General features: G+C 37.8%; 2 protein-coding genes across 3 annotated transcripts in view; both read right to left on the bottom strand.

Annotated features, from left to right (window-relative positions):
* The window catches only part of LOC112167633 (non-specific phospholipase C2), a 4,466-nt gene extending 932 nt beyond the window's left edge, over positions 1-3,534 (bottom strand). The window contains exons 1-2 of the mRNA XM_024304675.2: positions 2,951-3,534; positions 883-1,487 (exon numbers count right to left, since the gene is read on the bottom strand). Coding sequence (XP_024160443.1) covers positions 883-1,487; positions 2,951-3,432 — 1,087 coding nt within the window. The 5' untranslated portion in view covers positions 3,433-3,534. The remainder of the gene's footprint in view (positions 1-882; positions 1,488-2,950) is intronic.
* Positions 3,535-38,438: 34,904 nt separating this feature from the next.
* Positions 38,439-45,387, bottom strand: LOC112201509 (protein SMG7). Of its 2 annotated transcripts, none has more exons than XM_024342392.2 (8): positions 45,230-45,387; positions 44,559-44,669; positions 43,809-44,414; positions 43,573-43,695; positions 41,980-42,209; positions 40,158-41,884; positions 39,510-39,648; positions 38,439-39,004 (listed from the first exon to the last, which is right to left on the bottom strand). In XM_024342392.2, the coding sequence occupies exons 2-6, from the start codon at positions 44,628-44,630 to the stop codon at positions 40,177-40,179; spliced, it is 2,739 nt and encodes a 912-aa protein (XP_024198160.1). In that variant the 5' UTR covers positions 44,631-44,669; positions 45,230-45,387; the 3' UTR covers positions 38,439-39,004; positions 39,510-39,648; positions 40,158-40,176. The 2 variants fall into 2 exon arrangements, with proteins under 2 accessions (XP_024198160.1, XP_040375648.1); XM_040519714.1 differs by lacking the exon at positions 38,439-39,004 and adding an exon at positions 39,022-39,156.
* Positions 45,388-72,089: the final 26,702 nt, after the last annotated feature.

Here is a 72,089-nt window from a genome sequence, read left to right as displayed (position 1 = left end):
GCCTAAGAACCAAAATTCATTGGCAGTACCAAGAAATTCTGATGCCAATAATAATAAAGATTGTGTCAGTTGGAATCGTATTAAATCATGGCGTACTGTTTTATGTAACTGAAACATTGCGTGTTGGAAAGCTTGTGCATTTGAAAATAGAGAGAATCCATACAAGTATATGCTGTGTTTATACCCAGAAACCAACCCGGTGTCTTTTCAAGTATTGTAATTGACAACTTCTACCAAATGAATGATTATCTAACTCAATGACTGATAACGACTACCTGAGTGAAACCAGCAGCTAAATAGTTATGTATGCTTAACTAAGGCTATCAACCCCGCTATCTTTCATTTATTTATGTGAAAGTGATGCCATGATTTTCATTATTTCACACTCGTATCTAATGAGACATTGATTTGTTCCCCTCAACATGATACATAACCTAGAAACAAAGACTCAAATGAAAAAAAAAAAAAAAAAGGACCATCACATCAGTTCCCTTTCCTTTAGTTATCCACATGAAGTATAATGCACGCAATAGGTTCTATATTAATGCTTCTGCTTTTAGACTTCTATTTTTTTTTTAGGGGCATGCTTTTGTTTCTAGATTTTTATTCCTAAACCTCAGCAAGAGGGCACTGCTGGTGGAAAGTTCTACAGTATATTAATTTACCAATATATCAAATAAACTAGATTTGATATAGAGCTGGACTGACTCCATGCATAAGTAGACTAGCTTGATTTAATCTCAAACTCTGTATCGAACTAGTCTATTTAATATATTAGTACATTAATGTACCGTAGACAATCATGTTGCTGCAGCCATGAGCACAATACCAACAAAAGAAATAACAAAAACTAGTTTAAAGATGTATAGCACTGGTACTTACCGGTACCCTTTTCTATCCAGGGCGACACCAAGATGGTCGGAACCCTAACTCCCAACCGATTGAACTGAAACAAGAAAGGCTCCGGCCCTACAATCCCATCCGGGCTGGGAACCCCATCAACGGGAGTAGGCACATGATCGTAGAACCCACCATGTTCATCATATGTGATGACCAACAAGGTCTGGTTCCATTGCGGACTCGCCCTCAGTATCTCGTAGACCTCCTTGACGAACATTTGGCCGTGGTACACATCATGCGATGGATGGTCATCGTTTGCGGGTGCGAACTTGAGATCAAAGTATCTCTGCTCCACAACAGTGTAGGATGGCAGCTTCCCTTGCTTTGCATGGGCCTTGAAGGCGTCATATAGGTGGAAGTTGCCCAAGTACTTGAGCTTCCTCAAATTACGGTAGAACAATGTGGTCGGAATGTTTTGGTAGTATATTCCAAAGGATATTCCTTCATCGTCAAGGTTCTCGAAGATGGTTCTTTGTGGGTAACCCTTGGCCAGAAGTGACGCAATGTTGCTTGTTGCACCAGCAGAAGTCCCCGAATGAACAAAGAGGCGATTCGGCTGTGTTGAGGATGGCACCGAGGCAAACCACCTACATGCAGAGCCAAGTTTTTTTAACATGGTTATTATTGCTTACAAGTTGAATAGATAAACAACCGAAATGGATTCCGTTTGATAATTTCACCACTTGTGGGTGATTAATTCTATGTGTGGTCGAAAAGAATAGCATCACTCTCATCAACTATGGTCTAGTCTAATATTGGTATTTCTCTCATATGTTCTTGACCAAAAAGGCAAAAGTAAAATTTTTTATTTCCCAAGTTTTTTTCTGTTTTTATTTTTCCTATCGGTCAGATAGTATAAAAATTTATTTTTTGATATTTTATTGACCTTCAATAAAATTATTATTGATTTTCAACAAACACTTCACTGACCGTCAATAACAGTTTGCGATTCCACAATAAACATTTTTCTGACATAGAAATTTATAGTCTTTTACATTTAGTTCTAAGTCTAACATTGAAAAATAAATGATACTAATCTTTATTGACACATGCAAACAGTTTTATTTTTTACGTTTTGGAGGAAAAAAAGTCGGAAGTTATATGTATAATGTATAAGAATTTATTCCACATTCTCCACAAATATATAACTTTCCAATCTCACTATCTCCAGATATAATTTCCTCTGAATTTTTATTTTCATTTATTATTTTGTAGTTTAACTTCATATATAAAAAACTGTTTTAAATTAACCTATTGTCTAAGGATATTTATGTTATTTCACACCCATTTTGTTCTCTTAATAATAGTATAAATAGCTATGAAAAAAAAAATTGGATTTATTTTTCTAGAATTAAATGATTATTCTGTATTTTTGTACTTTCTTAGCCCATAATACCATAATAGTTTATTCTTGTATTTTTCTTCCAAGAGTTAACCTCTAGTAGTAAAATATTCTGTTTCAACTTATTCTGGAATAAAATCAAAAAATTCATTCAAATTAACCGAGACGATGACTTTCTTAACCCATAAGCATTGGGTCTCGCGGCAAAACGTACCTAGCTACTTGGATTTAATGTAACCGCCAATTAGATTGTTTGTATTTATAGTTTCCGGCTGTCATTACTTGTAGTTTACTATGGGACGCACAGTTAAAATACTCCATAACTACATTGACTGAACCGTCTGAACGGGCAAAGTTCAAGGACAAAACCAATGAAACAACCCTACCCTATATAAAGCTAGCTAGGCTAGCTTGATCTTTGCGTTTGTTTTTTTCTTAAATTCTAATGTGTTTTGATTCCTTTGCGTCTCTCCCAGTCAGCTTTCTCTATGATGAGTATTACAATGTCTTAGTAATTGATGAGAAACAGAGAACATCAAAAGGGCTTGTGACTTCCTTTCTACTGTACCCGAAAGAAAACAAAAAAGGTTTGTAGCTTTGTGCACAATCACAAGATTTTATGGAAAGGAAAATAAAATGAATGGAAGAGATAGATAAGGTAATTAATTAAGGTAGAAGAACATGAAGTAATTAATGGATTATGAGTACCTGTCAACAACTGCGAATTCAGAAACAAGAGCTTTGTAGACGGCGACGATGTCGGGATTGAAGCCATTCATGACATCCTGGGACATGGTGGTGGTGTTGTCCATGGAGTAAGCCTGCTGAGCAAACCCGTTCATCGGAGGTGGGTTTCCCGACGAGGTGTTGCCGGCGTCGGACCCGAATATCTGCTCTCTAATGGCTTGGAACGAGTGACCCGGGTCCGGGTCGACGTAGTGAGACTCGTTCTTGAAGAAGATGCGCTTCGAGTTTGGGTCACTGGTGTTGAGAGGGTTGGACTCGGAGCCATCCACGCCGTTTATTTCAGGGTTGAGTCTCTTCATCCACCCGATCATGTGGTCGAACGACCTGTTCTCCATCACCAGCACCACGATGGTCTTGATAGGGCTGCTGCTGCCGCCCCCATGGAAGCCAAGATTAAGAAGAAGCAGAAATGTGATGAAAATGGAGCTGCCAAGGACACCCATTTAACTCAAGAATTGAATACCAAATATGAAATATTGGATATTATTCTAGTGTTGCATGGATTGATGGATGCGAGAGTGACTTGTGGTTCTTGCAATTATTTTCAATTGAATCCCGTGAGGGGTGAGGAGTCAATTTTTATAGGATGGTGGGTGGGACCATTACTGGGCTGAATTATGTAAATGATTATATATGTGGATATAGTTTTATGTTTTTTTTTTTTTTTTTGCTTTTTCTCTTTTTCATTAATTTGAATCTAGATTCGTTCATGACATTAATTCTTTTACATAAAGTTTTGCTTTTTATTCTTGCTCATGGATTTAGTTAAATTTTCAATCTAAATTCGTTCAATATCCACGGATCCTTGCTTCGGATACGGATCAAAATCTGATCCATTTATAAGTTTACCAATACTAGACGTCAAAGGATAAAGCAAGATTAAAAATAAATCACTCTCTTATCTTAAAACTCAAAAGAGTTCAGCATCACCAATTATTTAGTGATAGGCATATATAATCAAAGACATATGCACCTTCCACAATCAATTGAGGGACCTAACCCTCAAAGAAAACAACAGTTTTCTTCAATGGCGAAGCAAACACTGGCAATGAGTTTTTCAAAAGTTGAAGGCAATCATCCCCAGCATGGCAACATGCAAAAGTCAATACAAGAGGACAACAGCATGATGGAAGATGGAAGATGGATGATGGAATTTAAACATCTTTTTTATATCAATTGAGCACCATTATACCTATAATTTTCTACAACTCTGGATCAAAGGTCATCCATTCATTTAGTATTACCATTACCCATGATATCTCCAAAAACATTAAGGTGAAAATTTCCTTAAACTGTAAATTCTTGTGATGGGTAATTTCGCTTGTAACCAATTAAGCTACACAAGAAAACACCAATCTGCACCAACCTCTTACATTTCCATAATAGACCCAATTGTGGAATGGTGAGGCTTTTGTCCGACTAAGTTCTTTTTAATATCATGGATTTTTTCTTTTAAATATTGAGAAATTTTAAATACACACCCCTAATCACTTAATACACATCCCTATTATTTTATATTTCAAATTAGGTTTTGTAGGTATGTTAAATGACCAAAACAGACATCTATGCATTAGAATAAGAGAAAATAGTCATATTTTCCTTATATTTTTCTATTTAAAAGCAACTCCAACAAATTCCCTATATTTTGATTTTTCTCTACTTTAGGAAAAAATAAGCCTCTTTTGCTCCAACAGATTCCCTATATCTCTATTTTAGGGAAAGTGAGGAGAGAGAAAACCAAATTCCCTATATTTACAACAAACTCCAAAATTTTAAAGAAGAATATGGAGATTTTATAGATTACTGTAAACTAGGAAATCTGTTGGAGTTGAAGAAGAAAAATAGGCTAAAGGTTTGACTTTTGCTTCTCTATAATACAAAAATTATAGGGAAGCTATTGGAGTTGCTCTAAGTATTTATGTATAAATAGTTAGATAACACAAAAAATTTCTATACATGGCCTCTCAATTTAATACAAGAATAAGTTAGAAACTATCTAATTTAATTTTTGCTTAAATAAATTGTAATTAAAGGAGGTTGGAAACCATAATATTTAGAATTTCAAAATCAATGGCATTAAATATTTTTAAAACATATCACTTTGCTCCCATTTTTTAGTTAATTTCCTTTTTTGTTCTAAGAGTTATGATAAATCAATTTATTTTCTAACATAAAACATCACAGGTGAAAAAACTTTGTAATTGTTAATTTGTTTGGTCCCTCTAATGACAACTTTTTAGTTCCGCTACTGTAGTGAAACTACTGATATAGTTTAAGTTGAATGTTCAACTCATAATTTTATACTTGATTAACATGTTTGGTGGATGTGAGCTCAAATAACACAAAACCTATTTATATGCATCTATTTAAAGGGAACAATAATAAATGTTTATGGATTTCTCAATAACAAACACAAGTAATCAATATGGTCATTTAAATACTTGTATTTTACACTGACGGGAGGAGGCAAGGCGGACACCCGTGATCTTTTCCTCTCGTCCGACGACGACGCTGGTGGTTCTGTCTCGTTGTTGTTGTTGTATCGTTTGCCGGAAGGGAATGGTTTTGGGCTAGTACCCTATTGGCTTCGGTTTTTCTGGCCTGAGGTTTGCTGTGGTGGCAGCGTTATTCGAGATCCTTCTTCTCTACACCATGGAGGCCATCGACATCATATCCAGGGAGGCGATTCATGGCTTGAGGTGGGTTTCGGCGGCGGGGATGGCTACTTCGAGGGGAGCTGATAGCGGCTTGAGACGGCGATCCAAGTTTGGTTGGATTACTCAGGCTTCATCGGTGCTTTCTGGTGATCGTTCCTTCAGGCGTCGGGGCTCTGGCTTGCTTGCGGCGGCATGAAGTTGGCGGCGAGTTTTGGTGTGTACAGTGGTGCTGCACAAGGAAGGGATGATTGGAATGGGCTGGGCCACAGGTAAACCTTGGGTTAGGGTTTTCTTTTGGGCTTTAGGGTGTTTTTAAGGTTTTTTTTAAATTCCATTAACTCCCTAGTTTGTTTGGGGAAAGTAGTGGGTTTTGGCCCAGTTTAGGCCTGCTTTATTAGTGGGCTTTAGTCTATATTGCTATGGTTTCTTCTTACACCGGTTTCTTCTTACACCAAGTTAATGAATCTCGTGGAGTACCACAATTGAATGCATTAACGAGGGGAGATTCGAAATAGTTTTCTTAGTGTACGCTGAGATTTGTAGTTGTGTAGACTCGTAAAATTCAAATGAGCATCATTGTACTAGTGGATGGTACCCGTATTCCCTTACCTGCTTGACCACTGATTTAGGGTACAAGCATATAGAGTTTATTTGTATGGGCCGTTCTGGCTTTGGGATTAAATGAAATCTCTATTACTCTGTCAAAAAAAAAAAAAATCAATATGGTCATTTACAAAACGTCAATATAATAGAATATACTAATCGTATTAAATAGTAACCCTAATATAGTAAAAAAGTAGGTTTTTTCATGATTTTTAAGATTAAGGATATTTTAGGTACTTTGGATTGTGTATTTAGTAAAATATTAGAATGAGAAATTAAATGGTTGGTGTATTAAGTATAGAGTGTATATTAAGTAATTAGGAGTGTGTATTTAAAACTTCTCTTAAATATTTTGGACAAGATTCGGTTATTATTATTGAAAAATATAAATCAAATTGTGATTTTTTTTTATTTTTTGTCTAAGATAGTTTCAATGATCAATTCATGGAGGACTCTAACTTAGATTTGGAAATTCTAGAGAGAGAGAGAGGCTCCTTCCTCTCTTTAGATTTTTCTCCCCATCCATCCCATTGAGAGTCAACCGTCAAAGCATCCCTCCATCCTCACTCACCTCCATCTGCCTGCATCCACAACTATAATCCTTTGCATCCTTTGTGGAGTTTTTGCTGGCTTTGTCCAGATTATCTCTTGTGGTGATTATGCTGGCTGTGTCCAGATCTAGAGGGCCTAGCTCCTCCTCTTACTATGTTCTTTCAATTTCTTGTCAATTAGCTCAGAAATTCTTCAAATCTGATATCAGCCCCCACAATTCCTCCCACCCAATATCCCACACCAACTCTCCTCCCTCTACCACGGACTTTCATGGAGATTCTCATGGCTACCTCTATAAAGTGAAAATCACTTATCAAGAGGAGTATGGGTGTTCACCACCCCCCCCCCCCCCCCCCCAATTATCCATTGTATTTTTTCTTTGTTGCTGACTTTTGTCCCCCTTTGGTGGCAGTGGTTCTCTCCCGGATCATTGGGTTCTGGTGGAGATGAGAAGGTCAGTTTGCGTTATTGGGTCCTCCTCCGTATTATCATGTATTTTGGGTATGATTGGATTTGCTTTCTGGGATTATATTGGCATCAGTTTCTCGGACTATATCCCTTGAATCCTTTGGCGACATCTTGGTCGTTGATTGTATGGCAGTTCGTCGGCGTGCAATATGGCTAGGGTGGCGACTGCAGTGGTATCAATTTAGGATATTTTTAAAAAAAATTTAGGGTTACCTTCTTATGACCAGATTCATATGAAATTAGGTTAGATGTATAATTTTCCTACTCTTGTTTAGCTCGTAATTCGGAGCTTTGGGTTCTCTCTTTGGGTTTTATCCCTTTGGGTTTATTAATGAATTTTATCACTTTGACCCAAAAAAAAAAAAGATAGCATCAATGATGAGGAATATATATTAAAATAAATTATTATTAGCTAAGTCATATTTCTATATTTTTTCTTACATGGACAAGAACGACCGTGCAAGGTATGATGAGCTTGACAAATGCTAATATGCTATGATGCATAATGCGGCCCGGAGATTGTGACTGGGTCCTGCAATATCTCTTGTTTGGGTAGAGACTGATTATAACCGTTTCCCCATTAATTCATAAGAAACCCCTAATAACTATGTTATCTATTGCGAAGGAAATGATTGAAAAAAAAAATAGAAACGAAGTAAAAAAAAAAGGACAGGACAACTCAGACAAAGAGAATAACTATGAGAGTACCCTACTATTTTATTAATTCACCCTACAAACATTTGAATTATTGAAAGATTATATTATCCAAGTGCAAAATGACTAATACGCACACCAATTTTCTAAAATTCAAATTTATAAAGAAAAATAAATATATAAAAAATAAATTAAATACAAAGGCTACTTAATTTTTTAAATTTTTTTTTAATAAAAAATACCCTAGCAGAGTCCTTCGCACTCTAGCCTCCGCTTGAACCCTAGCCACCGCTTTGCTTGTTTCCGGCAGATCTGGCACCCTTTTTCTGCGTTTTTCAGCTTGGCACATCGGTTTCTTGTTTGGAATTGCAATGGTATAGTCAACAACGTTATGCGTTGAAACCTCCTCGACATGGTGAGAAAGGAAAGGCCTAGGCTTGTGTTTCTTTCCGAAGCTCTCTGTGATGATAAACAAATTGATACACTTCGTGTTAAGATTGGTTTTGACAACGTTGTAGCAAAGGAGAAAGGGAAGTTTAGTCAAGGGTTAGCCCTGTTTTGGATGAATGATGTCCAGGTTCACCTACATCACTTCTCAGCTCGCCATATTGATGCCTGGACAGGTACACTGGACCGGTGCCAGTTTACGCGCATTTACAACTATGCTATTCAGGCGAGGAGGGTATCACTTGGAACTTGATGCGACATCTCCATTCTGAATCCAACTTACCGTGGCTGATAGATGAGGACTTTAATGAGATTCTTAGTTCCAATGAGAAGATGGGGGGGGAGCTTCATGTAGGTTTTCACAGATGAATGAATTCCATACTGCAGTTGATGACTGTGGTATGGTGGATATGGTTTCACGGCAGCCCATATACGTGGTGGGATCATCAAACTAAGGAGAGGCTGGATAGGAGTTTGTGGACGCCATCCTTGCAAGCTCTCTGCTCTCTTAACCCATTCCCGCACTGTCCATCTTAAACCTGGCGATTCTAATCATCTGCAGCTGTTGGGGGCAACACCGTTGCAGATAAGGAGAAGGTGTAGGATGCTTTTTAGGTTTGAAGAATACTGGGCATGCCATGGGGAGTGCGGTGATGTGATCACTAAAGGATGGGCTTTACTGGTAACTAATGATCCTATGCGTCAAGTATGCATGAAGTTGGCCTCCACTAGTAAACTCCTTCAAGGTTGGCAAAGAAATGTGTTTCACCATAGACGTGAAGAGATGACGGTCGTGCAATAGAGGCTTGACTCTTTGATTTGTCAACAGTTCTTACCAGCTCAGGTGGAGGAAAATAAAAGACTAACAGCCCGGTATCAGGAGTTACAGTCAATGGAGGAAACATACTGGAGACAGAGGAATAAATCAGATTGGTTGAAGGACGGAGACCAGAACACCGCTTTTTTCCACCGTCGTGCTTCTGTTATAAAACAGAGAAATGCAATCCATGGCTTAAACAATGAGCCAGGTCAGTGGGTTACTTCTCCGGTAGGAGTGGAGAATATTGTCAGAAGTTATTATGCCAATTTATTCACTTCACAGGGGGTCAATGAAAAGGCATTGCAGACCATACTGAGGGTTGTTCCGCAACATGTTTCCGATATAATGAACTGCAAGTTGTTGGCTCCGTACACTGATGACGAAGTGGGCAGAGCGCTCTTCCAAATGCACCCTTCTAAGTAGCCTGGCTCGGATGGTGTGTCTCCATTCTTTTATCAAAAGTACTGGAACACGGTAGGCCTTGATGTTTGTTTTACAGTAAGGACATGTTTGTTTCCCAGAATCTGGGCATTGGGAAAGGAAAGTGTTTACTTTCCTGCGTTTGGGACAGCCAAAGGAAGGGAAATTGGTTCCCAAAGCAAAGGAAAAAGTGGAGGAAATTGGTTCCTCCCCCTCCCCTAAGGATTCACTTTCCCAATGGAAAGGAAAATGATTCCTTTCCACCAACCAAACAGGGCCTAAAGGAAGTACTCAAATCTGGTTCTTTAATGCGAGAGATTAATTATACTCTTGTGACTCTCATCCCTAAGGTGGAGACACCTACTGATCTGACACACCTACTGGATCGTTCTTTCTGAGAGGCAGAGTTGGGTTTGCAACCCTCCTTTCCATGGGGGAGTGTTTGGGAGGCTAGGAGTGTCCTTGATGTGGGATCACAGTGGATGGTTGGTAATGGTGTCTTGATTGAAATCTAGAAATATAAATGGTTGCTTATGGAGTGATATGTAGTCAAACCTTGGTCAGCTCCTCCAAAAGATGGTCCACGTTTTGTGTTTGAATTGATTAACTTAGACACTGCTGCATGAAACATTCCTTTACAGCATAGGCTCTTCTCCTAGCGTGAAGTAGAGCTTATACTCTCTATTCCTCTTTGTCAGCGCTTCCCTCAAGACAAGATTGTTTGGCACCCTCACAAGAAAGGCCTCTTCACCACCAACAGTGCATATTATGTTGCTTGAGACATCTCTTTAAATCAGGTGAGTCACCCTCCCATTGCTAATGAATCTCAAAGTTGTGGAAATTAAACAATTTGGAAGGCAAAAGTACCTACAAAAGGTGGCTATCAGTGTTTGGAGAGCTTGCCAGAATATTCTGCCAACTCGAGAACGATTACTTACAAAAGGGTACGAAGGTGAGACTTCATGCTTATTGTGTAATGATCCTATGGAGTCTGTTGGGCTGGCCGCTTGCCCCGTGGCTAAGGAAGTTTTGTGCACAGTATCCTTGCAGCTCATGGTGCTAGTGTTGCTGGTGTTCATATTTAAAGAGTGGTTGCTGGAATGTGTGAGGAAGACTACCTTGGAACAGTTTGAGAAGTTCATGATGTTCTTCTGGGCTTTATGGAAGAATAGGAATGCTACCTTGTGGGAAGACAAGCCCAAGTTGCCGGCTGATTTGCTATTATCACATTAAGTTGGTTTGAGGAGTATAAATTCGTCCATGTATCATCTATTCCTAATGTCAAAATGGGGCACAGGTGGATGTGTCCTTAGGATGGTTTTGTCAAATGTAATGTGGATGGCAGCTTTGATCATGCTAGTTTGGGAGGTGGAGCTAGCTGTGTAATTAGAGACCAAAATGGCAGTTTTATGGCCAGTACTGCTTAACCAGTGGGGCTGGCATCGTCAATGTTCCAAGTCTAACTCCAGGTCGTCAAGAACGCGATACAGTTTGCAATCTCTGTGCATTATAACAAGGTACTATTTGAGTGTGATTGTTTACATTTGGTCTAAGCAATTATCTCTCAGGAAGAAGATAACTCCGTGGTTGGGAATGCCATGGAGGAGGTGCGGTTCTTGTCTCAGTAGCAGCCTCTTTTTAGGATCGCTCATGTCAATCGTCAAGCTAACTCGGTTGCACATAAGCTAGCCAAGTTGGCGTTATTGTCCAATTTATCTCATTCATGGTTTATGTATGCTCCCGATTTCATAAGGGATGCCCTCTTAAGCAATTTATATCGTTCAATGAAATTTCCTTTATCAAAAAAGCCTTCTTAAATTCTCATTGGATAACATTAATCTTCATCTTCTCCACCCAAATCTAAATTCATTACTTTTTTTTGTCTTTTTGTTCCCTCCTTATTGTTAAATTCGTTATTCATTTCACAAAATCATTAGTGTTAATTTCATCAAAATATTTACAATATCCTTTGTGAACACTAAAAGTAAAGATTTATAACACACACACAAAAAAAAAAAATTTAAAAATCATTCTATTCTTTGTTGCCCATAGTTGTTAGCTTACTAATATTCAGACATGGATTCCAATAAACGAACATTGAAAGTTAAAGAGAAAATTAAAAAATGGAAGTAAATCAAATTATAATTTTGTTATGAAAATATAATATATTTTAGTTCCTTTATTGGTATAAATTAAATTAGAGATTTCTTTAATTTTTTTTAAAAAAATTGGATATGTCATATAAGGATATTTCTGGAAAAGGTAATGGGTTAGATAAGTAAATTTAATACTAAAATTAAAATGTAGGGTGTAACAAGCAAATAGTGTGAACAAAGAAAACGGTAGGGTGGCAATAGCTGCACCCAACAACTATTCAAACTATGTTAAAAAATCAAACCTAGCCCTACGGTTTTGAGCAGAAGGTGATGCATTGTTTGACAGTGTCCGACATCAGCCTTGGCCAAGCGCAGTGTTCCTTTTTTTGGGTTTCTTTTAGGCGTGAGGAGGAAGCATGGGCAGTAAGCACAGAGTGTAGAAAGTACTCGGGTTTCAGCATGTCAGGGAGGTGGAGTGATCAACGGCAGTTTGTTGGCTTGGTACAATCGATGTTTCAAGGGTCAGGGAGACAAAGTGAGGTCGAGCGCAATGAGAAGGTGGATTTGCAGATCGGTTCAGAGAAGTGTCGCTGGTCGCGAATTTGCAGATCAATTTTTAGAGCAGATTGAGCTATTTTTCAAGTTGCAGCGTCGAAGGCTTCTGCCCATGTTTGTTCGGTAGGGCTGCAGCCAGAGGCGTTGATGGTGATGGTGGCATATTAGCATTTGGGGCCAGCAAGGGATCCTACTAGCCACTTTGCCAAGGTTTGGACCTTTGGGTCTGGGCCTGGGGTCCTGGGGTCATGTGGGCTCAATCTCCTCTAGGCCTACTGAAGTAGTCTTGATTCTCTTCAGATTTGGGCCAGGTTAGAGGGTGCCTTGAGACCCTCGTCCATTACTTAGTGTTTTGCATTAGCCTGGCCCGAGAGGCTGACCTGTTTGGGCAGTTTAGGCCTTTTTAAGGTCTTTAAAGTGCCAATTTAGTTCATATTATGATTCCTATGGAATTGGTAATTATCTCAAGTTGGACTGGTGTATCTCAAGCGGCTTATGGATGAGGAATTGGTTCCTATTTGTTTGTTAGGAATTAATGCTTTGTTTCTGTAATACCCCAAAAATTCATTTTTAATTTATGATGATTTTCTGGAAATTATTAAATAGGTTGTTCTTATGTTGCGTGGTTCAGGGGTGGAGTGAAAGTGTTTTGGACAAATAAATTCTCGAAACGTTTTAGTTTTGAGGGGTCAAAAGGTTGACATTTTATTCGTTAGGTTTCTACAAAAAATTCCTTCACAAAAGTTGTAGAGCGCATCGATACGAGTTTGTGGATATTGGATCACGGAAATTAGAGTTCATATGAGAAAGTTATGGGCGATTGAAAAATTGGGAAATTTATATAAATAGGAAAAATTCTGAGATTTTTCATAAAACCCCATAATTTTCCTTTTTATATTTTCCTCCCCTCGGTTTCTCTCCGTTCTCTCTCCTCAGAATCGACGAAACCCGACCGACTCGACTCCGATTTTCTAGCTTTTTCTGGCCCCTCCGACCAAGCCACTAATGCAGACTTCTTCGCCATTACCTCCCCGTCCTCCCTCTGGTGCTCGACGGTTACGACAATCACCATAAGCAGCGGATCAGAGCTGTGGAATCCGACCCCGTCGAATTTTACCGATTCCGGCATCACACAGACCGATCCTCTCGATTATGGATTCCTCTTCTCCTCTTGATCACTCTTGTGCTAGCCTTGAACACGATTCTGCATGTGGAGCGAAAGATCACGGTTGGAAGATCAACGGCTCATATCAGTTAGGCTGAATCTGACTTAGCTTCAGGTATAAAAGTTGTTCCTCTTTTCATTGTGCACATTTTGGGACGGTTCGATTAGGTAGTTTTGAGTTCGGTCCGGCAGCAGTGTAACACCACTTGTGGCGGCGCTTGACAGTATTTCCGGCCATGTCAAGAGAAAATTCTGGTTTTATTTATCATCTACTCGTCGATACAAGCATTTTGATATTTAATACATAATTTTCGGAGTTCATATTAAATTGCTAGGGTTTTTACCATTTTCGATTGTCTTGGTTATTGATCCGTGAGGACATGGTAGTTTGATCGATTTATAGCTTTGACATATTGATCGTAGGAGTGTTCCAGAGACTTTAGGTGGTCTCGGATGAGGTTTCGCCTCAATTGGCGTTACTATCGGTTTTTTTGTTCGAACAGGGGTTTCGAACTTTAAATTGCTTGTGATTTGTATGCTGAGTTGTGATCTTATTTTATTAGGTGCTTGACAGAGGGTGTTCTATAATTAATATTGTTTTGTTGAAAACATAGCTGGATTTTAGGTGAGTAAATCTCACATGGTTCATTTACGAATGGATTTACATATTTTTATGAATTAATTGATAAACTGTAAATCGTTTTCGGAAATGAATATTTGTTTTTAATGATATAAACTCGACCAACTATGGTTCATAGGACTGCGGTTCACAGGTATGGAAAATGAGTTTTTAAGCATAAAAATGAGTTTCTCGAGTTTTGTGATTGTGAACTATAGTTCATATTAATGGCATTCCTGAGTGGATGACTACATATTTATATAAATTAAATGATGCGTTTATGTTATGAAGAATGGAGCTTTGGTGTGGAATTGATATGTGTTGTGATTGTAATTTTCTTATAAATGTGTGTGGTGTCATACAGTATAACCAAGGTGGTGATAACAAATGTGGTGATTATGATTGATATTGCGGATTGCTTATGATGCTATTGATGATTTCGATGAGCTTTATAGTAAGTCATATTTCATCAAGTGTTTGCAGAAGATTATTGGGTAAATTAGGTTATGTGTTATTTAAGCAATTCCATGTGCACGTAATCTCCTAAACTAAAATCATACACAGGGATTACCATTATTCTGTATTGTTTTAATTGCATATAATCTCCTGAACTAAACTTTATGCAGAGATTATCATTGTTGCCTTCATGTAATCACTTGAACTAAATCATATGCAATTATGTAGGGTTACTATTTTGTTTAATTTCAGTATTCTAGTCTTCTATTTTGTTTGTTGGAGTTTACTCATACAAGCTGTCATAAGCTTACCGGATTTGTTATTTCACTCCGGTGCACTATTCAATGGTGTAGGGGTTGATCCTACAGGTCAGGGAAACCGTGGCTGAAGTAGGAATCGTGAGGTCGTAACTGTAGGTGTTTCGGAAGCTAATTTTGTTGCTTAACTTTCTTTAGACTTCCGTTTTGTAGTAAGCTCTGAGGGAGCGTTTACTTATTATTTTGTTAACGCAACTTAATTCGTAAACTTTGCATAATGTAATATATGACTCTAAAAAGCGAGTTTGTATTGACATTGTGGGTTCTAGACATTATCATGTACTTGTTTTAAGTTGAAAATTTTACAGGTATTTAGTGTGATGTTTGAACCATTCACACCTTGTGTATTTGTTTTTGTTTATTATTTGTGCATGAAATTCCGGGACGTGACAGTTTTCAACCACAATTGCGTATCGGCGGATGGAGTGCTATTCGATGACTTTTTCCTAGAAGACATGGATTTGATTATAGGTTCGCTTTAAAAAGTGAGCTCAAATAATGAGTGTGTAGTGCTTAGTTAGGAGTTTGGTTGTTATCGCGTCATTTTTTTCTCTTTAAGTGTTTGTAAACTCTTGCTTTTTCGATGTTGATCTAATGCATTCAACTTCTATTTTCGAAAAAAATAAAAAATAAAAAAATTCACACTGTGTTATGTGATATTTAGAAGATCAGAATAATCTTTTAACAAAAGAGAGGGTGCACATTAAAAGAAAATGGTACACTTTCACTTTTTTGATTCAAAACATGTTGATCTGCTATAAGTTTGATCATGCTTCATCAATCTGTTATTTCTGTTATTTGAAATTTCAGATTGCAATGAGCCAATGATACTTCAATGGATATCGGGATGATTATATTTAGTCAAACAAAAGACAAAGAAAGAAGTCAACAGAATTATGATTTTCTTACTTTTTATTAAAATATCTCAATCTTCCACAATTTGGTCTAGTGGCATTAGTTTGTTTTATAAGTGAAAAGTTATGAGTTTGGCTCTTAGATGAGTATTTATTGTGTATTCTGAGTTTTTATATGATCAAAAAAAATTTACAAAAAAAAACTTACTTTTATTTAAAACAGTTAATTAATATAATTTATTATGACAGGACCTGCCCCAAATTTTACCCTGGAATCTGAGGTGGCCCTATGGGGCTCACCTTAGGAATAACTCTACCGAAAATTCGGCATAGTCACCCCTAAAATGGACTACCCAAAACCGGTAGCAAACACATCCATACTTCTAATAAATCGACCTTATTCTCCTGGAGTCACCCTGCTCCCCAAATCCCAACAGCTTCACAATAAACAACTAAAATCCGAAATACACATGTTTCAAATCCACACATATTCTGTAACAATTGTCCCACTGATTATCAGAGCAATCTAAAAGAAGAAAACAATTTAAGATATAAGTAGGCTTAATGAATAACCTACAATATGAAAAACCATAGCAGCAGATGCTATGTCTTGAATCCTACTATGCCGAACCAGCTACTCTGCAAACTGGGCATTTGAAATCGAAGGGCCCAGAGGGAAAGCACATAAAAACGTTAGCGTGAGTCGACAAAAATAAGTAATTGTAAAGAAAATAGATTTTATACTTTCCCACGTTTATTCCTTAAAAACCCAATGCATGCAACAATTATAAAACACATTTCTTTAAGCTCAAAAATTCGTGAAAATATATCAGCTCCGCTGGTTAAGAGACATCTTTAAGTTATCGCCATACGAGTAAGGGAGCCTCCCAGGCTCTTTGCTCAACTCACCCACAAACACATAGTAAGCGGGGAGGAGTACTAATAGGCTAGCTAGCAATAAAATAAAATGACCCAGGTATGGTGGAGTAAAATCATACAAAAACCGAAAACCAATAAGACTTCCAATCTCGCAAATAAAAGCACGAGTACAGTTTCCACTCGTACTCAGTAAATCTCATAATAATCAAATGAATCAACGACGTGTCCCTCATGCCGAAAGAATATTCTCAAATCCATCAACAAATAAGCGAGAATTAATAGATGAATATGCTTTCCTCGAAAATCTCATTTTGGAAAACCTTTTAAAAATCTCATTTTCGAAAACCTTTCAAAAATCCTATTTTCGAAAACCTTTCAAAGAATATTCTCAAACGAATAAAATATTATGTTTAATTCCAGAAATCACCTCAGAAAATAATTTGTCCTTAAAGTGGTTAATTTTCTTAGTTACCACATGAGTCCTCAAGTGGTAAAATGAGTCCTCAAAGTGGTAAAAATAGTTGATGTATGAGAAATATTAACATACAATAGTCTTACCCATCAAGATAAATCATAAATCTAAATCCGAGCATCGAAAACTCATGATGCAAATCCAATCAATAAATCAAATTATAATCCGAAACTAAAATATATGCTCAGTAAATGAAATGATAAATGAATAAATCAATAGCTAGGAAAATATTTGCATGCATCATTTAAAATCAAAGTCCACTCACAGTATACAGCTAAAGTGGCTAAGCGTATGGATCCTCATCGAGCGATGGGTCGGTACCTCGTCTTGTACAAAATTACAATTCATAAATAACGATTCGAAAGTTAATTACGATTCTAAAACGAAACCCGAAAATCCTTTATAAGCCAACATCTCTATTTCATCTCGGATTCAACCCATACTTCCCCGTTACTATTGATTTGTCAATTAAAGTATTCCATAGTAGAAATGAAAGAGATCCAACGGTCGGATTCCCCATAAATTGACAACCCAAACTCCACACTTCAGAAAAATCACAATCTATACTAAACCTTCTCCAATCTTTACAAAACACACACCAACATGCTCCACAAATTACAAGGAATGCAACCAGCAAAATTAGGAGGCCAGGATCGGCCCCCAAGCGCTACCAACAGTGGTGGTGTGTGGGGCAAACTGGGTCTCACCATCCCAAACAACATTCACAACTACCACAAAGTCCAATTTGAAGCCAAAAGTCCGGAATTTACCTCGAAAGCAAAGAGGAGAAATTTGAAACCCTAGACCTTTAAACCTTTGATTTGTGCTCCATACTTCAAATTGGACCGAGAGGCTTTGACAGAATGATGTATGTTCCAAGAGCTCCAAGATCCAACAAGAAATTCCGCCGGAGGTGGCCGGAAACTCAAGTTCCAAACAAAAACTCAAAAAACGGCGACGTTGTGTCCTTATTCCCCTTGCTGCACCTTCTATGGTTCAACCAAGCCACCAAACCACCCTAGAATTGAAGAGGACGATGATATCGCTAGAAGAAGATGGATGGGTCGGAGAGAGAGAGAGAGAGAGAGAGAGAGAGAGAGAGAGAAGATAGAGAAACTGACGGGTAAGTTTCTATATTTTCGGAATTGGAAACTTACCACAGTAACTCATCCTTTTATAGAAAAATTATCATAAATAGTAACTTTAGTTTTTTGATCATAAATTCACATATGAACTCCGGTTTAGAAGTGCCACATGTCCACCGACTCGGTTTAACGTCCTCTATAACTTTCTAGAAGGAAGTTTCCTCAAAAACTGACCCGAACAAAAAGTAAACTTTTTTGTCCACTAAAAGTATCGAAACAAAGTTTTATTTGTCGTTTACCGTCAAAATGACTAGTAAACCAGTAAATTGAGGTATGAAACGTAACATATTAATTAAGAGGAAAGAGTACTAGTGAGTCACAAAATGATGGAAAATACTTGCATTCAAACCGGTTTGGACTTGTGTGTCCAAACACTCTTATTTGCATACAGCCAGCAATATAAATTCATGATTCAACTATTGAAAAGTTAAATCAATCATTAAAGATCATCTATGCACGCAAAAAATCTATGGAAGCGAAAACAGTTTACGCATTCAATTGCATTAAAGAAATGGATGGTTGATAATGAGACTGCTAACTGTCACCCAAACTGTTCATTTGTTTAAGCAAATGATCTTTGTTTGCATTGATTATTTGCATGGATGATCTTTAGTGGTTAATTTAATATTTGAACGGCTAAGTCATGGATTTAGATTTCTGAACTTATGCAAATAAGAGACTTTGAACACATAGGTCCAAACTAATTTGGATGTATGTATTTTCTCAAAATGACCACCATATTTTCAATTACATTGTGAACGCCATTCAATTGAACAATTACTATATGACTAAAGTCACTAAACACTTAAAATATCAAATATTTAATTACTAATGTGCCTACTCTCTCACTCATGTCTTGTTCTTTATCAAATAAAGGGCTTCACATTGAGCGTTGATTGTGAGGCTACTCAATGGCATTGCTGGTCGAGTTTGAGTTTAAGTTGCTCAATTCGAGGTTTTAAGATCTAGTTTTGTAGGTGATTCTTCTTCAAGTGGTGCTATGTGATACCCTTGAAAATTCGTTATTAATTTATGATGATTTTTCAAAAAAATTTAAGTTCGTTGTTTGTACGACTATGTGGTTCGTGGGTGGAGTGGAAGTGTACGTGGTTCGGTGAACTGTGGCATGTCGGTAAGTTATAATTTCAACATTGTAATGATCATGGGTTCGATTCTCACTGACATATGTATGGGTGGGGTGGGCTAAGTGTTTTGGACGAATAATTACTTGAATCGCTTTATTTTCAAGAGGTCAAGGAGTTGACTTTTTATTCATTAGGTTTCTATGAAAATTTCCTTCACGAAAGTCTTATAACGCGTCGATACGTATTTGTGGACATGCGGCATGCGTAAATAAGAGATCATGTGAGAAATTTATGGTCTACGGAAAAACCTGATATTTTGGAAAGTTACTATAAATAGAAGTTTCCGGATTGGGAAAATCATTAAGTGATATTTTCGGAAAGTTTCTAAAATTGGAAGGTCTTTCTCTCCGTTCTCTCTCCTCTTTAGAAACCCTAGCCCGACCAAAACCAGTCTGACCAGACCTGACTTTTCTGACGCCATCAGACATTTTCTAGCCATGCCACCAACCTAGATCGCTTCGCCATGGTGTCGCTATCCTCCCTACTGGTGTCTCTTTCATTGATTAGTGACTTGCATGAGGATCAAGGCTCGAAATAGATCAGCGGTGGTCTGACGGTGCTCCTTCTGATTTCTGCAACGATAGGGCTTGAAATTACCCGCGTTATGACGCTATCCTCTTGTTAATTCCAACCATACCAGTCTTATAGATCAAATCAAAGTGTGGTGATCGGAATCTTGATTTGAAGGTTTGAGCTTTTGGACGCGATTTAGGCCAATTTGGTCCAAGCTCCAGGCATTAAAGTTGATCATCGTGTTGTACTCTCCATTTTGACTGGTTGGATTGGTCTCCAATGAAGGTCAGAGTAGTAGCGTGTGGGGTTCACGGGCAGCCGCTTGTGGCGGCACATCTGGCCTCTATTAGAGCAGGTCCTTGCTCTGTTAACTTCTACTCATCGATATGAGCGTTTTGATATATGGTTTGTAGCATTTGACAATCATTTGAGCATATTACGGTTTTTAGTGATTTAAATTTGTTAGGTTTTCGATCCGTGAGGATCCGACCATTGAATCAAACTGTCGTTTAGACATATCGATCCTAGGAGTGTTTCTGAGAGTTTGGGTGGTCTCGGATGAAGTTTCATCTCGATTGACGTAGTATTCGGGATTTAGTTCATGTGTTTTGAACTAATACGCTTTCGTACCTCAAGTGGTATTAAGATGTGAACTTGATGTGATTAGGTACGTACTTAACGAAGTTTCATGGATGAATTGTTGTGATTGTATTATCTCGGTTCTTGTAAGAAGACGCAGCAGGAATAATAGGTGAGTAAATCTCACAATGTTTATTTACGAACGAAGTTACGTACCTTATTGTCTTGGTGTTATTTATTTAATTGTGACTATAGTTGGTATTACATGAAATATATATATCATTGTGGATTTGATGTGCGATGAAGCAATATGCATGATTGAGTTCATTTTATTGTTTTGGGGTGTGACTTTTGGGAATATTGTGGAAATGATGATTTCCATTGTTTTGAAAAGTGTTGAGATTTGGGTAACATTTTGGGTCTTGTGCGACTCGCTTAATGTTTTGGTTTTTGTCATAGATGGTGATCAAGATTGGGAAATCTTATATTAGCTTTGGGTTTAGAGTGACTCGCTTAATGTTTTGGTCTTTGGCAATGATGGTGATCAAGATAGAGAAATATTTTATTAGATTTGGGTAACATTTTAGGTCCAGTACAACTCGCTTAATGTTTTAGTCTTTGTACCTGGGGTCACAGATGGTGATCGAGATTGGTGTAATATTTTGAGTCCAGTATGACTTCCTTAAATATTTTGGTCTTTGTATCGGGGGTCTAAAGAACAGAAGGGTCAAAAGATTGGGGGTCTGAAGACCATAAGGGTTGGAAGATCGGGGGTCATAGATGGTGACCAAGCCTTGGCCGGGTGATTTGGTTACGATCAGTTAGAGCTCTAGTCTGTCTGCCGAGGTATCTTATGGGGTTAACAGTCGAGGTTACTTGGGACTCATAAGTACAGATTTTTGAAAGGGACTTTCAAGAGTATTCTTTCGTTTATTATCCATGAGGGACGAGGGTTTTTATATTTTAATTGTCGAGGTTTCAATTAATATGACTTTGTCACGGAGTGACACGTGTTCTTCCTTCTGAGTAAAGGATGGGAAGTTTTGAAAAAATCAAGACGTGAGTTGCTTCCTTAAGTGGAATAGGTGGATTTCTCATGATTAGTGTGAGTTGCTTCCTCAATTTGAATTGGGTGGTTTTCTCATGATTTGTGTGACTTGTTTCGATTAATGTATTTAAGTTGTTACAACCCGGTGCACTATTCAATAGTGTAGGGGTTAATCTTGTAGGTCAAGGTAATCGCAAGTGAGGCCGAGGTCTAGTAGCAGTTGTACAGGTAGGAAGCTAATTTTGTGGCTTAGCTGTTGATAAGACTTCCGCTCTGTAGTAAGCTCTGAAGAGCATTTACTTATTATTTTGTTATGTAACTTAATTCGTAAACTTATGTAATGTAAAATATGACTCTACAGAGCGAGTTAGTATTGACATTGTGTGTTCAAGGCATCAGTATGTACTTGGTTTAAAAGGAAAAACTTTCCAAGTATTTGTACTGATGGCTGAACCATCACGTCTGGTATAAGTGTGAGATTATCTTGATTTTTAATTATGTTTAAAAATATGGGTATGACATACATATCTCTAAACTCCAATTAAGAAAAACGTTCTCTTCAGATGAAGTTTTGCTTGCATTGGGTCCACCTTGGATTCTATCAACAATGATTGATTTTTCAGGTGAAGCTCACACCATGCTTGTGAGAAGGTCATGGCTTTGCTGCAACTGCGAGTGGGACAACCAGAGAGGTATGTAGATGATAGTAGTAGTTATTTTCCAATATTGAACAGGGGATTGGGGACCACAGCGGAGGCTACTTTGGGCTAGTTTGATACGGTTGTGTTTCTAAAATAATACGGTATTTGCTATGATATGAAAATAAGTGGTTGTTAAGTAAAGCAACTAAGCGTTTGGTAAACGAGATGAAGTGTTTATAGTACTAATAACAGTGGAAAAGTTTTTTACTTAAATTGAAACTAAAAGTATTACAGTAAAAAAAAAAAAAAGTTATTTACATAAGTTAGGTTGATTGAGCTCTGACTTGATAAAATAAGGACTAAATTCAGTTTAGCTCCCTTAAACGTTAGGGCTAAAATCAGTTTAGTCCTTTTTTTTTTAATCACGTTGGTCCATGCACTTCTAATTTCCATCATCCGGGTCAAAAATTTGAATTTGGCTCAAAAGATGACGTCATGTGCTAAGTTGGAGCTGACATAGGGTGTGTTTGGTATGGCTGTGCTTTTTAGAAAAGCTGGCTTCTGCTTATTTCTGAGAAAAAGTAGCTGAAAAGCAAAGCAGCTGAGTGTTTGGTAAACTGGCTTTTTTTAAGTGCTGTCAATGGCAAAAAAACAGTGGCAAAGTGTTTGGTAAACTCAAACTGGCTTGTGCTTTTTGTTTGTGGAATGACCAAATTGGACATGAGAGATTATTTTGCCTTGATTGTTTGGTAATACAATGTTGATCAAATGCTTTTGTTATTATTTTTATCTTTATTATGTCCTTATTCATTTTTGTCAACTTTCAATTTTTATAAATTATGGTGAGCATATGAGAGGGAAAGGGATTTAGAGTCTGGTCTATGATACACAAAAGTATCTGCAAAAATGAAAAGAAATTTAGACTAATATCAGGTGATGAATCAACAGATTTTAAATTGCTTGCAAGAAACTTGGTGGAATCTCTCAAGACAGAATCAAATCTTCGGTAAAGTTATAGAGAAGCCAAACAAACATATTCACCTTTCATAAACAACTTTACACAAGCATCAAAATTTACATTGCATCATCAACAAAGATGACACTTTTACAACTTATATAACATAATCCTTCAAACACAAAAGCAGCACCATATTTTACATTGCATCATCAACTAAGATGATGCATCATCAGTTTATGACACACCACATTTTTCACAGACACCATATTTTACATTTTTCACAAACACCATATTTTACATTTTTCACAAGCATCATATTTTACATTGCATCATCAACAAAGACGGTGCTAATACGACTTCATAACGGTTTCTATCTAAAAACGACACCGTCAAACTACCTTCGTGATAACTTCAGCTTGCCAAGTCTTTGAACCCCATTCAAGCACTGAAAGTTCCTTGTCTAACTTCTTCTCTGCCCCTCTAGAAATGGGAGAAGCTTCTTGGTTGATCAGCAAAATGGAACTGTCTTCGCAATCAAAAGTAGCCCAAGCTTTAGTACCTATGGAAGAAAAATAAATGCAAACATATCATGAAACTGGTAAACTATGAGAATATGGAATATGTTGACACCTGTTTGCTGTGAAAAACTGAATGCAGAAGATTGAACAAGAAACCCCCGGTTAACTCATTACCAAGGAAACCAGACTATATCTCAGGGCAACATTTTATTGAAGAATCTTATCTTCCATCTTGCAACTTCCTACAGTAACTATTGAAATTTATTACCTGGTGTATCTGTGTCCCAAGAAAGTAGAACACAGATACATTTTACGATACCATGCAGTTTCAACAAATTCCAAGGCTGAGTATTTCTATATATCTTAAAATTCCTACTTCCAGCAAAACCCAATTATTCTAAAGAAGCATAACTCTAGAGGGGGTCTATGTAACCCCATCATGTTTATGTACATCTGAAACTCATGTTTCAAAAAGAAGAACTCTCACCAACATGTTTGTGAATGAGAGAATCTGATGTTCTGCTAAGATTTCATTCAACAAGTGTTTTACTCAATTGAATCAGTCTTTTTAAAATAATATTCAAACCATTGTATTGGAGAAAATAGGAGTTTGGTTTCCATCACATTGACAAGGCATATGTCTTGCAAAGTTTATTAGGCCAATGTGCAGAAATTATCAAGAACAAATGTGAAGCAGTCAATTTATAGACTCTGCCCTCTCGACTATATATCAACAATACTAATTTGGAGTTGTCTATCATATATAACCTAATGGTAGAACTTACTAGCTAAGACTCAAGGACTCTTTAACACATAGATACACAATATATTACAAGGCAATGCCATAGGCACAAATTTAGTATCTGTTCTAAAGGCTACTGCTTTGGTCATTTAGAACCCTGAACAACCTATGTTCAACCAATTCGCTTAGTCTATCCATCAATCAAGAAAGAAATATATCCGTAAAAACACAACATTCCATAAAATTTCTTTATAACTGCAAACAAATTTCACAAATTTCTTTGTGTACTACAACCTACACAAACCTGATACAAGCTCACAAACTTCTTCAGGTGAAATCAGCTGATAAAGAATTGATAGTGAAAACAAACGTCAAAAAAATGCATCCACAAGTTGCTGTTCTCATGCACAGATGGAAACTATTAGGCTATAATGACAACAAGGTCAACTAGTTTTTCATCCAATGCTCTTGTGAAAGATTTCGAACTCAACTCCAGTGCGTATAAGAACTTGTACTAAATGTGCCTCAACAAATCCATATAGAGCATTTGCAAAGACCTAGAAAAGGAGGCCAAAAACATCGGAAACATAATGTGCTCACAGATGTGTACTCATGGAATATGATAGAGAGAATTCTAAAAGCAGATTCAAATTCATCGCTATTGCATCACGAGTTCACAACCAACATAAATAAAGTTGCAAATGAATTTCAATACACAAGCAATGAAAATTAATTTCCAAGACTCTGATATAGTAAAGACTTCGATTTTAGAACAGATGCTCAAAATGTTAAAAACCGGAACAAATTGACCATCTGATCAAACAAATGAAGATGTCAAATTTCCAGTAAGAAGTTCAGTTACCTAATATTTCAGGAAAATCTTTCTGAAAACAAACTGAGAAGTCAAAACTTTTCAGGAAAGCTTTCGATTTTCAAAGCCTGGTACGAAAATCCGAGGATTGGATTGAGGATTCGAACAAGAATGAGAGGAGCAGTCAGCGAGAGGTCTTATGCCAGTTCACTGCGCGGCGCTGGAGGCTTCGACTTTTGAATACGGAAGATAAGGGTTTGATGGCATTGTGGTGTAATTGCTGAAAGGAAGAGAGGACACATCCCGGTATTTTGAAAATTTCATTAAACTACAGTAACTCCCGCTACAGTGAAAAAGCCCTTGCCTGCTTCTAAAAGCAAGGGGTTGCTGGCTTCGGCTTTTCGACCAAAAGAAGCAGTGGCTTCTGGCAGAAGTGGGGCAAAAGCTGGTTTACCAAACGCACACAGGTCAGGTGCTTATAAGCAAGGGAGCAAAAAAGCCCCCCCAAATGCACCCATAGGGGCCCACTTTTTAGATTTTAAACACCCCAAGAAGGGTAAAAAGGACATTTCTAATTTAATCTAATTTCTATTTTTTTTTCTCTACGTTTTCTCTCTCTTGCTCTCTATCACTCTCTTCACTCTCTGTCCACTTCCGATGAAACCTGATTAACCTAACCCAAATTGGACTTGAACATCTTATTCCCCCTTAGACAATCAGTCTTATCAAACCACTCCCTCAGAGGATCCCTGAAGAAGTAAGATGAAGAAATAAGAATTGCAACTCGAAAATCTGAAAAATGTTGTTGATATACCTAAAATAGGCGTAATAATTTAACCTTGGAATCACAAATATTAGTCAATCGTAGTATAGGAAAGAAGGGGTCTCCCGCAGAGGATTGTGCTTAAAATGCAAATCTAGACTCCAAAACAGACAAAACACTAAAACTGGCCTCTAATAAAGACGAAATTAAAAACCCTACCTAGACTCAATGAAAAATTATGAACATTTTCAGACACGAACTAGACACGCTAAGGATGACTTACACAAAATTTCAGAAGAATCAGAGTTGATTTACTATACTAAATAAATAAAACAAAACAGAGAATAGAAAGTGACCAAAACAGAGAATTGTCTTTGGGTTTTTGAAATAGATGAGATAAACAATATATAGCTAGGAACAACCATGCACCACTAGACCATGTTTCACCTAAGATTTTTTAACCTATATGCTCCTTTTCAATTGAATGTCTTTACTCAAGCGAATGATGTGTTGAACTTAACCTATTAATCATTCATACTTGATATGTTAAGTGCATGATGTGTGCATCCTAACCTAGCTTCTAACATGGAACCTAGAGTGATATTCTCGCACAGCTCTCAAGTCAAAAGTCATTAAGAACAAAAAGGTTGTGAATAAAGCTAGCCAATTTCGGTACTGATGTTGTCCTAATCTACCTAGATGCTAATTCATATGAATGGGGGCTCAAGTCACTCATGTGCTACTCTAGATAACATGCTTGATATGATGATCTAAACACAAAATCATAGCAATAAAATCCTAGCATGCTTACTACGTTTGCAACCATAATAGACGAAACCAAAATTTATCAATGAGAAACCAATGAATTAACAAATATTCAATATCCAAGAAACTATAAAATTAATGTCAAAATCTTAGTTTACACATGTCTAGGGCTTAGGCAGCCCCTAGCTATCAAAAACTATTAGCAATACATAAAAGAAATAAAATAAAACATAAAAAGATAGGGAGGAGAGGATGGCGGCAATGGACTGATGTTGCGCGTCCAAAGATGTCTCCAATGATGCCCTAGACTCCTTTTTATATAGTTATTGCGTCAAGACTTCTTCTCACTACTACAAAAATTGAATCAGACGACGACTAAAAACCATCGTCTGATATGGAGGCAAACTGTCGTATATGAAGGCGCCGTCTGATGAAGACTCCTCCAAGAACTAAGGAATTTGATCTCTAATTAAAGGACTTTTAATTCTTCTTCCCTTATAGCTCTAGGAGACAATCTTTCCTTCTTTGAACTCAGATTTGCGTGTAGCCTGACCTCCTTGTACTAAATCGGTCATAACATCTTCTAGAAAAATCATATTCACGAACCGTAAAAATCTCTGAAAACTAGACATCCGAGGCTTTCTATCAATATAAATAACATTATCTGGATGGTCCTGAGCTGCTCTCAGTACTCTGTCGAAGTTGACTGATCTACACAAATAGATTTGCTGATTTTGGCTTTCAATCTCTCTTTCGCTTCTTTGCTCTAAAATACCAACAAAACAACTAAACAAAGTAAATAACTAAAAATTATCAAGAACTAACAATGAAAATATAAAGTAATTTGATATAAATAATGTACAATGATGCTCCAATCAGTTGTATTGAACTTAACTGTAAATAACTGAAGAGAAGAAACAATGACACTTTCGGATCAACGAGCAAGCATCCAAACAAGGCGAAACGGGTCGATCCAGGATCCGAATTGGAGAGAGATCCAAATTGATATGCTAAAAGTATCACATAATTTAACCCTGCAAAATGTAGTTGTCAGTATAGAATAAGTAGGGATCGTTCAAGCCGGGGATTGAGGGTACACCTATAATTGCATAAGCAAATAAAGAATTAATAAAAAGTATGAATTATTATTTACAAAAATAAACAAAATCACATGAGATCAAAATTAGGGGGTTTTAGGATTATAAAATCAAAAATTAAAATAAATAAAATAAAGAAATTGTAAAAACACATATACAAGGGTAGAACACAAGGAACAAAGATCAAAACCACCATTACTAAAAAAAAGGTCATCAGACGATGGTGGATTTGTGTTGTGTGATGACCAAGCTCACCGTGGTCTAAGTGAGTGTTGTGTGATAGTACTTTGCTCAACAGAATACTAGTTTCCGTTGTGTGAATTTTGCGCAGACATGTGCCTGGCATGGTGTGATGCCCCAGAAATTCGTATTTATTTTCCGAGGATTTTCCGGAATTAATTTTATAACTATTGGACGGTTTTGTGGCTCGTGGATGGAGCGGAAGTGTTTCGGGCGAATAATTAATTGAAGAATATGGTTTTAGGGGGTTGCCAAAGGTTGACTTTTTATTCGTAGGGATTCTCCAAAAACTTCCTTCACGAAAGTTGTAGAGCGCGTCGATACGAGTTCGTGGACATGTGGAACGTGAGAATCGGAGTTCGTATGAGGAAGTTATGGCCATTGGAAGAAATTTCCATTTTGGTATAAATAGAAGTTTCCCGAAGGAGAAACTTACTATTTTCATAATTTCCATTTCCGGAAACTATTCCTTCCTCTCTCTTCTCTCTCGGCTGCTACCTTCGGTATCGAAGATTTCAGACTGACCCGACCAGGACTCGTTCGATACCCAACTTTTCCGGCGAACTGCGGCAGTCTCCGGCGACGAAACTTTCCAGATAGGATCGTCTCCTCCGTCTGGTCGTCCCTCTGGTGTCCTCTAGCGCCGATTCTCCTCCACAGCGGCGCTGCAAGGCGGTGCAGGTTGGTGTTTTCGGACCCGGTCGGAATTCCTTGTTCCGACGTCGGCAAGGCTTCAAGTCTTCTTGGTTGAGCTCAGAGCAGCCTCGTTGATCGATCCTTGGTGGTTGTTTGGATCGATTCACGTGAAACTTTGATCAACTCAGTTGGGATTACTGTTCACGGCTTGTGAGGTAGTTTTCGATCCCTTAAGCTTGTTTTCTGACTTCGATCCAGTTATGAAAGTTCACAAGCATGCTTAGATGAAGATTTTTGATGTTGGGAGTTTTGTGAAATAATGTGTTTTTGGCCGGCGGTGGTGCACCACCGTCTGTGGTGGCGTTCCGGCGGTGTTCCGGCCACTTAAGGTACTGTTTCTATTATTATATATGTTCTACTCGTTGATACGAGCGTTTCGATATATAATATGCAAGTTTTGGAGTTCGTTTGGAATTGTTATGATTTTTGCAGTTTCATACCGACCAATTTATGCTATCCGTGAGGATTTGAGCGTCCGATCGACTTGTGGTTTGGTCACATCGATCGTGGACGTATTCCGGAGACTTTGGGAGGTCTCGGATGTGGTTTCGCCTCGATTGGCGCCACTTTGGGGATTTTAGTTCAAAACAAAGGTTTCGGACTTAAATCGTTTGTGAATTGTTACTGATTTGAGATCATTGGTGAATAGGTGCTTCTAAAAGGTGAATTGGACGAGTTGTTGGTGATAGTGTTAGTTCGGTTCTGTATTGAAGACGCAGCGGGATTCTGAGGTGAGTAATCTCACGAAGTTCATTCACGAACGGGAATACCTTATTGTTTTGAGAGTTAATTGGTTAACTGCAAACTGTAGACGGTATTAGTGACATTTCTGAGTAGATGACTATGTGTGTATATATATATATATTATGGGATGTATATATACATACGTATTCATGTATTAGTTGTGGATTTGTGAAACAATATGCATGAAACGATGCTTTTTATTGTTTTGGGTTGTGGCTTTTGGAAAACAATTGGTGGGAAATGGTATTTCTATTGTTTTGAAAAGTGTTTGAGGATTTGAGAGTCACAGGTTGTGATTTCTCCTTTTGAATTGATTTAACGTTTTGATCTAACGACCGGTGGTCTGAGGATTTGAGAGTCACAGGTTGTGATTTCTCCTTTTGATTTGATTTGACGTTTTGATCTGAGGGTCAGGTTGGCCTAAGGATCCGGGGTTGCAGGTTGCATCCTCATGGCAATATTATATCATAAGATTGAACCTTGGCCGGGTGACAGGTTACGATTCAGTTAGAGCTCTAGTCTGTCTGCCATCGTACTTTAGGGATCTAAGTAGGTTACTTAAGACTCCTGGGTACATATTTTGTCCAGGTTGGACCGATTTGATATTTTGTCCAGGTTGGACCGATTTGATATTTTGTCCAGGTTGGACCTATTTGCTGTTTTGTCCAGGTTGGACCTAATTATTGTTTTATCTAGGTTGGATCGATTTATCATATTCTACTTGTTAGGTTAACAATAGGTATGATTTATTTGTGTTGATGCTTTGTCCAGGTTGGACCTATTTGCTATTTTGTCCAGGTTGGACCTAATTATTGTTTTATCCAGGTTGGATCGATTTATCATATTCTACGTGTTAGGTTAACAATAGGTATGATTTATTTGTGTTGATGCTTTGTCCAGGTTGGACCTATTTGCTGTTTTGTCCAGGTTGGACCTAATTATTGTTTTATCCAGGTTGGATCGATTTATCATATTCTACTTGTTAGGTTAACAATAGGTATGATTTATTTGTGTTGATGCTTTGTCCAGGTTGGACCTATTTGCTGTTTTGTCCAGGTTGGACCTAATTATTGTTTTATCCAGGTTGGATCGATTTATCATATTTGAATTGTTAGGTCAACGATTTATATGATTTTGTCACGGTGTAACTTTCGTTGTTCCTTTTGGGAAAAGAGTATTGTTTTTGGAAGCATGGTATGTTTTCTTTATTCGCGAGTTGAAAGGTTTTCCTCGTTTTTGGCTTGAGTTGTGCATGTGTGTTTTGAGTTACTCATACGGGCTTGCAAAAGCTTACCGGGTTTGTTGTGTGGCAACCCAGTACACTATTCAAACGGTGTAGGGGTTAATCCTGCAGGTTAGGAAAATCGAGGTTGAGGCAGCGAGCTAGCAGCTTTACGGTAGGAAGCCATCTTTGTGACTTTACTTTTGATAAGGACTTCCGTTGTATAGTTACTCTGAGCAGCCTTTACGTTTTATTTTGTTGTTGACAATTTAATTCGTAAGCTTGTGTAATATATAACTCTTTGGATGCGAGTGTATATTAACTTTGAGGGTTCAGGACATCAATATGTGTGTAAGTTTAAGGGAAAAAGATTTCAGGTATTTCGTATTGATGACTGGACGTTCACGCATATATAATTATGGGGTTATATATATCGATTTTCATTTGTGTAAAATCAGGGGCGTGACACATGGCATGCGCGGGGATGCCGCGGCACAGTCAGACAACACAAAAGGAAATTTGTCATTGTCTGAGATTCATAACACACAATGGATATAACTCATTCTTTGTTGTCTGAGACTAATAACAGACAACGGATATAACTCATTCTTTGTTGTCTGAGACTAATAACAGACAACGGATATAACTCATTCTTTGTTGTCTGAGACTAATAACAGACAACGGATATAACTTAATATTTGTTGTCTGAGGTAAGTAACACACAACTGAAGTAAAATTATCTCCCTTGTCAGTTGATTACTCAAACAAAAGATATCATTTTATTTCTGTTGTGTGTTATGAATCTCACACAACGGAATTTTATTTTCTTTTATTGTTGGTTGTTAGTTCACACAACAACTATATTTGGTTATCCGTTGTGTGAATATTGTAATGAAATTGGGTACCAACCAGTGACTGTTGCAGGAGAAGCCTCAATTTTGAACTCTTTTATCATCATACAACACATGGTTTTGTACTGTGTTGTATGACTGAATATTAGATAGTAATTAACACATAAACAGTACTCTAATCCATATCATTCAATCACCATTTTTCAAACATCCATACATTCAAGATAGATAATGTACCAAACAAGAAATCATTCCTAGCTACCTATAGATGAAACAAAAGCTGATATAATATCTTTTCGCTTCAACGAAGTTTCCTTTTGAAGAAGAACAAGGGCAGTCACTAGAGACTTGGCATTTGGCCTCTCATGAGGTTCATACTGCAAACACCATAATGCTAACCGCACCAGCTCAATTCCTGGGATCACTCTTTCTTCCAGAGAAAAGATATTAACATTCAGATCAACTAAAAAGTTTCACCTCGATCAAGAAATGTGTTCAAAACTCATCCATACAAATTGTACATAATTGTAGCACATCTGCAAGTGCATAATTGTACACACTTCCAAATAGGAGTATGATTTACTTACATAAATGAATGAAGTTAAAATATGGGACTTACATAGTAAGCTGTCACAACGCCAGTAGAGTCACCTCCAACCAACTTGAGCTTCATGCTAAACCAACCAAATCAATACATCTGTTTCATTTGAATCCTATATCCTATTCAATAATAGCTACTTGAAACTAATCTTTGAAATGATTGATATTCAAAGTTTCAATCATTTTTACCTGCATTATTGTCAAGGGCAGATCTGCCCATCTGCAGAGGTTTTGAAATGGTCCTCGGACCACATTATGTCGAAATTGTGGAGGGTGAGAACTACTCTAAGATTGGGAGCTTCTTTCAGCTGTTACAGATGAAGAACAACAAGCAGCAACCACGAAAACTGCAATGTAAACAAGAATAGCAGTCATCGGAGAAGTTGCTCTTCTTTCCATTTTGGAGGGAGAGAACTAGTTTGAGATTGGGAGCTTCTTTCAGCTCGATCTTCTCAGGAGGAAGAAGAGCGGTGCATTAATAAATGGTGGTCACAATTTGAAAATGACTTGGAGAAAAGGCTAAAACAAGAAAACTATGTATTCACATTCCTTTATCTGCTTAATCATTGCATATGGCTTATGAATGGCAAAGGCTGAAGTACCCAAAAATGACTACGACTTGTTAACTTGGGAGAAAATTGGCTAAACTAGAGAGAGTGCATATATCATTCTGAAACTACATATCACTGATGATTTATCAATGAAAGCATGACTCAATTCTCTCCCAATTTCAGTTTTCCTTAAACACGTTATCAGTATGACGTCCTAACCCTAAAACCTAATAGCCAAAACCCTAAATCCAAATACAAAACCTTGATACCTTTTCTGCCTCCGCCACACAACTTGAAGCCCTCGACCCCAGGAATCCATAAACGGCAACAGAACCACCGGAAGCTCTATACAACCCACAGCAAATATTCCACCGGTTCACCATCTTCCGAACATCCAATTGCTACCAAATTTTGCCAACAATAGCGCCTCATTCCGAGAATCAAGGAACCGGAATACTCTTTCTCGGAACCGGCCGTTTATTTCCTGAACCGGCCAAAAGTACATGCTGCATCTTGAACTAGCAGAGAGAAGAAAAAGAAAAAAAAAAAAAGAAGGAAGAAGCAGGCGACCCAGCCCAGAAGAACAAAGAAAGACGCCCAGAAACAGGCCCACTGACGCAGCCCAGAAGCAAGCCTATCATCTGATTCTGCCATGTCAGATCTGCCACTTCAGCAGCCACATAATCAGATTCTGCCACGTCAGCAACCAGACCCCACTACCACGTCAGCAGTGACCCCAGCCTAGGGCTAGCATAGTCAAAAGTTGACTCCTGGACTAAGTGTGACCGCCGCTGCTACCTCCGGAGCCGCCGCCTTCCACCACCAGCCTAGGGCTAGCATAGTCCTTATTCATGATGCCATGGATAGCGTACAATATGGTGATGACGCCTCAGGTGATGCTGCAATCACCAACTGTGTTTCAAATAGTGTTTCAAACGCTCAAGTCCAACCAAAATCCTCATTGGTTGCTTCTAAAGGCTCTCGCTAGTTTTAAAAAGCCCGTTCCTTAGGGAAATTAGGACTGAGACCGTCCTATGCAAAGGATATGAAAATACTCATTCTGTTCTTACATAGAATCCATAGGGATTCTGTGGACTAGTTCAACCAACTTGCAGACATTTAAATATCTCATGATGTTGGTTGACAAGCAAACACGCTGGTCACGTGTTATGCCATTGTCCACTTGTAAATGCTGCTTATACTACACTCCTATCACATTCCATATAACAACTGGCTCACTCCCCGGATCATCATATTCAGTCAATTGGACTTGACAATGCTAGAGAGTTTACATCGAAGACTTTTGATGGTTATTGCAATAGGACCAAGGTTCTAAAAATCGCTAGGCGCTAGTCGGGCGGTGGCTAGGGGACTAGCGCCCAGATGCCTAGGCGGGTGCCTAGGCGGTTTTGTGTATTTTAATTTTTATTTTATTTTATAACATTTATTTATATATTTAATTATCATATATAGACTTAAAAAGAAGGACGGCATCAATTAACCCAAAATAAAAAATCAGAACTTTAGCTAATGGGTTGCAAGAAGAAGAAAAATAATTTAATATGTTAAGCTTGTCAAAATGTAGCGGCACGTGGCTCCTTGACTAACGGAAAAGTTCAAGCTTTCTTTTATTTAATTAACCAAAGAGATAAGCTTATTTTTTATTAACCAACTTCATGTTCTCTTCGTGTTGCATCACAACTCTTCTAGAGTCCCAGTATTTCCAGTATTTCTTCCCTGCCACTAGTAGAAACCCAGACCTCATTCTCAATAACACTCCCACCATTCTTTTAATCTAAACCAAATCCACTGAGATAAACAACAGTGCTACAAGAAGAGAGAGAACATCAGTGTGGTGACTCGTGAGATAAACACAATCAGTGCTAAGATATGAGAGAGAGAGAGAGAGAGAGAGAGAGACCGAGTATTCAAGTAGAAAGATGTTGAGGAGAAAAAGGGATCGTTAGAGTCAGATCGGCGGCCCAGGGTCCTGAATGCCAATAGATTCGCGAAGTAAGGCATTGAAAATGAGAGGGAGAAGAGAAAGAAATGGCAAGAGTTGAGGAGAGATAGATAAATTTGTCGATCCGCCTAGCTATCCTACCCACCCAGAATGCCTAGCCGCCCGTCAAGCACATCGAGGCGTCCAACTAACTTCAAAAACTATTTCTGGAGCTACTACCTCTTAATCGCGGCAGCCACTTACCTTCCAGCGCCTAGGTGGCCGCCTAGAGCGTTTTTTAGAACACTGAATGGGACTGATGTTGGACATCATATTCCCATGAACACACCCAAATGGTCTCACGGAAACGACTACGATGGTAGTCAGGACATTGGTAATGCGCACCAATCTCCTTATATCCACTTGGGGTGATGCAATATCGCATGCAGCTATGCTAATTCGTCTGCGACCTACCGCCACTCATTCTACCTCTGCGTTACAGCTAGTGACTGGGTACAAGTATCGTACTTACGCATCTTTGAGTGTGTCATTTTTGTGCCAATTGCGCCGCCACAGCGCTCTATGATGGGTCCTTACAGACGCATGGGCAACTACATTGGATTTGAGACTCCAACTATCGTCCGCCACTTAATGCCCTTGCAAGGCAATCTCCTTACCGCTAGATTTGCAGGTTGTCACTTTGATGAGACAGTCTTCCTATCGTTAGGGGGAGATAAGAACACGAATATTCAGCAAGAACGATAGGAATTGTCGTGGTCTATCCCCACTATGTCTCATCTCGATCCCTGTTAAAGTGACGAGAACACACATCTACTGCAAACATGCCTGCAAGGAAGGACGTCCCTACGAAAGGACGTAGAGCCACCCTACACGGAGGTAGGCATGGCGCCAACGCCAAAGAGAATGGTACTCTGGCGTTACAGGCCATGGCCCCAGCTAGGATGCATGGGAGGCCCGTGGGTTCGAAGGATACTTTAGCACATTCCAATCCTTTGATCATCAAGACTCAAAATCCGTCTCATGAGAATCTTCTGGGTTATGGTTATCGTTGGGGGACGCCTCAACGTTAGAACCTATTCTTGAGAATATAGAGCTCTTTGAAAATTACACTAGTGTACATGAGACGTGGGATAGAAACTCCATCATAATTGATGATGTAGTCACGCATTTCATTGCACATGAGTTTGTTGAGTCCGATGATATCGAACCACACTCCGTTGATGAATGAATGCCAACGTAGAGAAATTTGGCCTAAATGGAAAGATGCGATCCAGGTTGAGTTGGATTCTCTAACGAAGAGGAAGGTTTTTGAGCCAGTGTTGCCAACACCTCCTAACATAAAACTTGTTGACTAATAGGTCTTCGTTAGAAAGCGTGATGAGAAAAAGAGATGGCAATCTCGCCTTATGGCGCAAGGCTTCTCATAAAGCGCCCTAGAATCGACTACGATGAGACATATTCTCTCGTAATAGATGTCAGTGCACTCTACTACCCTGTCAGTTTGGTAGTTTTTGAATAACTGAACATGCAGCTTACGAATGTGGTCACTATGTATCTCTATGGGGATCTAGATACGGAATATACATGAAGGTTCATGGTAAACTTCATTTACCCAAGTCAAGTAGCTCTAGACCACGGAGAGCATTTTACAAAGCGATTGAAACGCTCACTAAAGTGACTACTTGATTGGGAAGGGATATGCTCGCGCGTTTCCATAACAAGTTTCGGATTCTATCACGGTTCATGTTGGACATGATCTTCATTAGAAGCCCTTAAAGAGTTAAGGGAAACCGCTGAACACTTGAAATCCGAGTTTGAGATGAAGGATTTTGGGAGAACACAATTATGTCTCGGTTTGGAACTTGAGCATTGTGTTGATAGATGCTTAGGCATTTTGACAAGGTCAAGCCTTCAAGCACCCCTATGATCGTCCGTAGTCTTGATCGTAAAAATGATCATCTTCGTCCAAAGGATGATGGCGAAGGTGTGCTAAAGGCGGAAGTGCCCTACATAAGTACAATAGGAGCATTATTGTACTTAGCTCAATGCACAAGATTGGACATCTCATATGTTATGAACTTGTTAGCTAAGGTATAGCTTTGCGCCAACGCGACGCCATTGGATTGGTGTAAAAGATATCATTCGGTACTTGAGATGTACGATTGATATGGGTTTGTTCTATCCCTACCAAGAGACGATGGATTCGAACCCATCACACACCAGGAACGCCGCCAACATTGGCCCGCGTCCTCTATCCCCATTCCAAAACCACATGTGTTTTGGAAGGTTTTGTTGATATTGGGTATCTCTCTGACCCACGCAAAGATCATTCTCAAACCGGTTACGTGTTCACCATGGGTAAAGACTGTGATATCTTGGAGGTCTACAGAATAGACCCTAGTCACTATATCTTCGAACAATGCAAAGATTATTGCTCTTCACGAAGTGGTTCGTGAATGTATATGGATTGGATCCATAATTACGCATGTTCGAACAATTGTGGTTTACCAAAGATGAGCCTACGAGCATTTAGGATAATATCGCTTGTTTTGAACGAATGAAGTAAGGCTACATCAAAAGCGACATCACCAAGGATAATCAACAACAACAGACTCTCCTCAAGATCAAAGTGAACTAGGTTCGATTTGAGGATAGAGTGGCAGACTTGCTCACTAAGTCATTGCCTAAATTCCACTTTCGAGAAACATGTTGGTAGCATCGTTTGCGGAAGTTATCCGAACTCCCATGACCGTTGTCATCAGGAGGAGATGTCTATATGTATGGTCTCGAAACATGAAGGGTCTGCTGTTCTCTCAATCGATGTTATTTTTGTCTCATTAGGTTTTTGTTACTCGGCAAGGTTTTTAATGAGGCAACGAGAGGAGCATCACGTTTGGGCGACACAAGGGGGAGTGTTTAAGTAAATCTAGTACATATGTATAGCCCAAACTCGAGGTTACTTGCTCTAGTTGAAATAGGGTTTATATTAGAGACATTCTAGGAGAATTTTAGGAGATATCCAATCAATGTACGATTATGTTTCCATATACAACTTTATCTCTATGTTTGTAATCCTCTATATAAAGATGTCCCTATTATCAATCAAAGCACGACTCAATTTTCTCCCAATTTCAGTTTTCCTTGAATAATTTCATATTTTCAGTCCAACCCAATATTTATCCATACTGTCAACTCTAATGCCGACGGACCGGATTCATCTTCATCTTTTTTATCAAAGTATCAAACAAGCTTCTTATAGGATCCGCCCGTGGCCAAAATATCACCTGAACTACCAACCATTGTCGTTATCTTTTATTCTATTGTCGTCTGTTGATACAGCAAAATTACCTACAGCTTTCACGGAGTTCATATCGATTGTACCATTAGATTAAATGCTGTAGGATCAATCTCATCATCTGCAGAATAATTACTGAATTTTATTTCTAGTTTAAACGGTATGTTGCCTTTTATTCTGGCTTTGACCGCTGCATAAAACCTTGAGGACACTAGCAATTCTGATGAATACAAAAGCGAAATTGTTTAATGTACTCTCGGAAAAAACAAAAAAATTGTTTAATGGCGAGGAGCCAATCCATCCAAGCACAACAAAAGTAGATTAAATGGAGGGAAACCAATGCAGATCCACTTACTCCAGCTAAGGTTTGCAGTTCATTTAGTTGAGACGAGCAGAATTACTGGCAAAGGGCCAAGGGAAGAATTGGCACGGTGAGGAGTTGGGAAGACATGCTCCTTTTTTTAAATCAGAGACTATCAAAGGTTGCACGGCTACTAATAAGTCTTGCAGAATAAACAAAAAAATACGAAACTAAACAAAAGGCAATATGATCTAACATTCAACATAGGATGTGATCCACAATTATTATTACATTAAACTCCCCAACTTCATATGAAGGGTTAGATAATAATTCGTCATCATTCTAAGCTCATAAAAACATAATAAGTCTCAAATCAGGACACCAAGACCAATACCCTGTACTCACGACATAACTACATTCAAAGTGCAATTTTTCATATCTACCATCCCATTTCTGATAAGAGGGTATATTCATATCCAACAACCTGTCCACAACTCGAGCTCTCCAAAGCTTGTCGCAAGAAAGCACTCGAGTAGAATTACATACTATCACCTCCAAGCTGATGATAAATATCAAAAGCAATATATGCTTCAACAGTTCACTAGTGAGTCAGTACACCATTTTTATTACTCCACGAATTGCTGGAGGCAAAAAGCCCCAAAACCAACAGATGATCTTATTAACACGTTCTATCCACCCCCAAGTAACCAGACAAGGCATTTACTTAGGAATTTCGCACCATGAAACATATATCCATATTTGTCATCCCCCGGGCTGGAGAGCTTGGCAAAACCTGTAGTAAACAATATAATGCATAAACAAATGATTGCCGGTTGACTGTCTCTCTCAACGTAGAGTAATAGTTGCAACAATTCATCAGCAGAAAAATTCGAAAAGCTAAGGCAGGTACAGCCCTGTCATGGAATATGGGTAACTTCCAGATGACTGAACAAAGAAGAAAAAGGATGTTGTTACAACAATTGCTCAGCTAAAAATTTCAGAAGTGGGGCAAGTGGCCCAATGATAGAAGATGGGAGACTTCCAAATGGCTGAACAAAAGGATAGAGGATGTGCTTCCTATTAATGGATGGGAATGCATGGAAGAATTCCCTAGTATGCTTATATTAAGGTAAAAGACGGTTCATTACCAACATAAACTCTAGAGAGCATTGGAAATTGCAAGCCAATCAATTATAAAAGTTACTTTCATCACAGAAAAAACAAACACAGAAAATCAGTTTGGTTTTGGGCTGAGGTGACGCAACTTGGAAACAGTGTGCCTTTAAACAAAAACAAACCTGGGTATTTGTAAGCGCCAGCAAGAAGCCAAACCACCAATGCTCCAACAGAAAATTAACATTGACAAAGCTTCAAAGTTGGAGTTTGAATTTGGTAGCAAAAGGCAATGCGGACATTCACCAAATCATCCTCAAGAACCTAACGAACAACAACAGCAGCAAGAAGGTCAACATCTGCATATAATACTAAATTTGTATGAAATAATCATAAACCCATGAACTGTAAACTAACCACCGTTTGTACTTCCCAGAAGTTGAATGAAGGAATACTAAATCATCCCATATCAAATCTCAAAGGATGGGTTTTACCAGAGTTTATGTTAAATAAACAATTTGCCAATAAAATCTAAAAGAACTTCTAAATTCCAATATGAATGGAAGTGCTGCTGATACTGAAAAACAAATGCATTGCTGATAACTAATGGCGATAAAAATCTTTTGAATATGCAGAAAAACAAATCTTGAATCTGCCCTTTCAAGCCCCAAAAAGAAAAGAAAGAAAAAGGTCAAAACATACAAGCTCAAGAAATAAAGAAAGAAAAGAAATGGCAATACAAGAACAATGCAAAAGCAAAATTGAATTACTTACTAAAAAGATATTTGCATTTTCAACTATAATAAAAATATAGTCAATTAAGCAAGTCTCACCATCACATTGATACTGGCATCACACAAAATAGCGGCCTGTCCAGACAGACTGTCCTTGATATTGCTCAGGTTGTTGCTGCTGCTGCAGCTGCATTTCATGGTGAAGTTTAAGATCATCGAGCATATGGAATTCTTGCCGGCTTTTCTGGTTTTCTGCTTGGAATGGCATAGATGGGCCCTGTTTACCAGGAAAGGGAAAGTTCACTGCTCCACTTAAGCCATTCCCATTAGGAACGCGATGGAGATTTGAATGAGATGAGTAGTTAATGGAACTGCTGAATGCATTTCCTTTAGTTGAAGATGGCACCTGATACCCATCCAACCAGCTGTAATCATCCATCAGTGGATTCTCACCCATTGACTCTGAATTATAAATAGACTCGTTCACTTGTTTAGTGGGAACATGGCTAAAACCAGGTGGCGGACCAAGGTGTCTAACAGGTCGACTAACTGGATTTTTACGGATAGCAGAGGGCAAAGCTGATGACGTCTTCAATGTCAAACCATCCGCAAATGGCCCAGAAGATGCAATAGTATCAACCTTAAACGGCAACACAGCTTCTGGAGCCTTTGCATGGCTGTAAAACATACTACTAGTACTACCATTAACAGGCTGTTGGAATGGAACCGAACTTGATACATGGTCAGATTTCAGTACTTGTCCATTGCCCATAAATCCCAAACTCTTTAGGTTGTTAGCAAGAGATATTTCTTCTGATTTAAATGGTTCCAAATGCTGGGGGATAGCCCATGTAGTGCCTACCACATCAGGCCTCTTCTCAGCCACTGTTGGTTTAAAAACTATTACTTCATCTTCCTCATCCCCATCCATGGTCAACCCTGGCTTTTGAAATGGACCTCCCAGATTTTTGGTGTCCTCCACTTGATTTTCTTCCAGATTATCATTGGAATTAGCCATGCCTAAAAAGGAGGTAGGCATATAATCGCCATTAATTGAAGGCTCAACACCGATGACAAATTTCTTTGTCTGGGAATCAAAATAAATGGCTTTTTGATCAACCTTGACCACATTTGCTAAAGCCTTGCCTGCCGCCAGGATCCTTTTAACACGCGCACCTTTTTCCTTCTGGCCATCACTTCCAAAAGAATGCTTCCTCGAGAAATCCAATATTGTATGTGCTGGAAGAAGCGGCATGAATCCTCTCAACTCAAAATCCTCCCACAAAGCAAGGCGATTCTCAGTTTCCCCTTCTTCATATCTGCTCATATTATTAAAGCAAGTCTCATCTCCATCATCATCTATGGACATCGGAACAGATGATAAGAGATTATTCAACAAGTGTATGCAAGCATTCCAGAACTTTGCTCTAACAGAAGACTGTTTTTCATCTGCATCACTGCCAGCCGCTACATCAGGACAACATGCCAACCATTCTACAAAAACCAGAATGCCTGGTAACAGGTGACTTGAAGTTGGATCCCCCAGCTTCACGCATCTCTCTAAGACATGCCCCATCAACTCGAAGACAGCAGTAAATGCATTTTGCAGCAGAACAGCACGCTGTACAATTTCTGCATATGACTGACCTTCACTTTCCTTTTTCACATTATGAACTGTGAATATCAGTATAGAGACCAGTCGAACAATGACCAGTCCATTCTCAACAGCATCAGCACCAAGACTCAGCTCCTCTTCTGCTCCGGAAGATAGAAGCTCATATAAACCACTGCTTACAACAGAGAGAACTTCTGCAAATGTCTCCAGGCTGCACAAATAAAGTCACAAAACAGATTTAATTTTACGTTAAAATTGAGAGACTAGTTCAAAAACTTACCACCAACATTCAACAACAAAACATACCTAGTACGTGTAAAAAGAATGCCATTTAGACGGACAAAACGAATTGAAAAAGCTTTGTATTTTTCCTGATTACTGGATGATCTTTCCTTAACAAGGCCTGCTTCTGTGTTGTTATCTTTAGCAGGTATTGCTTCCCCCTTCCCTCGACCTTTGCCAGTCAATCGTGCAGGCAACTCTTTGAGTGCAGAAGTATTAGCATTGCCAGACAGTTGCGAGTAACTCTGACGATTCTACAGAGGAAAAAAAAAAAAGGTAAATATACACATAAATCATGCACAAATACTAGGTAAAAAAGTAAGGTCCCGGGGGACAAGATTAACAGATGACCACATAAGTAAGGGCTTTAGTGATGTAAAGCTAAGATACTGATTAGTAAAGCTGCCACATAACGTGGTTTCTAGGTCGCAACAAAATTTGCAGTTCAACTAGCATTAGGAGGCAGTCCTCCTCTAACGGTCTAACCCCTACCCGACATTTTCAAAGGGATCCAACACCTACTCCATAGAGCTAAGATACTGATTAGTAAAGCTGCCACATAACGCGGTTTCTAGGTGGTAACAAAAATCACAGTTCAACTAGCATTAGGAGGCATCCTCTAACCCCTACCCGACATTTTCAAAGGAATCCAACACCTGCTCCATAAAGATTCCAGATCAAGACCTCCATGTTTGATGGGAAAATATCGCTGTTCTACAAGAGCAGTTGAGCTAAGGATGATTTCTGGCTAACAAACATTAAGAGCAGCCATAGCCAGAATTGTAAAAACCATCTACTAAGTAGATCCAATTCCACAGAAACACAAGATATCCCAACATAAACGATAGGAGTGACCAAGTTTCCAAAGGTGTACCACCGGAAACATAGGTCCAAAGTGAGAGATTGAACAACCCGCTTGGGGCAGTGTTAACCAGTTCAAGCCGTCCCAAGCAAATGGGTAGGGTCACCTGCATAACCCTCCCTTCGCTGAAGAATTGAGATCAGGGAAGCGAAAGATCTATCCTAGTACAAAATACCAACTTGGTGTGTGATCTTAAGCATACCGAAAAGGTTCCCTCTTCCACAAACATTGAGCCAATGCAAGAGAAAGACACATAAAAAAAGGCAAATTATATTCCACAAACATATCTAAACATATCTAAAGTTTCATGAAGTTTCCTTCAAAAAAAAAAAATTCAAAATATTAATAAATTGGGAACTTGGGATATTTCTAATATTAAGTCAAACTTTAACAATATGTTAGGCAATGACTAGTGAATTTAAGAGAAATGAAAGGAAAAAAACCCACATTTGTAATTTATGTTGTTTGAGCCTTAAATATTCCAAAACTAGCACCCAATCAACACTTCCTCTCTACTTCTTTCATATTTGGAGTCTTTCTCTAGTAACTATTCCTTGTTTCTTTCGACACAGAACAATATTGATAGCAGTGCCAAAAACAAAAATAAGTACTTCATAGGCCAATAGAAACACATAACCTCTGAAAATAGTAACCACAGTTATAACAGAATATAAAAGTCAAGATCATTGATTATTTATCAGACTTATAATGAAACAGCTATAAGAATGCCGTACATCACACTAAAGATACAATACCTTCTCAAATGCCACAATCAAGTTATCCCTTGCAGTTGAAAAGGGATTATCCACGGCCAGGCTACGAAAATATCGATAAACAGTCACCAACTCATCCCCAGAATAAGAAGCCAATATAGCAAGCTGAAGTATAACGAGGATCACAGTGAAAGATCAGAAATCATAAGCAAGAACCTCCACAGCAATAATGCAGCTATTGTGCCTACATAATTATAAGAAAAATAACAAAACAACACCTGATGATGAGGGTTCCCACTTGATGGCAAACAAGATGCAGCTTGCAAGTAGTAACTTGAGGCAGCAGCATACTCACGAGTTTTGGAGTCCCCCTCCCCATACAGTCCTTTGTAGCGTGCAAGGTCACCCAAGTAAATCAAACAGCGGTGGCATGATATCAAACCTTTCTTCATATCAGCAGATTTCTTTCCATCCTTATCCATAACAATTCGATTTTCAGAATCCTCAGAGAAATAGCCAAGAGGAAGCCCATACTTTGCTCTGATCTTCACTATTAAATCATGATAAAATCCAGTCGCTTCTGAAAGGAATGTTTTAAACTGCAGTCTTATTTTTGTAATACGATCAGGCCGAGTAGGTCCCTTCAAACCTTGGGATGAGTTTGAACCTGTAGAAGCCATAGCAGCACTGAAGTGCGTGCGCAATTCGTCAATCCGCTTGTAATGTAACTGCCACAAAGCATACTCAACATTGTGCTGCTCTGAAAATGCATGGTCCTCAAGAATTATAGCTTCATAATTCTCACGTATCTGTTGCCAGGCATTAGGATCTGAGGGAACTCGTGCTTGGGCAGACCTCCGACGCCTACTCTCCAACTCAGTAATCTGTAGAAGAAAAAGAAAGAAACGTAAAACAAATGCAGATAATGAGGCATAGATTCCTATTGTAAGTCTTCCAAATCAATACTAACAAACAATACAAGTTTGAGAAAAATAAGTTTCCCTATGATGAAAAAACGATAGATATACCTTGTCGAACAAACGTTGGGCACGCTCCCATGATGGAGAAACAGACATTTTATCCAATTTTGTGATCATCATCCATCAAATGTATTTGATTAATTCCAAACAGCATTAAATCTGCAGAAAAGAAAATAAAGAAAAAGCAAACCCCCACGTCAGATAAGGAATAATATACTAAAACAGTTTCTAATACCCCTCCACGTTAGAACCTAGAGAATGGCACAACAAGCACATCACATCATCACTATGTTCCGGAGGGCAAAAAGTAAATATTACTTGCCAGAGTATTGGCAGACAATTACCTAATAATCAATTTCGATATTCTCATTGAAAAGGTTTAGATAAGCAACATAAATTACACACACAGCAACCAAATCTTCATGAAAAAATTGAGGGGAACAAATAGCATCAACGCTTCAGCATTAATATAAAACCATAGGCTATTTTAAGAACAAACCCTAATTTAACAGGTTCGAGAAACCACAGCTGGGTTTAGAGGAAAATTAAAACGAAAGAGAAAACTAAAAAAGCACATAGAAACAAAGAAAAAGTTCAGATCCGTCGAATCGAAATACAACATGAAACATAGATCAATCGGCTCCGAATTTCCCCAAAAAAAAACACATGAATTGAAAGAATAGCGACAACGAACTGGAAAAGGAAGCGGGCAAACGCACCTGTCTGAGCCGGATCCGCGGAACGATTCGAGAAATTAGAGCATCGGATTGAGAATTCGAAATCTGAGAAAGAAAAAAAAGTCTTCGTTTAGGGTTTGGTGGGAGGAGGAGGAGGGGAGGGGAGGGGAGGGGAAAAAGAAGAGAGAGACAGATATCCCTGTGGTTTGGTTTCTTTTGGTTTTGTGGTTTTTTTTGGGTTCAAAACGGGATGAGGTTAGAGACGCAATTATTTTTTTTATGTATTTTCTATTTCTTTTTCTTTTTGTATTTATTTATTTCATTACCACAACCCCTAAAACAAGGACTCCTTTTGTTTTCCAGGCGGCTACACCTTATACGTTGTCGTTCCAATGCCGCCAGTGCGTGTATATCACTTTACCCTATCTGTTTAATAATTTTTCTTTTCTGACTCAGCCTTTTCCTTTTGGCTGGTGTGTAGGTCTTTTTGAGTCATGTTTGGTGCGTCTTGTTTCCAATTTAGTTATCGGAGTAAAGAGTTCGTGTATATCATATGGTTTTTTGGCTGTTTAATTTTATTTTCTTAAACAATACAAGAAGAAAACACAAAATTAAAACAAGAAAAAATGAATCTTTTTAAAAGCAGCAATTTTGCTTGCTTTGGTGGGTTGATTTGTAGTTAATGGTTTGTACTTAATTACTGTCTTGACTTCAAGCCTTCTAAACATAAAAGGCTACGCAACTCCATGCTTTTCTAAACAAGAACAAATTAAATATATATTTCTTTTACGGGTAAGGCTATGATATGTTAATATTTCTCATACATCAACTATTTTTATCACTTTCAGGACTCATTTTACCACTTGAGGACTCATGTAGTAACTAAGAAAATTTACCACTTTAAGGACTCATTTTACCACTTTAAGTCAATTGTATGTATGTTATACATTAACATATTGTAAAATATGACACAACCCGCCCCGAGATTTCACCCTGAAATCCGAGGAGGCCCTAAGGCGCCCACTTGTAAAGAAGGTTTTACCAAAAATTCAGCAGAACCTCTCTTAAAAGTAGGTGACAGAACCCGCCCCGGATTTCACCCCGAAATCCGGAGTGACCCTGCGGGGCCCACCTTAGTGATAACTCTACCGAGAACTGGTCGAGTCACCCCTAAAGTGGACTACCCAAAACAATAACCCACAATAGATCAGAGCCAAACAAAGAAGTGCGGAAGCTATTCGTCAACTATGCCTCGAACCCCGTACGCACGACCTCAACTAATAACGCCTGCAAACTGGGCATTAGAAACCGAAAGGCCCAGGGGAAAGTAGATGAAAAACGTTAGCGTGAGTGGACAAAAATAAACAAATTATCAAGAAAAAGATTTCATACTTTCCCACATTTATTTCTTAAAAAAAAATTCCCGATGCATGCAACATTTATAAAATGTATGTCTTTAAAACTCGGAGTCTCGTGAAAACATACCAGTCCCCGCTGGCTAAAAGAATCGGACTAGCTCCGCTAGTCAAGTAACAAATAGTAGAATATGGGGAAGGGACATCACCATACGGGTAAAGGAGCCCCTTAGGCTCAACCTACCCTCGACTACCACTCACACATAGATTGTGTGAGGAGGAGAACTAATAACCTCGACTGCCACCCACGTGAAGAGGAGAATAAATCACCTCGACTGCCACTCACAAACACAAAGTAACCTCAACTGCCACTCACAAACGCAAAGTAAGTGAGGAGGAGACCTAAGGGGCATGGCCCGAGTATGGTGAGGAAATCATTCAAAATCCATAAAATCCGAAAGGCTTTCCCAATATCTCACGAGAAAACAAATAAATATATTCCAATGACGTGACCCCGCACGCCAAATACTCTCAAATTCAGAACCAAACCCGGAAATTAGTACGAGCACAAATTCCTTCGGAAAAATCTCATTTCCAATAATATTCATATATTCCAAAACCAATTCCGAAAGTCATACCGAGATAAATCATAATTAAATTCCAAAATCAATTCATATACTCGGAAAGTGATAGTTAATTAAATAGAACGTACTTTAGTAAATAAATGCATGCATCACTTATTTAAAAACAAACAAAAGTCCACTCACAGTACTATTGGGCGACCACGCAAACGAGTTCCTTCATCTAGCCGTAGCTCGCAACATTGCCCTATACACAATTATATTTCCGTAAACAGCAATCCGATAAAATAAATACGAACCTAAACGAAACCCGAAAATCCCTATCTCCATTACTTCTCAATTTCCACCTAAAACTCTTCCACAACACTACCTCCTCAATTTACATATTCCACAATGAAAACGAGGGAAATCCGACGGCCGGATTTCCCACAATTCCATCACAAAACTCCAAACTTCGGAAATTCACAAACAATTCCAAACTCCTCCAAAATTCACCAAACTTCACATACAAGCTCTACAACAATATACAATTTAATGGGCTAAAAACTGAAATTAAAACACTGACATATAAGCCTCCACGCGCCACCAACAGTGGCAGCGCGTGGGCCCCACGCGCCGGCGGCCACCACCTCCGATGGCCACCAAACTCCGGCACTAGCATCTACACAACAAGCCCAACCAACTTCCCAACTACAACATCATCCAATATTACCTCGAAGTGGTCGAATCAAGCTGGTGAAGGAAAGCCCCGAAGCCTCAAGAACCCTAGAAATGAAAAATCATCAATTTGATATCTACACTGCAAATTGGATTGAACAACCTTAGGGGAAATGATCACCATCAAAAACCGAACCTTCGATGCTAACCTGGTGGCCGGAGGTGGCCGGAATGGCTGGAAATCGGCGAAACCCCAAAACTGTAACCGGAGCAAACCTTGCTTCGATTCGAGGTTTTCCGGCCAAATCGTCGAAAACTAAGGGCACCAGCGTGATCAGGGGGAAGAGGCGACCCTGTGGTGGCCGGATTTCTGCCGGGTGATGGCCGGACGGCCGGGAATTGAGAGGAGGAAGATAGAGGCCGAAAGGGAAAGAGGGAGAGATCGGGGGAAAGAGAGAGAAAGGGTGGGTTTCCGGTTTTGGAAACCTACCACAGTAAAATTTCAATATATATATAAATTTACCATGAACAGTAACTTCCTTATTTCGCTCATAACTTTCGCATACGAACTCCAATTTTTACGCACTACATATGCACGCGCTCGGTTTAACGTCCCCAACAACTTTCATGAAGGAAATTTCTCAAATTTTGACCCGAATAAAAAGTCAACTTTTAGGGCCACTAAAAGTACGGAAACGAAAGTAAAAGTGAAAGTAGTTGTCGTTTACCGTCCAAATGACTAGTAAACCGTGGATTCAGGTTCGGGACGTTACAGTAGGCAACCCAAAACCTGTGAGGACACATTTACACTTCTGACAATCCACCTTACTCTCCTAGAGCCACCTTTCTCCCAAAACCAAACAACTCCACAACCAACAAACCAAAAATCACAACTCAGGCACCAATATTTGAACAAAAGATCCTCAAATTAAGTTACAATAAGTCATCATGATTGGGTCATAAACCCTAAATAAAGAATACTACAAATTTATACAACAACCCTAAGGTGATTAAAGCAATCTAAAATAGTATAACTAAAATGATAACTGGTAGGTTAAACAAATAACCTACAACAAGATGATGGCAGAGGATGTGGATGTTATGCCTCAACTCCCAATAAGCCGAACATCAATACTGCGAACTGAGCATTGGAAACAAAGGGCCCAGGGGAAAGTATTTGAAAAACGTTGGCGTGAGTGGACAAAAATAAATAATTGAACTAAATAGAATAAGGAAAGAATTTATACTTTCCCACGTAGTTAAATTTATAAAACTGCGATGCATGCAACATTGCTAAAAACATTTATCTTTAACTCCAAATCTCGTAAAAACAAGCCAGCCCTACTGGTCAAGTAAAATCAAACTTGTCCCGCTAGTCAAAAATAACTAAGTGAGAATACTGAAACTCCAATACTCAAGAATAGGGTCAGCCTCACTGGTTAAACATAAAAGCATGGGGAAGATAACATGGAGTCTCCCAAACTCGAGTTAGAGCCTTCCAGGCTCTATCCTCGACTTCGACTCACAAACACAAAGTAAGTGAGGAGGAGCCTCGACAGAACCTCACATGAGGAAAAGAACTACAAAAATAAAGCAACCCTGGTATGGTGAAGGAAAACATTCGAAAACAGTAAAATCCGTAAAGCCTTCCCTAAAATCTCTCGAAGAAAAATACGAGCAATTCCCAACCATACTCGGAAAAGTCTCAAGGGAAATCAAGTAAATCAACGACATGTCCCACATGTCAGAAGAATCTTAAATCGATAAATAAATTTAAAAAAAATGTGAAATAAAATAGATTCATAATCAATCAATAATATAAATATATTGGTGGATCATCAAAATTCTCGATATCAAATAAAGTAAGGTGAGATCATTCTCGAAAGTCAACAACAAAGTAAAAGTCATAACTCAATCTCCAAAATCTCAGTATATGCTCAACAATAATTAGATCCATGCATTTAAAAAGAATAGCTGCATGCGTAATATTTAAAACAAGGTCCACTCATAGTATACGGCTAATCCTACCGTCGATCAACACTCTCCTCGTATGAGGTCTCCTCACATCCTATACAAAGTAGCACTCGTAAACAACTAAGCTATTTATCGGAAATTACATTTACTTTAAATTATAACGGACTCTAAACACTACTCCCGTGAATCCACATCTCCATTCATCCTCGGATTTAACCCAAACTTCACCACTAATATTAATTCGTTAATTTATCGGTTTCAGGGTCTGAGAGAAATCTGACGGCCGGATTCTCGTAGATCGATAATTGAAACTCCAAACTTCAGAAATTCACAATTTATATCAAAATTCTCCTACTCCCATCAAATTCATACCTACAAGTTTTACAACTCAAAACTAACTTAACTAGCCAAAACAAAAAAACCAAAACCCGCCCTACACGCCTTCACGCACCACCAACAGTGGCCCCGGCCAACCTCGAACTGGGTAACCATACCTATGCCAAATTCTTCGTCTCAACAAGCCCAACAACTTTCATAACTACAACAAAGTCTAGAATTACCTTAGTTGGCCGAAATTTAGCCCGAAAGGAAAGAGCCCGAAATTTCAAACCCTAGAAATTTCAATTCTTCAATTCTTCCTCCACACTTCAATTGGATCAAGAGACTTGGAGGGATTTAAGTACGTCTCAAGAGCTTTTAAATGAAATCTGGAGAAATCGCCGACGACCCAAATCTGCTACAGTACACTTCTTTGCTTCAATTCTCTCTCTTTCGGCCAAACCGCCGTAATCCACTGCCACTGGCTTATAAGGGAGGACGAGGGGGTCCAAACATGACTAGTGGTGCACCGTCAGGTGGCCGAACAGTGAAGAATCGCCTAAAAAACAGTAAGGGTCGAAGAGAGAGAGAAAGAGTTTGACTGCGGGGTGAGTTTCCGGAAATGGAAACCTACCATAGTAAATTCTTCTTTTTATACAAAAATTATCATGAATAGTAACTTTAGTTTTTTTTTTTTTTTTTTAATCATAACTTTCGCATACAAACTCCGATTTAAGTGTGCCACATGTCTACAGCAGACTTGATTTAACGTTCCTTACGACTTTCATGAAGGAAATTTTCTCAAATTCTCGACCCATAAAAAGTTAACTCTTAGGACCTCTAATCAGTAAAACAAAAATCGAGAAAATAAAACTTAAAGAAATTAACTTATATATACCGTAAAAGGGGTTAATTGGATACGAGAGGTATCAATTCTCCCATCCTTATAACAATTTCGTCTTGCTAGAAAAGCTGGGGGTACTATTGTCTCATCTGATCTTCTAGTTCCCATGTAGCTTCCTCCACCAAATGATTACTCGAAAGTACTATAACCGAAGGTATCATCTTGTTCCTGAGTACTTGCTCCTTTCTATCAAGTATCTGAATAAGATTTTCTTCATAAGTAAAATCCACCCTCAATTGAATGGCATGTTCTTCTAGGATATGAGAGGGATCAGCAATATACTTGTGGAGCATGGACGCATGAAAGACATCGTGAATTCTAGATAACCTGGAAGGTAGTACCAATTGATAAGCAACTAGACCAACTCGCTCCTATATCTTATAAGGTCCAATGTATCTAGGACTGAGTTTCCCATGTTTTCCAAATCGTACCATTCCATGGAGATAATTTCAAGAACACCCAATCACTTTTCTGAAACTCAAGATCTCTCATTCGGTTATCAACATAACTCTTTTGCCTACTTTAAGCTATTTTAAGTCTCTCCTTGATCACCTTAACCGTTTTAGCTACAATTTGCACGATTTCTGGACCAATGAGCTTTCTTTCCCCCACTTCATCCCAACACAACGGAGTACGACACTACTTTCCATAGAGAGCTTCATAAGGAGCCATATCGATGCTGGAACGGTAACTGTTATTGTAAGCGAACTCCATCAAGGCCAAATGATTATCCCAATTTCCCTTGACCTGCAAAACACAAGATCTCAACATGTCTTCTAGAGTCTGAATAGTTCTCTGTGATTGTCTATCTGTTTGAGGGTGAAATGCGGTGCTAAACTATGATGGAGTGCCCAAGGCTTCCAGTAAACTACCCCAAAACTTTGCAGTGAAACGAGGATCTCGATCAGAAACAATAGAGATGGGTGTGCCATGAAGTCTCACTATCTCATTCATATATAGCTTTGCCAACTTATCCATCTTATAAGTCTTTTGGACTGGTAAAAAGTGTGCGGATTTGGAAAGTTGATCTACAATCACCCAAATGTTGTCATGACCACTACTAGTATGTGGAAGACCAGAAAAAAAAATTCATAGTGATATGCTCCCACTTCCATTCTGGAATTGGTAATAGCTGTAACAAACTCGAAGGCTTCTGTCTCTCTGCTTTCACTTGTTGGCACACTAGGCACCTACTCACATAAGCTGCAATTTTCCTCTTCATATTATGCCACCAATAGTGTTCTCTAAGAGTCCGGTACATTTTGGTTCTGCTGGGATGCATGGCGTAAGCAGCACAATGAGCCTCTTCTAATATTTCCTGCTTTATATCTTCTTGGTTCGGAACACAGATTCTATTCCCAAACATTAAAGTTTCATCCCTCTTGATGGTAAAGTCCGTTCTAGAGCCATTCTGAACCTCTTTTCTTAACTGCTCTAAATATACATCATAATATTGTGCCTCCCGTACTCTATCAATAAGGATCGGCCTCACATGGAAACTAGCTAGTAAAGCTGCAGATCTATCATCAATTGCTAAGCTAACCCCCGTAGCTCATAACTCATAAAGAAGTGGAACTCGAACTGTTCTCAAATGTGATAAGGAAATAGAGGGTTTCTGACTAAGTACATCAGTTACCTATTGGCCCGTCCTGGATGATACTTAATAGTACAATCATAATTTTTAATCAATTCCATCCATCTCCTTTGCCTCAAATTCAGTTCCCTTTGTGTAAGTAGACAACTCCATACAAGTAGTGTCTCCACAATTTAAGTGCATGCACTACTGTGGCAAGCTTAAGGTCATGCGTCGGATAATTCAACTCATGTGGCTTCAACTGTCTGGAAGCACAGGCAATCATAATTCCATGTTGCATCAAAACACAACCCAAGCCTTGTCTTGAAGCATCACTGTAAATCACATATTCCCCGTTATCAGGTAAAGCTAGAACTGAGGGGCTAGTTAAACATCTCTTTAGTTCTGGGAAACTTTGCTCACACTCCTCCGACCAAACAAACCTAACACCCTTGCTGGTTAGTCTAGTAAGAGGAGCTATAATCTTTGAGAAATCTTGTACGAATCGTCGGTAATAACCCACTAGACCCAAGAAATTGCAAATCTCTGTTACACTGGTAGGTCTTTCCCAATTTAACACTGCTTCCACCTTTTGAGGGTCCACACTAATGCCTTCTGCAGAAATAATATAACCCAAGAATCCTATACTGTTGAGCCAAAATTCACATTTACTGAACTTAGCATACAACTTAGCCTCCCTCAAGGTCTGAAGCATAAGTTTCAAATGTCTAGCATGAAGGTTATTGATTACACACATTTTTATGCACGTAATTACGTTCTAAACACTAGAAGTAAGCTAATCCCCATGTCAATTAATATGTAATTTATACATTTTTATTTATTTTGTAGAAAATAAACGGAATTGAGGAAACGAGATAAAACAATGAAAAATTTATAGTAATATGGAGCTCTCGACAAATTGACGAACCAGTCAAATGCTCATTCATTGAACAAATGAGACAAGAAAGCATATTTAATTAAACTAACAAATATTAGTTTAATTAAAGAATGGTGGCTGACAAGTTGAGCTTAATTAAGCTATCAATTATTCAATTGAGTAGTTAGTCCATCATTTCTTCTTACTGTTTCTTTATCCCCACGTGCAGAAGCTTAATTATGGCCTTATGGGTGATGGTTCAATTAACCAAAGGATGCAGCCACTTCATTCCTGATACGTGGTAGACCTATTCTCTTCTCATTACACAGATGCCGCGGTGTATATTTCTGAGCCATTCGATTGCACTTGGATATATATATATATATATATATATATATATATATATATACAGATCCTATCCAGAGCGGAGCTCCGCTTTAAAAATTAACGTGTGAAGTTCGAGTTTTCGGTCACTTTTCGGTCGCATATCCACATCTCGACTGTTCAGTTTTTAGGTACTAGTGTATAGATCGTCTCTGAAAATATTCAGCCAAAATGATGATCGTTAAGGCATTGATAAGTGTCTTAAAGCTAGTACGGTTCAGGTTGACAGATTCAGTCCTTCCATTGGTTTAAACGAGTTAGATGCCTTAATGATCATTAATTTGGCTGAAAATTTGCATAGATGATCTATACAGTAGTACCTAAAAACTGAACGGTTGAGATGTGGATATGCGACCGAAAAGTGACTGAAACTCGAACTTCACACGTTAATTTCAAAGCGGAGCTCCGCTCTGGATTGGATCTGTATATATATATATGTATCAGCTTTCTTTCTCTTGGAGACACAGACAGCAGCCGCACCAAAAACACCAGAACAGAAGCAGCCCCTTGGGCTACTCTCTTTCCCATCCTTCCCCTCCATTTTTTCCTCTTCTCTTTATATTTTCCTTTGGAGATTTAAAGGATTACTCACCCAAAGCTTCTAAGCATCAAAGGACTTCATCATCATCAAGATTTGAAGATTGGGTAAAAGTGGGGAGCTATAAATCAAGGCTTGTCATAATTGCATCATAGCAATTGTGACTTGTTCTTGTTACTTCTCACTTCTTTTCACCTTTTCCTCTTTATTGATGTTTGTTGATGTTAATTTAACTATAGGTAGTGAGTAATTTCTTTGTTGGGGGTTAGGGTTGTGTGCCCTAACCCAATTTTGATGTAATGGATGCTTAATTTAATTTATATGTGGAATTTGTTAATCATTGGATGCTTGTGTTTTGTGATAATTGGTTAGAATGCATGCTTAGGAATCCATAGGTACTTATTTTTATTATCACTTTGAGTTATGGATTGATGGAGCTATGGATGGAATGATTGTAGGGGATATGAGCAACAAAGTTATAATGGCATGGTGAAGGTTATCAAGAGTGGAATCCCTATATCGAGAGTCCTATGCCTTGTCACAACCAAGCTTGTGCCTTGTGTAATTCTCCGTGGCATTCACCTTTTGAGTGTTCTTTGAGGTTTGAGTACCGGGATTTTATGCAAGAATATGAGTACAAGATGTGGATGTATCAAGAGACATGTGTACCCGAAGCATATCCTCATGAGCAAGCTTTTGAGCCTAGGAAGCCATCACTTGAAGAACAACTAGCTCAATTGGAAGCCTCCCAAGCTCGATTGCATGCTAAATTGGAAGCCTTCAATGCTCAATTGCAAGCTTCTCAAGAAATGATTTCACATTCCAATGAGCAACTTGAGCCTAATCTTGCACAAGAGCCACCCTTCACAATTTTTCATGAGCAAGATTCTTTGTTTGACCAAGTAGAGTCTAATTCAAGAGAAGGAGTATTTTATGAGCATCATGAGCTAGAGTTGCATATTCAAGAATGAGAGGGTGATGTTCATATACAAGAAAGTGTGCTTGATTGTGAAAATTTTGATGCAAGTGGGTTGAGAGACTACATTCAAATGGTACTGCCGCATGACCAAGTATTAGTCAAAAAGTGTGCTAATGCCTAGTATATATTAATGGATGACAGAAGCATATTTGAGACAAGGAACTTGGGCGTAGCATGTGATCTTGCAGGTTTTTGATTATTATAAGCATGTAGGCATATACCCATAGCTGCATAATGTGAATGCAATTGAATATGCATTTGTCATGGTCTCATGGAACTAGCATGCTTTAACATATGGGTTTACAATATGTATACATATATATGCATATGCATGTATATCATAAGCTACCGATTTTAAATGCTTGCCATGTGTATTCAAGGCTTATGGTGCTTAAGACGATCACGTGTTGAATATAGTAAGCACCCAACTTTTGCAAGCAATGATAATATATTATACTATATATGCCTTGGACGATTATAATAGGCATATATACATGCTTTCGCAATTTAGCTTTGCAGCACCGAAAGAAAAACTCATCTGTTTTCCAGCTTTTCAGAAAGAAGGCTCTAAGCTCCATCTCTGATGAATGCTGAGGTGAGAAGATGCCCCGAGAAATCGAAATCATGGGGCCATCAGTTCTGAAACAAATGGCAAGGAGGGACTGTAGGATTGGATGGGTGCCCAAAGTAGTTTTCTGGGTGTGAAGAGGAGATTGAGACTCCGCCCAGAAAGTTGAAACTCCGCCAGGGATTGGAGCTCCGCCACTGATCAAAGCTCGGCAAAGAGGATTAAAGAGGAGTATGGCTAGCGGTGGTTGGCAAGCGATTGTTGTGGTCGCTATTTGAGGAAGATAATGCTGATGCCAATCGACGAATAATGCCGAAGCTGATTGATGAGAAAGATGGAACATGGCTAGCAATGGCAGAGACCTAGTGCTCAGCGGTGACCTGGAGATCAGCGGAGACTCGGAGTTCGGGGGATACCTAGAGCTCGATGGAGGCTCGGAATTCTGTGGAGACTCAGAGCTCTGCGGTGAAAGTAGACTTGGAGGTTGGCAGAGGCTCAAAGTTAGGTGGAGAGGGTGGCCAGCGGAGAGGATGATCGAAGATGGAATGGGTGTCCAGAGTAATTTCCGGTGCCAGTTAAAATTTGTTGGTTTGCGTCCGTCGAGTGTTGTATTGCCGCTCGGACTTGGTGGAATTGCCAGAGGTGTAGCAAGGTTTGGCGTAAGGCTCGTCGGCGGAAGATTCTCTAGCGGAAGGCTCGCTGGGGCCCTGGGGCTTAAGCCTATAGCCTCGCTAGTGAGAGAGGGTCGCTAGGCTTGCTAGCGGGAGATTGTGGCTGGCTGTCGCTAGTGGAGATAATTAACGCTGATGAAGCTAGCGGCGCTGGTGCTAAAGCGCTGGCAGCAATCATGTTGGGGCTTGGCGGAGGAGGCTTAGTGCTTGGAGCTCAATGGAGGCGCTGATGATGATTGAAGTTTGGTGCTTCAAGCTCAATGGAGGCGCTGATGATGAGTGAAGCTTGTGCTTGGAGCTCAGCGGCGGCGCTAATGATGATTGAAGTTTGGTGCTTCAAGCTCAGCGGAGGTGCTGATGATGAGTGAAGCTTGTGCCAAAGTGTCGATGGTAGATTTTTGGGTGTCCAAAGTAAGTTGGCACCATTTTTTTTTTTGGCTTTGACCATAGGTGCTAGGCGTTGACTAGCCATGTTTGGCTTTGACCATCTTGGACTTGGCAAATGGCACAAGTTACCGCTAATGGAGCTTGAGTAGCGGTGATCAAAATTGGGCACAAGTTGCCGCCAAGAATATTAATTATATAACAAGTAAAAATTTGTTTTGAGCTCCGTTAAGATGACTTAACTCAATGGTAAGTGACAAAGCCTTTGTGTTGGTTTCCCACAGATGGCACCAATGTTAATGTTTAGAATCGGTAATGTTTAGAGAGAGAGTAAGAGAGAGAGAGAGACACAAGAAGTATAATGGTTCGTCTCCCGCTTTAGCGGGAAACTACGTCCACTTAAAAGCTTAACTAGTGTGTTTGGGCCGCAATTACAAGAGATGTAATGAGATGTTGAGTAAGTGGAAAGGAGTCTCCTTTTATAAGGGAGGGAGACTCCTTCCTTTACATGTTTTCCAATATGGGATGCTAAAACCACTATTCTAGTATAGAAAGGCATATTATGGAGGCAACTTAGCAAGGCCGGGAAGGTGGCCTCCTGTCAAAGTATTGGCTGCTTCCGACTACTGTGGCGTAGCTTGGACATCAGGATACGGGATGCATGTGTCGGTTGGGCCCCACCATGGCTTGTGGGCCCCCCAAGAGAGTGTTACTTATGCTTGGTGATGTAGAAAATAGTCATGCTAGTAACACATTTTCATTGCAATACATGCTAGGAATTCTAGCAGACTTTATAAGTTCTACATATGAAACACTAGATCTAAAAAGCCACAATCACAACTTCCATATACCAAAAGCAAATCTCATTCTAAGCCACATTGAAATTGGATAGAATGAAATTTGTTTCTATCAAAAATCCACCCTAACTAAGATTGGATCTAGAAGTTTGTAATCTAAGTAGATCTAATTCTACTTTTACATATTTCCAAAAACAGTCTCTAACTTGTTAATATTTTCAAAAGGGTAGAAAGTTCTAACTATTACCTAACAAGTCGTGCAACTTTGATTGATATTGTGATCTATTTGCACATTTGAAGTAGATATTGCTTGAGGATTGTCCAGTTTCTTTAGAAAATGTATGACACGGCTAAGATCCAATGATTCCATAGAATTTTTTCTCGTTGCAGCAAATATTTGGGTCAAGGGATTAGCACCCACTTGTGTTTCCAATGATTCAAACTTCTTATTCAGCTGTGCACAAGAAGCTTGCAGTGCCTCTTCCCTCTTAGGCGATTCTTTCAATTGTTGGGCCAAAACTGCTTCCCTTCTTTCATTTGCTATACGTTGTGCTTCATAAGCCTCACTCAAGGCTACTAGTTTATGTTTATCCCATTGTTTTGGGTGACAATCTCTGGAACATCTGCCCATTTTGCACCAATTCTGTAGCCACGCACCCGATTATGCATCTCAAGGCCCATTACCTTCACGACCTTCATTTTGAACATCATTCTCAAGCTCTTGTAATTCATCCTGCAACAACTTAAAAGTTATATCACTCAAAACCTGTAAATATAATCTTCAATAATCAACTTGCTTACTGCTGGTGATTGTTTTTTGAAAACCATATCATAATGCCAAACAATCATAATGTCATCAGACATGACACATGTATTTTATGCAAATCCTACCCTAGGACTACACAATACTCAGATGATTATATGTTAAGAGGTCGTCCAGAAAATTCATAACAAGCTATATTGAATTAAAGTTTTTTTGATTCTCTATGTGACTTGCTTTATGATTGAACAAGAGCATTTATGAAACCATGGTATATTGTAGAATTTATTACTTACAAACTACAATAATTTAACCATAGATATAGAGAATAACCATCTTTAATCCTACACCACAATTTTCTACATCTCAGAGAAACAAAAGTCGTCTTTACAGTTTTAGACATGGTGAAAAGAAAAACTAACCCATAGACTTAAGTTACTCGATTACCTGATTAATGATTATATGAGGGAATTTGCATTTTCATTAGGTCATGGAGGTTGAAGCTCTCCTGGATAATATTCTTCTATATCAATACAATATGTTTCTTTATATACATGATCAATATATATATCATCAACATACTTTATGAATTGATAGTAAATAAGTTATTTGCATTGACATGTAATAGTACAATAATGAAAACTGAATGCAAAACCAAAATTTGAAACACCATAGCCCTTAAAGCACTCACAATTTTTTTTTAGCTTCCTCATTACTAGGCTGAGGTTTAGTTGGATCTTTGTTGCTTGATGAGTATACAAGGCCAAAGAATGTCACCCTATCAAGTATTTCTTCAGGATATTCACGTTCCTACAAAGGAAATTATTATCACGAGTTGTGTTGATAACACAAAACATTAAAAGAATTAATTAACAAACTTAAAGACAAATAATGGGGCTGGAAACTGAAGCAACTACAATTAGAAAATATAGGAAATCATACATGTCCATCAACATTAGTAAATGCATTCTCATCATAAAAAAAGAAGATATATTAGTATATGAAATCAAATTCCTTTGTTGCTGTAGCATGAATGTATTTATTAAAACAAATAACTGTCAAGTGAATAAATCTAAAAGATAATTAAAAGTTTTTACTCATCGTTACAACACGTTTGCAGATACTGAATCCAATAATAAATATGCTATACATCAATTACAACAAGTTATTATTAGTGAATATCAATTACCTATTTAATATCATCAACTACCTGCTCAATATAAAACTGACCATCAGTAGTTGAATGTTGGTGGAGTTGTATATGCTTTAGAAAATCATTATCCATTGATATCTCATTTGAGCATTGGTTTTTTGTTTCAGATGTCTAGTGCAACTTTAATTGTTATCGATTTGTTACATTTGTCTTTGCAACCTGCTAGATTCAAGCGAACTATTATTACATGCAATGCTTAGGGCACAACTTATGTACTTAAACACCAATACATTAACATTCAAAACAAGAGAAACAATGTACCTGATTTTTCGTTTCGTCCCACCTATTCACCAAAGTATGCCATTGCCCTACATGAATGTGCTTATTTCCACATATAAACCTCATTTCTATTCCCTTGAATGGTGTATACAATTTTTTTTTCAACTTGTATTTGAAGCACTTCCATCGCTCATGTAATTTATCCACAATCACATTTTTTATATCAGATGCCAAAGCTAGAGTTTCAGGATCCGACCAATCTAATGCATCCTAAGTATATAATGCATTTAAAGTAAATACTTTAATAAAGCACGATATTTATTGTATCTACAACAAAAGTGGATTTAAGGTAATTGCTTACTTGAACAGTCAGCCATGCCTCCTCTACTTTCCTATTCCTACAAATCTCAACTAATTTTTAGCATTGAGAGGAAAATTAGAGCATTCAGCTGCAAGTTGTCCAATGAACTGACATAATTGTGCTACCTTATCATCTAAGGCAACAGGCTGCCCAATGGCATAAAATTGTAACTTTTCTTAACCTTGTAATCCAAACTTGGGCTTGTTCTTTCCTCGAGTTTTTCGCATCTTTGCTTACGCTTCTTACTTGGTCTACTTTGTGCACCGCTCTCATCGACATTTACTCCAGGTTTAATTGGCACCCCATTGCCAACATTTGGAATGTCAAATGAGCTTAACATCTCATTCATGTCGATAGGTGGGAATGATTTCAGCCTTCCAATATCAATATTGGTATTGTTTGCAATGGGAATATTCACCATCCTCATGAATTCAACATCATTTGAAAGACCTCCACCTTCTTGGAATTGTGTCTCATAGTCTTGAGTCAAATTCACAAACAAGCCTTCAGTTTGAAGAATCATCTGCACATTTTATTATAGCATTTTATTATGAGAAAAATATAAGCTTTTTCAGATTACAGAATACACCTGGTTAACCTCATCAAATCACACAATCTATAACATAAGTTGGACTCCGCTTTACAAGAGACATAGTAATCTGAGAAATTAGCATGCATAGTAGTGTATGATATTGTATAAGAAGTATGAGTTTAACAATATGTTAATCTTACTTCTAAAATGATCTGATGACTAGCAAGGTCTGATTAGAACCTCGTAGTCATAGGGAACGAGCTGTGGATTTTGTTCTGTAAGACAGAGTTATGTTGATTTGGGAATTTTGGTGGAATAGGGATTTCTTTATGATTGGGAAAGTTATTCGATCTTATCTCTAACTTATCTCTAATATTATATTACAATTAATTAATTAAAATATTAACTTTTTCTGCTTTTGCCACTAAGTTTTACCATTCCCCCTAAGTTTTGCCGCTTTAGTTTTATACTTTATGTTTTCAATTTTTAGTCATGACCATATTGATTATTATGTTATTTAAATTTCATTTTGGTATAATTTGGGCACGGTTAGTTAGATTTTTTTTTTCTTTTTAAATAAAACCAAAGGAGGAGAATCAGTTTGCCGGAGGGGCATATAGTAAATATTAATTTATTATCATTCAATCTTTGAAATATTCCAATTTCCTATCGATCACACTATTGTTGCAGTTGTAAAAAAGCAACTGATTCTAGTTCATTTATGATCAGTGATGATGATTCCAACTTGCTAGCATGTGAGATTCCTTTTTCTTCTATTCTTCAGTGTTCATAAGTTTCGTTCTAGTTATGATTCAACACCAATATTGGTCCAAGTTTTCATTATTCTAAATTTGACAGTGTTCTTTGAAATTATTGTGGTTACTTTTGTTCACTATATAACTCTGACACTTGCATTACATTTTCATTCATTTCACTCACTTTTTTGATGTTCACAAAATGAAGAGAGGTGCTGCATCTAGTGCTAAGGTTTTATTCAATGAGAGTCCATCTCCTGAAAATTAACCTCCTCATTCATTGGCGTCCTCATCTAATATACTGCCTAACTCAAATGCTCAATTATCCAAAGAGATACTAGGTATCTATCTTGGCAAGTACTGATACACTCAAAGTGAGTGCTAATTTAAATCCTGTATCGAATTATAGTAAAGAGTAAGTAGGGTATCGTTCTAAGCCGGGGATTGGGGTATACTTCATGTCAAAAACGTTAAACAAATTAGTATTATTCACAAAGTATGAAAAAAATAAAATGAAGTATATATTTACGAAAATTACGAGATAGGGGATTTATGAGAGTTTGTATTCTAATCTAATTACTAAATATTATCCAAGTGATCAAACAAATTTGAATAAAAGTGGAAGTAGATGAACGGAGGAAGTAGAGATATAATTAACAAACCATTAACACATTAAGCAGATTATCAAACATAAATTTCGAATCAAACATGTCATAGAAAGAAATCAATCAAGAACAGAAATGAACACATACAAAGTCCGTATGACTTCCCTTAATTAGATTAACTAGATGAATGCACGATAATTAACCCTATTAATCATGCAAAGGTAATGAGTGATCAATTCATTAACAAAACAAAATTAACGCATTAAGAACATGTGGAAGTTTGATTAATTTAAGCAAAGACAACAAGCTAGAACGCTAATCTTATCATGCAAAGCTCATTGTTGATTTACCTAAGGAATTATAGGTTTTCCACTTGAGCAATTAAGACCTAGAACGCTAGCATATCTTAATCTGGATGCAATTACATGCTTATAATTCCAAGTTGCGCACCAAAGAACATAAACACATAAAACGCAGTATTTAAGCACAAAATCAACAAACAATCAAGACATATTTGAAATCGAAAATTATAATCTGAAAAGCCTAAAACAAAACATGCTTCATGGTTATTGGAAATCAATCTTTAACATCTAAACTTTAATCTCACAAGAATTTGAAACATCCAAAATAACAAAACAAAAATTTGTTTTGAATTACAAGAAAAGAAAACCGAAATAAAACTAGAAAATGACATGATTACACTTTTGAAGATCTCAAGAACGCAAGAAAGCTTCAAAGGTGGTGGCAAGATGAGGACAATAGCAAGGAGATGTTGATGAAGCTTGATCATAGCTTCTTGACTTGAAGAGAGGATGACAAAATTTTGAGAGAGAAAAGGGGAGGATTGCGTTATTTGATCCAGGGTTTGAGAGATTTCAGAATTATGGAGTGGATGGATGTGTATGGAGGGAGAGAGATGGCTGAATGAAGTGAAAGAAGATGTTTGGGATGTCCAACATATGTGTGTATATATAAAGAAGCTTTAGACATAAACTCTAGATCTCCGTCTTCAATTCTGATTCAATTTCATTATTTCTGTTGATGTAGATTTCCTCTTGAATTTTCTCATTGGTCCACATCATCATGATTGCAATATATCCTTCAAATTAGATCAAATATGGAGTAGAGACCTTCCCAAACTCATCCAAAAGATATTTTCTTCCAAACTCTCCTTATTCGCGCAAAATAGATTTTCGGGCAGATTGACATTTGTGTACTAAATCAGTCATAACTTCTTCTAGAAGATATTGACAAACCGTAAAAAGTTATGGAAACTAGACATCCGTATATTTCCAACCATATAAGGATCATAATCTGGATCGTTTTGAGCTGTTCTCAAGACTCTGTTGAATTTGACTAATCTGCACAGGTAGATTTCCTGATTTGAATCGAATTTGTCTTTGATGCATTGTATCTTGTGTCCAATTAGGATTCCTTGTCTAATCTTAATTGCTTTGCTGCCACATGCCTTGCACATATCATCTGTGACATCATCTAGAAGCTTCATGAATGTTCTTGGGCTCTCCTAGTCCACTCAGGTATCTTGATATCATCAGGACTCCTAGCGCCAACAGGTTTCCTAGTCCAACTGGGATTCATTTTCTTAGTATGATTGAGAATGCTTCATTTCTCCATCTTTTTCTATTTCTGTGCGTCATTTCCTCCATGCCTTCATTTTAGACTCAAAAGTACCTAAAAACAAAAACTAAGTTAGAAATGATAATGTTAAGAGAATAACTAAGTAAAATGTAAAGAGAAATGCACTAAAAACATAGGAAGTATTCGTCCGATCAAGTACGCCAAATGCAGGGTTATACGAGAAAGTCTCTGCACTCGACCGAACCCAAATAATGACGGCTACCAATTCACAACACCATCACGTGTCAATAGGAGTCGACAAAACTTAGGCCCTCATTTGTCACCTACAGCCCATCTACCAACTGATAGCTTTGATGCGGCTGAAATAGCCTCACAATTTAACCCTGCAAAATGTAGTTGTTAGTATAGGATAAGCAGGGATCGTTCAGTCCGGGGATTGTAGGGTACACCTAAACAAAAAGGTCAATTTAAATTAGTAATTAATAAAACAAATATTAACAAGTATTTATCAACAAATTTACACAAGAAACAACCATAAAAAAGGGGGGATTCAACTTTTGGTTTCTAAGTTCCTACGAAATAAAACAAAAAGATAAATATATACATGTGATCGACTTCTTCACACTCAAATCAGAATTTCCAAACCATATCAACATGCAATGAATTATTTCAATCTAAACAACCTAAAATCGTGCCAACACTAAATATCAGAAATGAATTCGAAGTACAAGTCTGAAGAGATCGAGTACCACTTTAATTCTTCTTTTGAATCTCCTAAGTTAGGAAAAGTCCGTAACTCAAAATATTTCATATAAAACATCACGTTAATACTGAAGAGCATCCGTCAACATTAAATATGAATCATTAAGTGCAATTAGAATTCTGAATTCAAACATGTATGCATCCATAAGAAGTTACAAACGCACAAACATGTAGCATATAATCTCGACCATTGTACATAGCCTTTACCACTTTAATTTCTGCCCTAAAACGATTAGGTGAATCAGAACACAAATTTGGCTTTATCAACCTGCAGATTAACATAATTGTTCAACCAAAATCATATGCTTAAAGATATAAAGGATGGCACAAAATCAGATTATAAAGATATCATAAACAAATCAAGAACATAAAGAAACAAATCTGAAAATTACTAACATAAACTCATTCTCAACAAAAATCCAATTCCAATAATAAAGCTCATAAAAGAAATCTGAAATTCAATACTAAAGAGTACGAAAACAGAAATAAGGGCCATGAATTACACTTTTTGATCTTCAAGGAAGCTTGGAGAACGTCAAGAGAACACAAGGCTTGGCCTTCAAGAACACGAACAGCCTTGGAGAAGTCCTAAAGCTCTTCACGATCAGAGGCTTTTTCTGAATATTTGGAGAGGGTTTTGGAGAGAAGAGAGCTAAGCTAATGAACTGAATTTTGTATGAAGAAGTGATGATTTTAGAGTAGAGAATGGCTGCTATTTATAGTGGATTTTTCATCTCTTGTGATGCAATCATGGCCAATCATCTTGAGGTGATTTCTCCTCCAAATTTACTTGATTCTCTCATGACAAAGTCTTGATTTTTCTGATCTCTTTTCCCCTTAATGACTCATTGTATATTCCTTGAATAGTGACCAGATACATCCCTTATTCTTCTCCTTTAAATTGCACTAATATCTTCTTCCAATTGTGCACATAATGAACTCCTACAATCAAGAAAAATCAGAATTTAATTAGTGTTATAATCAATAGTAAATAAGATAATCAATAATAAATATTGAATATAAACACTCCCTTTTATCTCCCTGAATTCTTCATGATTTTTCCTTTAAGTTTTCCTTGAATTCATCAGTCAAGAGTTCTTAATGTGATGGACTCTCATTAAAATATAAAAATCAGAAATAAAAAAGTTCAAATGAAGAAAGTTTCCTAAAACAAAATAGGAAATATTTCCTAAAATGAAAGAGGAAAGTTTCTAAAATGACTTGTCCTTAATTTATGCTCATTTCTGCTCTTTTTTGCCTGTTTTCTCCATTTCTGTCCTTGAAGTACCTAAAAACATAAACTGTGTTATAATTATTAATTTTAAGAGAATAACTTAACCAAATGAGGGAAAATACATAATTAAAATGTCACACTTTGTGCTCTTATCAAATACCCCCACACTTAGCTTTTGCTAGTCCCTTAGCAAAATCAAAACAAAAGACTCAACCAAATTAAACAATTCACTACCAGACTCTACACAAATGACACACAAAGACTATATTGCCCTTAACATTTGTCTCATGAATCCTGTCTCTCATGGCATTAAAATTAGCACTTAATCAAGAATCAATATTTAGATATTCGAGAGTTAATTGAAGCATATAATCCACATATAAATAAGTAGGATCTGGTTGTAACAATGGTGATGGGTGGAGCTCAGCATGTTTCAGACAAGTATGATTCATATCCTCACAAGGTATATCCACTCTTTCTTCACTCAGAAGAAGGCAATGCTTAAAAGCTTATAATCACTCAATTATATGTGAGAGAAAATATTTTGAGGCAATCAAATAGCTCACATATATAAGAAATGAAAAGCACTTTGTGAATATAATTTTTCAAGATCTCATGAAAGATATCAACTACTTGCACGGATGGACCCAAGCCATAGGTTCAACTCTTATAACTCATCTCCACAGATCAAAGGCTGTCCCATCTTAAGGATCAAAAAGGACTTTAAAGGGTTGAAATGGGGCTAAGGTTCAAGGTTTTAAGAAACAAAGGTTAAGGAATGTCAAAGTATCCTAAAAACCTAGTAGAGCTCATTTTGATGTAGAGAGACGTCTAGAAATCCACTTGAACCCTCGTGAATTGGACAAAGACCAATTTTTATGTAATGGGCCTTCAATTCAAAACAATCTCCAAATTCACCAAGTATGGGGGACTAAAATCCATATGCATATATTTTTTTTTCTTTGTTTTTCTTTTCTTAGCCATACACATTTTTTTTCTTTCATTTCTTTTTCAAGGCTTCCACATTTTTTTTCTTATGGACAAGTCTACCCCCACACTTGAACTTTCACCTCTTCTCAATCTTCATCCTTGCCATCGAATCCATGTAGTAAGTCTCAAAAGATAGCTCTACTAAATTCTTACAATAAAGGGTAGGATTGTAACTATACTAAGGTTAAGGGTTAAAGATTTTAAGGGTGATGAAAGAAAAGGCTTAATGTAAGCTCAAAGGGGTTTAACTAGGGGGGTCCCACGACGGGCACAAATATGGACACAGGTTAATTTGGCTATGGTGGTGATTCCTAGAGTGCCTCTATCCTTTCCAGAATCAGGGACATGTATTGATAAAAGTCTCAACAAGCATAAGAGTGAATTCTAGCATTCTCTAGTCCATCAAACTTAATCTATGGCAACCAATCAATCAAATGAAGAATAATGAGATCATCTAAACATCGCCAAGAAAATAAGAATATATTCTTTTCATTTATCACTCCAAGAAAAAGGGACATGGGCTCAAATATCTCACATGGGCTTTTATGAATCAAAAACTCATCTTAACATGCTCATATTCTGTACCAAGGTCACGAAATCCATATCCACTACTCATGCATATGCTTTGCATATATCTCAATTAACCAAGGAATACCATTTAAAATCATCTCAATATTGTGATCCTCTTTTAGCCATAATTCCAGAGATATTGAATCATCCTAGACAGTTAAGGGCATCCTAAAACTCAAAATTAAAAACAAAGGACTAAGACTGACCCCAAAAAGGTTTTGGACTAGGGTTATTTCATTTCTCCTTTCGGTAACTCCTTTGGAACATGACCAGGTGAAGAAGGGACCGATTTTGGCGGAGCTCAGCTCACTTGTTTGACAGGGGACGAGACCCTTTGTCAGCACTTCTCGGATCCAAACTAGACCTTAGACATCACATCCCATCAGGGCCATGAATTACACTTTTTGATCTTCAAGGAAGCTTGGAGAACGTCAAGAGAACACAAGGCTTGGCCTTCAAGAACACGAACAGCCTTGGAGAAGTCCTAAAGCTCTTCACGATCAGAGGCTTTTTCTGAATATTTGGAGAGGGTTTTGGAGAGAAGAGAGCTAAGCTAATGAACTGAATTTTGTATGAAGAAGTGATGATTTTAGAGTAGAGAATGGCTGCTATTTATAGTGGATTTTTCATCTCTTGTGATGCAATCATGGCCAATCATCTTGAGGTGATTTCTCCTCCAAATTTACTTGATTCTCTCATGACAAAGTCTTGATTTTTCTGATCTCTTTTCCCCTTAATGACTCATTGTATATTCCTTGAATAGTGACCAGATACATCCCTTATTCTTCTCCTTTAAATTGCACTAATATCTTCTTCCAATTGTGCACATAATGAACTCCTACAATCAAGAAAAATCAGAATTTAATTAGTGTTATAATCAATAGTAAATAAGATAATCAATAATAAATATTGAATATAAACACTCCCTTTTATCTCCCTGAATTCTTCATGATTTTTCCTTTAAGTTTTCCTTGAATTCATCAGTCAAGAGTTCTTAATGTGATGGACTCTCATTAAAATATAAAAATCAGAAATAAAAAAGTTCAAATGAAGAAAGTTTCCTAAAACAAAATAGGAAATATTTCCTAAAATGAAAGAGGAAAGTTTCTAAAATGACTTGTCCTTAATTTATGCTCATTTCTGCTCTTTTTTGCCTGTTTTCTCCATTTCTGTCCTTGAAGTACCTAAAAACATAAACTGTGTTATAATTATTAATTTTAAGAGAATAACTTAACCAAATGAGGGAAAATACATAATTAAAATGTCACACTTTGTGCTCTTATCAAGCTTTGATTTAACCGAGGATTCAAACGCCAATTATGAAAACACCGCACAGTTTTCTTAAAACCGAACACCTGAAAGTTGTGCAGATTCATTTGTGAGGGTTGTTTCATCCTCAATTATAGAGGTTGGTACATCTATTGCATCCCCATAATATAAACCCAAGTTAACAAAAGAATGGTTGGATAGGAGCATAGGGTTATATTATATATATATATATATATTAATTACTCAGACTTAATACCAGTTGCTTAGTTTTCGTCTTCATTTGATTCCTTGTTTGCTGTATTCTTTCTAATAATTTTGTCAATGTCTACTAGGCTTCCAAGTAAGAGTTGTAATTATAGACCAGTTTGTATTCACTCTACATCTCCTCCAGATGATGATTATCTTCATAACTCCAAAAAAGATGTTCTTGTAAAAGTGTCTCCAGTTAACCCATCATTTGGATTGGAGTATATCAATGATATTCAACCTGCTGCACCTCCATTACCGGCTACAATGATGAAACCTCAATATTCAGGCGTTATTTGTCCAGGAGTGATGCACAAATGTTTTATTTCCTTATTTATATTATGTTAAGATCAAGACGTTCAATATGAGTTTTACAATTTCTTAAGGAATTCATTAGAAATACTAGGCGTATATCATATCATTAACTAATCTCACTATTTTCAATGGTGAGCGATTTGGTCAGAAATATTACATATATTTTCCGACAATATCCAGTGTGGTTGGAAAAGTAATTAGCGGGAAGTCTTCCTGCCAAATAATTATTATTTCTGACCAAAATTTATACTTTTACAAAAGATTGGTGGTCGTCAAAAATAATGATTATCACAAAAAGTGTATTTCCAAAGAACAATTTTTTTTTCTTTTGTCAGAAAAAATGTTATTTTTAACCAAAATTAAGTAGTAGCCAGCGGAAAAAATGGTTCTTGTTGTAATGGTTGGTGACAAAAAATTCCAAAGAGGATTTTGACTCACTAATGAATGCAGACTGGAGCAGAAGCTGACCAGAAATTATTGAGAATCTTTCTTTGAGCGTTGACTTGGAGTTTGACCATCATTTGGAAGAGGAGAGGGGTACCTACAGAAAACCCTCTGATGCCTAAGTCAATTATTTCTTACTCAAGTGTACAAGAGGAAGCAGAATGAGATCCATTACCTGGCCGTCAAGCCTCTATTTATAGGTGAGCATAACTCAGTAACTGTTGTCGCATATACTGTTGTGCTTATTATCGAAATTACGGATGTAATCATTACCTCATTTACAGTGGGCATCATTACCGTACTAATCTCTGCAATCTGTATAGCATTTAAGGTTGTTTTCATGACTGCACTTATGGCTGTAATCATTTCTGTATTTATAGCTGTAATTAATTTCGTATTTATAGCTGCAATGATTGTTGTATTCATAGTCGTAATCATGACCACATTTAGCTGTATTAATTACCGCATTCATAGCCTGTCTAAAATGGTTGACTACTACCACAATGCCCTCTTTTTCCCTTGCTGTGCATACTCAAATATGTGCACATAAGCCATTTGATGCCGCATATAAGCCATCTTCCCTCCATGGACTAGCCTCTTCAATAATGTCTTTTAAAGACATATTGGGCATGCATTATACCCTTTAACAATGCTCCCAGACAAGTTACTGTATACTGTGAAGTCATTGATAATCTAAAATAGTGCAGCCTTGAGGGAAAAATACTCATTGTTGCTTGCATCATAGATTCCATTTACTCCCTCCCAAATAACCTTTAAATCATCGATTAATGGTTCCAAGTAGACATCAATGTCATTTCCAAGTAGTTTAGGCCCAGAAATCAACAACGTTAACATTGTGTATTTTCTTTTTATACAAAGTTGAGGAGGGAGATTGTAAATGACAAGAATGATGGGCCAACAACTATATTTATTGCTTAAAGAACTATGAGGATTAATGGCATTTGATGATAGTGCAAGCCTTAAGTTTATTGCCTCCAAACCAAATTCAAGCCACTTATCATCAATTGATTCCAAGTCAACACATCTGTTGGATGACGCATTAACCCATCTTTTGACCTATCAATGGCATGTCAAGTTAAACTACTAGCTATTTTTGCAGACTGAAACATTCTTTTGAACCTAGGAATGGGTAGGAAACACCAGAGTACCTATTAAGGTACTCCTCTCACCTCCTGGTTTTTTCCTACTTTCGACCTAGAGACACCACATATAAGACAATTCATAGCATCTACGTACTGTTTTCTAAACAAAATGTAGCCATTAGGGCAAGCATGTATCTATCTATAATCTATCCCTATGTACTCTCTAAGTCTTTTTTGCCTCATAAATAGATGTAGTGATTTCACTATAAGGGATGATGTACACGTTCAGGCTATGCATATATCATAATGTATATATAAATGAACTTGAAGTCCTATATAGTTACAATTTTTTCGGCTTTCTTCTCTACCTCAGGCTGTTTGAAGTTCCTATCTTGCCGAGCCTTGATCCACATTGTAGCTCTATCCAGTTCTTCTAAAGGGATACTTACAAAGTTTGGCAAATGAAAACACAATGAATTAGTTAACAATCTATAGATATGTTACCTGAGTTAGTTGGCTCATGCAATAAAACTAACCAGTTCTTCCATCAAATTTGCATATCCTTTGCATACCAAATGATGAGGATATTTATTAGGGTTAAATACTAGTTAGTACCCTGTGGTTTAGGTCTAAAATCAATTCAGTCCCTGAACTTCTAATTTCATCAAAAACACCCCTGCACTTTCAATTTTGATCTAATAGGTCCAATTCGTTAATATTCTATTATGGGTTCAAGTTATAGTTGGATTATTTGTTGAAAAACTATTTATTTTTAATAGCAGGACTCACTCCTAAATTGACTCTGCAGACTATCTCGACATCACATCATAAAACATAGGCCATATATGAGCCACATTAACAAGTTATATAACTCAATTATCGGAAAACTAACAAATTAGACCTATTAGATCATAATTGAAAGTGCATGGATGTTTTTGATGAAATTAGAAGTTTAGGGACTGAATTGATTTTGGACCTAAACCATAGGGTAGTAATTTGTATTTAGCCCTATTTATTATCCTTTCACTTTGCAATTTGGGCCTCACGTATTTCCTGCAAACCGTAGCATAAGTAAATTAGACATTGCAGTGACTATTTGTAGATTTTTTACAAGCTCAAACCAACAAACACAATGAGTATTGAGGTAATGAATATTGCACAACGGTGAAATCACCATTCTCTGATAATTCAACCACACAACACGCGTTTAGACCACAGTGAGGTTGGTCATTAGACAACATAAATTCACTGTCGTTTGATTAACTTATTGTAGTAGTGTGATGAGATTAAAAGAAGTGGAAATACAAACTTGAAAAGAGAATCAACAACAATAATCTCTAAATCATCAGCAACTCTGGTTTTTAT

This window comes from Rosa chinensis, chromosome 5, assembly GCF_002994745.2.
Source record: "Rosa chinensis cultivar Old Blush chromosome 5, RchiOBHm-V2, whole genome shotgun sequence".
NCBI lineage: Eukaryota > Viridiplantae > Streptophyta > Magnoliopsida > Rosales > Rosaceae > Rosa > Rosa chinensis.
The sequence above is the reverse complement of the archived record's forward strand: the minus strand, read 5'-3'. Positions and strand labels throughout refer to the sequence as shown.

Excerpts from the sequence above, each read along its gene's own strand:
- LOC112201509 (XM_024342392.2), bottom strand. The coding sequence starts at position 44,630 with ATGATGATCACAAAATTGGATAAAATGTCTGTTTCTCCATCATGGGAG. Across the intron at positions 44,415-44,558 it reads CCCAACGTTTGTTCGACAAG|ATTACTGAGTTGGAGAGTAG; the intron begins GTATATCTATCG and ends TTTCTTCTACAG. Across the intron at positions 43,696-43,808 it reads GTGGGAACCCTCATCATCAG|CTTGCTATATTGGCTTCTTA; the intron begins GTGTTGTTTTGT and ends GTTATACTTCAG.